The sequence below is a fragment of the Schistocerca gregaria genome, chromosome 6, assembly GCF_023897955.1.
Source record: "Schistocerca gregaria isolate iqSchGreg1 chromosome 6, iqSchGreg1.2, whole genome shotgun sequence".
Classification (NCBI taxonomy): Eukaryota; Metazoa; Arthropoda; class Insecta; order Orthoptera; family Acrididae; genus Schistocerca; species Schistocerca gregaria.
Window position 1 is genome coordinate 123,735,719 of NC_064925.1, and position 71,736 is coordinate 123,807,454.

The window sequence follows — 71,736 nt, forward strand, 5'->3', positions numbered from 1 at the left end:
TGCATCACAGAGAGTTTTCCTATTGAAATTTCGGGACAGCACTTTTCAGAAGGTGCCGGACAACATATTACTTCCCCCACATACATCTCGCGTATTGACCACAAGGAGAAAATTCGAGAGATTAGAGCCAATACAGAGGCTTACCGACATTCATTCTTCCCACACACTATCGGCAGATGGAACAAAGTTGGAGGGATCAGATAGTGGTACCGAAAGTACCCACCGCAACACACCATTAGGTGGCTTGCTGAGTATGATGTAGATGTAGATGTAGATGAATGTTTCAGACTGGTAACAAAGAAGTACTGAAACGTCTCCTTTGAACAATTGTATATGAATGTGCTTAATCTGACACACAATATATTTAGCGCAACGCAATCTGACTTCCAAAAATCCCTACGAAAGAATTGCCCTGACTAACATTAACCTATACGTTTCACAAATCACTTACCTCACAAAAATCTTCCTTACTCAAGCTACTGCAATACAGCGAGCGCCACTACTGCCAGCTAGATAAAAGATTCAAACTACGGAAGGCACTAACTACTGATAGGTATAGTTAGCAAATGAAAGATTTTAATACAGAACAAACAATGTATTTACCTTAGTAGTCATAATATATATATCACTTCATGACACCAATTCTTACAAATTTCAAAACTCCGCCATCTCTCTCCCCACGTCCACCACTGCTGGCGGCTCACCTCCAACTGCGCAACGCTACGCGCTGTTAGCATCCAGCTGCCGCTGCCCAACACTACAATGGCAGACAACAATGCAAACCAGCCACAGACTGCACACAGCACAGCCAGTGATTTTTATACAGAGCGCTACGTGGCGGCGGCGTTACCAATAAAAAAACCTAAACAGCCTACTTACATAGCCCTCACGCTCCCCACAAAAAAATTTACAAATTGTTTTGGGCAGTGGCCAATACAGATTTGAAAATTTTTTTCATAATTACAATGACAAAGAAATGAAATGCACACACTTATCGATACAATGTTGGTCAAAAGCTAAAATTTTCTCACAGTCCATAAAGACAATCCTGATCATTCATCAAAGTAAAATTGCAGTGTTTTTCTCAAAGTCTGAGTAGTAAAAGAAACTGCACTTGGAAGTAGTGGATTTCTAAGCAGTCTTGAAGAAGTAGTGTTGTCCTTCCAATGGACAGACAGTGCTGACTCTTGACATGCAGACAGGTAATGGGCCACAGCAGAGTCAGTCAACGTTGAAGACTATCGGTAGGTAGGTCATCACAGAGCAGACCCACTGTAGTCCTGGTAGAGATTACTACTGGTGGGCCACCAGAGGTGCAGACCCACTGTAGTCCTTGTAGAAATAATGGTATTGGTGGGTCATCAAAGGTGTAGACCCACTGTAGTCCTTGTAGAGATGGCCAGCAGCCATCTGTTTGACTGTGCAGGCGCACAATCACCATTGAAGAGTCTTGCGGATAATATAGCAAGTCCATAACCACCACTTGTGCACTCAGAAAAATTGTTTTTGAAATGTCCTTAGAACCAGCAATGATGTTATCCAGTCCCTTACTGAGTTATTAACACACGTGCAAACACTATCAGTCCCTACTTCTCACATATTGTCCATATACTATGACCAACAGAAACGTGTGCAGTGAAATGTAATTTACAAGTTACTTTATTTGATGAACTGGTGTCAATTACAATTTTATAACATAAGAATGCAATAACAAAGGTACAAAATATATCATTAAATAACATAACAATAAAGAGAACATTTGCAGTAGTACAGGCTTTACAAAAGAATCGAAATAACAAATTCATAGGTGTTGCAAAAATTATGACATAAGTACATACATAAAAGATCAGAATAATTATTGAAACATCAACTTCACACATTAGCATTAAAATAAAAGAGAATAAATAATGTCTAAACATCAGAAAAATTCTACAATGTAAAGATTATTAGCTAAACACATAAAGACAGGAAGAACACAAATATACAAGAGTACACAAACACATAGTGGGATAACACAAGGAAAGGACAGGGTTTGTTTTACTGCAGTATTTTGCAAACAAAACTTTCTTTACTTCTCGGAGATCTCCCTTCGTTCTTCATTATTTCCAAAAAGTCCTATCTATACCTGCTTTCTGTACTTTTCTCATCCTCTTTCACAAATAGTTTTTCTCCACTATACACTACTTTTTTTGGCCAAATCATTTTCATATAGCTTCTCAATGCTTCTCTTCCAATTCATCATAGTTAGTTTCTTATATAGTCTACCCCCTCTTAAGCTAACTTAAAATCTACTGAGCTCAGATGCTAAACTAAGGGACGATGCAATGCAGCAGCACAAAACGATTAACACAAACAGCAATGAATAAAAAATGCAAGTAAGCATAGCAAGCAGCAATAAATGTAATAACTTATACCTAAACATGACAAACCCACAAGCAGAAAAAATAGTACACTAAAGACAACAATGCAGATAAGGGAAAGTTATAATCACATCTTAATGACTATGTAATTAAAGTGGTGCACCACAACTTATTCTATTAAATAAATTACCAAGTACTTGAAAAGAAAATTATGTATGCAGTTCCTGTTACTAGTCCCTTCTTATTGTTCTTTCCTTTCCAAGTGCTCCTTTTTTTTAAGAATGTGGATCATAAAATTATTATTTAACAGATCTGTTGACAGAAAGTTTTCACATTAGCAAATGCATTTACTTTTATTTTATAAAATCAATGATGCAACACAGCTGGAAAACAGATATCAAATGAAATAAGCAACTATGGACAAAGCATAAAAATATCATTCAATAGTCATGTGACATTTCATAAGGTAGTAGAATTCTCTCAACTCTCGTAGAAAGACGTTTGTTATAATCAGGTGTCAGATGTAAGTATCTTTCTCAGTAATGAGCGTGTCGTATTTGCGGTGCTTTCTACAAAGGAATGTCAATAGAGAGGATAATGGCCTTTTTTTTCACTTGTGCCTCTGACAGGCACACACTAGTGGCTTTTTTTCCAGGCGCCTGTCGCGCAGCTGGGTGCCCACGACACATTATGTGCAGGTGGTCACTTACCTTTCTGACTGAAAAATTTACGACATCAGTTTCCACTACAGTGACAGTCTCATATAAAAAAAATTCACAGGTCAAGAATTTGCATTACACATCTGTAGAAACAAAATTTTATTAATATAACAGTGTCCAAAACTTTTTGGCGGCCTTGTGATACATTCACGCGTATACACACATTTCATAACTCTTAAAGTACGATTCTTGGTTTCCAACACCCTTTTTCACAAACCAGAGTCCCTAACCATTACTCGTTATTCCTTACCTTTATTACATATACACATATTCGTAGACACTTCTTCAATTTTTCATCTTAATAGATACGTAGCATAATCAAATAGCATCAGTTTATTTATCATAAACATACCGCAACAGCATAATACACATCGTCGTCGTAATAATATCATAATATCTCAGTCAATTCTCAAAAATGTTGTAGCTTCCTCCAATAGTTTCAAAACCTAAAAAAATTCTCTGCTCATGTCAAAAGTGTCATCTACCTCAAACGTACTTTAAAAATCGTGATCCCATACCAAATATGTCATTCAAAGCTCTTATAGTATCACAATGGTTCTGAAAAAATATGAACAGTTCACAAAGTACAGACAAAATACAACTTCGTAAGTGTGAAGTTATCCAATGGTGTAATTACGTAAACATCTGTCACTGATGTAGTAAAGTAAATGTTTGTCTCTCTCAGTTAAATAACCAGATAGCTGTGTAATTAATGTTTTAGAGAAATATGGTACTGATGTGTAAAGTTGTATAAGCAAATACCATATTAGCTAGGGCTCCTTGTGCTTGCCAAACACATGGTACACAAAGTAAGCGTGTACCCCCCTGAGGATTAATGTAGTTATATCGTCAGGTGTTACAGATTACAGCAATGGAATGAAATGTATCACGGAAAACTTTCTTTGTAATTCAAATATGTTGAAAAATAAATAGTTTAATGCGTGTCCTGTAGCGCTAAATGTGCGTCTTGCTGTAAGACAATCTCTGTGGAAGTGTCGTAGTTATTGTCCTCCGAAAGCTACGTTCTGCAGAAGTCAATGTACTTACCTCATGATAAATAAAAGTGAAATGCTTTGCGTATAGATATCGTATTACTACGCTTATTGCTGTGATGAAGTAAGTACTGTACTGTAACGTATTGTTGTGCTACAGAAAAGGCTGTCTCATTGAAGCCATACCACAAACGTTACTACTAAAACATGTTTTACTTTCCAGAATAATACAGAAAAACTGTGCAGATATAAAACAGATACGCCGCAAAAGCAACAATGTAAATCATGTCACATATTAGTAGCGTCGTGATATAATCATGTAGCTATCAAAGAAACCAAATGCTAAGTCATCTTTAATCTCACAGAAAGAACTTAAAATCCAGAATTTATTTTCAAGTAACCAAAATGTTGCATTAAAATCTCATTAGCAGTACTGGTAACTGTTCTAAGTATGTCAGCCTTATAGTCGTTACGTAATCATGCAACTAACAAGCAAGAATGTACACACGCAATAACACAGTGATGTCTGTTCACTATAACAATGCACTCGTGAATACTGTCTAAATATGTTCCGTAGTTTCTAGACTGGATAGTGAACTTCAAAACATTGTTGAATGTTAACAGTTTCTAAGTGTGACAAAGCATACTAGAAATGTGAAGTGAAATGTTTTATGGCAAAGACAAAGTTAAAAAGCAGATTATCTTTCAATAAATGGTTTTACATGTGAAATGTGGTGTAAACCTTTACTCTTCCTAGTACGCAGAATTTCAACCTCAACGCAATTATCATGTGGTATACATCGGTTAAGATGTCTCTTTGTTGGCGCGCGTCGTTATTGGGATTAGGAGACCTAACTTCTAAAAATTCACCTTGCCGAGAGGGCCCTGCTCTGTTTGAATCCCGCCAGTTCTGATGCAATTCAGGACTGTCGTTACGATCATATCGTCTGTCGTCATGTCGGTAGATTCCATAGTTTCTTTCTTGTCGGTCACGTGGTCGAGAATTTCTCTCTGAATCGTAAATGCGCGCTGGACCGTTGCGTCTGAAGTTATTCCGTCTCCCGTGATGATAATAGTTCTGGTTGCCATATTGTCTGTTTCTATGATTGTCTCTGTCATATTCATTACTACGGAAATGCGATCTTTCTCTGTAATTATTACTAACCTGCCAACGGTTGTCATACGGGTGGTGTCTGTTTTGGTCACGATTTGGGTTGTAAGAATAGCCGTGTCGTGTCCAGTTATTATTTCTTTCATCGCGGAATTGCGACGGATGTGACCTGTAATTGTTGTGTTCCTGTTTTCGCGTTCCGCGATTGTCAGTGTCAATTTCTAATTCTTGTAAGAGTCCCTGAAAAGCTTCAATGTTGTCTTTGCAACGTCCTGCCAAAATAATATGTCGTAAATGTTCAGGCAATTTCATTAAGCAAATGTGGATGAGTTCTGTGGGGCTGTATGGGTTTGAAAGATATTTATTCTTATGTAACATGTCTTCAAAATATTTCACAAGACTTAAAAATTCAGATTGTTCGAAATTTTTCATCATTATGATGCCATGTTTTACTCGGTCTTGTGTGGCTTGAGACCAATATGCTGAGAGGAAGGCGTGGTAAAATTCTCCTTCACTGTGGCAATCGTGAATGACCGATCGCATTCTTACAGCTGGTTCATTCTCTAAATAGCCACAAATAAATTCTAATCTGTTCTCTAATGACCAGTTCGGGGGGGGGGGGGGGGGGAAACAATGAGAGAATTGATGAAGCCACGCTTGTGGATGAATGTCGTTGCCAGAATTCTTAAATGTTTTGAATTTGCATGTAGTAATGAACAGCTTATAGTCAAAATCATCGTGTCGGCGGGTAGCATATCGTTCATTGTTACGTCGTGTCGGCAGTTCCATCTCAAAATTCGGTGCACCTTGCCAATTTCTTTCATAATTTTCGAAGTGCCCTGTGTTATTATTTTGTGGCTGTTCCGTATTTCTATGTCCCTCTTCCCATACTGGGTCGCGAGTGTCCTCTGAAATATGTAATTCTTGTATTACTTGAGCCAACTGATCTTGTACTTCCCACATTTCTCTTTTGTACTGTGTGTTGATTTGATTTTGATTCTGTTTGAATTTCCTAATTTGTTCATACTCTTCAGTGTCAGTGAAGGCTACAGGTTTTGTGTCATTCAGATCATCATCTACCTTTGTAGATAAGTTAGTGAACTGATCTGAAAGTTCGGCTACTTTCTCCGATAGTGAACACATTTCCTCAGTGTGTTTTTCTGAACCAAGTTTCAGAGTGTCCATTTGTGTTGAAATCGAATCTACTGTGACCTTTAAGTTTTCCTGAGTTCTTGAAAGTTGCGTAACCGAATCGGTGGATGCAACTGAGTCAATTTTAGCTTGCAAGTCTCATGATTTTCATGAACAATTGTTTGCAGTTCTTTTATGGCTGCTTCGTGATTCTGTAATGCATTTTCATGCCGCGAAAAAATGGGTTGGAAATGCTCACAAATTTGTGTTTTTACGTCATTACAGACTTTTTGACATTTCGATTCGATTTTATGTAATTCAGTAGTTAAATCTTCACGTTTTTGTTCAAGCATATATTCCACTGTGTCTAACTTTTGAAGCTTTTGCTGTGTTTGTCTCTGATTTTGTTCCATTGTGTCCAACTTTTGCTGTGTTTGTCTCTGATTTTGTTACACTGTGTCTAACTTTTGAAGATTTTGTTCCATTGTGTCTAACTTTTGAAGCTTTTGTCCCATTTGTTGCATTAATTGTAATAACAATGCACTGGTGTCTGAAACATGTTCCTTAGTCCTATTCGGCAATGCATTTGCACCGGCAATATTCGCAGTTTGAAAAACAGAAAATGTATCTTGACTTATTTGAGAAAACGGTGAGGACGCAAAACCTGAATGTACAGTATTTGCAATATTGTGTCCTGTCATTTCGGAATCCTGAGGCGAACTGTTGCCGACCGATCGATCGATAACGCTTTCCTGTTCACTAATTGTTTCACTGCCTACACCATTATTTGCAACCCGCTCCATTTCCCTATGCACAATTACTAAATTACTACTTTGAACATTAGTTACTTCATTACATGGTGGCGCTAACACACTGCTTTCGTCTTCACTGTCATTTCTCAGTTTACTTTGGAGCCTAGTATTACGTTTTTCACACGCCATTATTGTCACAATATTTCACACGACAACACAAAAAAGCACAATTTGAAAAGCAAAAAATAAGAGAACACATTAACATATCACTGAAAATAATATCTATTAATTGCAAGCGCACCTGCGAAATACTTTGTGCAAAACTACATGCATGCCACAACTGTTTTACTGTACAACAATGAAAGACTGCAACTACAAAGGAAATTCTATGATTACGCGCTAGCAATAAACAAAAGCTACACTAATTACACAAACTACAAGAAAAAAATAAGAAGATTCCAGTGAGGTATCCTGGCAGGGTCGCCATATGAAACGTCCCCTTTGAACAATTGTATATGAATGTGCTTAATCTGACACACAATATTTTTAGCGCAACGCAATCTGACTTCCAAAAATCCCTACGAAAGAATGGCCCTGACGAACATTAACCTATACGTTTCACAAATCACTTACCTCACAAAAATCTTCCTTACTCAAGCTACTGCAATACAGCGAGCGCCACTACTGCCAGCTAGATAAAAGATTCAAACTACGGAAGGCACTAACTACTGATAGGCATAGTTAGCAAATGAAAGATTTTAATACAGAACAAACAATGTATTTACCTTAGTAGTCATAATATATATATATCACTTCATGACACCAATTCTTACAAATTTCAAAACTCCGCCATCTCTCTCCCCACGTCCACCACTGCTGGCGGCTCACCTCCAACTGCGCAACGCTACGCGCTGTTAGCATCCAGCTGCCACTGCCCAACACTACAATGGCAGACAACAATGCAAACCAGCCACAGACTGCACACAGCACAGCCAGTGATTTTTATACAGAGCGCTACGTGGCGGCGGCGTTACCAATAAAAAAACCTAAACAGCCTACTTACAGTACAACAGATTTCGGAACCAGATTTTAAATTGTAAGGCATATCCAGGAGCAGACATGGACTCTGACTGCAATTTATTGGTTATGTACTGCAGACTAAAGCTGAAGAAATTGCAAAAAGGCATGAAAGTAAGGAAATTGGGCCTGGTTAAATTGAAAGAACCAGAGGTTGTCGAGAGTTTCAGAGGGAACATTAGGCAATGGTTGAGAAAAGCAGAAAGGAACACAAAAGAAGATGAATGGTTCGTTTTTAGAGTTAACGTAGTGAAGGCAGCACAGGATAAAATTTGATAAAAAGCCAAAGCTAGTAGAAATCTTTGAATAACACAGGAGAGACTGAATTTAATTGATGAAAGGAGATGATATAAAAATGTAGCAAATGAAGCAGGTGAAAGGGAACATAAAAGTGTAAAAAATGAGATTGACAGTGCAAAATGGTTAAGCAGGAGTGTCTATAGGACAAATGTAAGGATTTAGAATCATATTTCACTAGAGGAAAGACAAATATCATCTGCAAGAGGAAAGAGAAACATCTGTGTGACTATCAAGAGCTCAGGTGGAAAACCAGCCCCAAGCAAAGAAGGGCAAGCTGAAAAGATGGATGGAGTTTACAGAGAGGTCCATACAAGGGATGTGAACTTGAAGGCAATATTATACAAATGAACGAGGCTGTCGATGAAGATGAGATGGGAGTTATGATATTGCCAGAAGAACTTGACACAGCACTGAAAGACCAAAGTCAAAACAAGGCCCCAAAAGTAGACAACATTCCACCTGAACTACTGATGGCCTTGCGAGAACCAGCCAAGACAAAACTCTGTCATCGGGCGTGCAGTATGTATGAGGCAGGCGAAATATCGTCAAACTTCAAGAACAAAGTAATAATTCCAATTCCAAAGAAAGTGCTTGCTGACAAGTATTAAACTTACCAAACTATCAGTTTAAAGTATCATGGTTGCAAAATACTACCCCAAATTCTTTACAGAAGCAAGGAGAAACCGGTAGAAGTCTCCCTTGAGTAAGATCAATTTGGATTTCAAAGAAATGTAGGAAACACGATCCTATATCGATCCTAAGACATATCTTAGAAGATACATTAGGGAAGCCAAACTTACAGTTATAGCATTTATACTCTCAAAGAAAGCTTTTGACGATGTTGACTGGAGTAGGAGAAAGTGGGGCACATTGATGGACAAATATTAAAAGGGCTGTACATTTTTAAGTAACCCCTGTACAGTTTTGCTATCACTAATTTTTTGGAGTAAAATTATTATAAATTCAATGATTTATGGAATTAGACGAAAATTTTGCCTGGTTTTCGAAAATTCTTTCCAAATATGAAAGATGTACAATCTCTCATGCTGTCCGACTGGTGGGGTATGTTGAGACATTGTATGGGGAAAGTTGAGACAATATGGGGAAGAATGAGACACTTTACAATTAGATTAGAAACATTGATTTTGTTCCTATTTTTAATAATTTTGGGATAGTATTTTAAATTAAGTCATAAGATAAAATATCTCTGAAGAAAATAACACTTAATTGGTTGAAAAAGGCACAAAACAGCTGCAGTAATGAAACTTTTTACTGTAAGATAAAACATGAAATAGAATGGCAATAGAATTAGAAAGAAAATGTTACGAACTACCTCTATAAAAAAACTATTTTAACGAATGTTATACTGCAAAAACGAAACAGGGAGAGAAAGCAGCGATTGCTTGCATTTTGTTGTCTCCATATTGTTGACGTTGAGGTAACACCATAACTACATTACACATCTGGACATTACAAATATCTTCAACTACAGGATAGAAGAAATTATTTTCAGTCTTCTGCGACTTTCTCAGAAAACAAACTTCAAAGTCCCCATCATCACATTTTTTCAAAACCTTCCCTATATAATGGACTACACTTTTCTTGCTGATAAACGCAACGAGAACGTAACGTCCGATGTCAAGGTTTTGTGGAACTGTAACTTCATTTTCACTTAATTGAATAATATCATCTTCCAAGTCCGATGTTCCATCAATGTAGTGCATTTCGTCTTCAGTGTCAGACCTAGCTTTCTGTTTCTTGAAGAGACTTGTCTTTACAATATAACATGTAGGCCTTCTTTTGTGGACTGCAAGAATTTTACTTTCTGTTTTTCTTCCAGAAGTACCTTTTCTAGCGTATCAGTGATGATTTTGCTTCTCCCCTTTTCTCTAGGTTTCCTAGTCCTATTGTATCTTTATGCTTTTGAGTAGGCACGGAACTGTTCAGGGCTGATGTAACTTGAAGGTGGAGAAGAATGGATTTTCTGGTTGTTGTGAAAAATCAGCCTTCCTCCTAGGATCACCACTTTGTTGTGGTAGATGGCATTCAAGAGCTGGCTGGTCACTGTTCTGTCCTTCAGTTGTAGGACCCTGGTTTATTTCGCTCTATTCATCTGGGGGATGGGCCTGCAAACAGGAAAATTGCCAGTTTTCTTAAATGAATCGATTATATTTTCTGGACTCATTGCACATACATGGGCTATACCTACACAAGCTGCAACGTTCTAGGTGGTGAATGACTGTCCTGGATGTTCACTCATCCAGATGTCTACAGCAGCATTATAATAAGCCTGAAATGGCTTCATAATTCCAACGTCGAGTGACTGCATTCTATGAGTTGAATGTTGAGGAATAGTTAAGATGTGCTCAGATGACAGTTTGATCCAGCTGGAAACCCGACAAGAATTTAATATACTAATTTGCCAGGAAAGTCTACACAGTCACATCAAGTGCCTCTCTGGGGAGCAGATGGTTCATCTCGTCAGTAAGTTTGATAAATTTCGCAAGAAGAAAGGGAAGCTGTTGAGTACCCTCGCCTTTCTACTGAGATATCGTGACGAAGGTATTATACCAAAATTTGCCAGATTTGTCCATTACATAAATACAAAAGCTGCCAATAGTATTAAGAGGCGAGCTAGTTTGGCCTCAGTTAGAGAACGCATCCGTTTTATTCGTAGACGATTTGATATTATATACAAAGGTTTATTTTATCTTCATTTGGAGATTTCTTCACTGCTATCTACAATATCTTGGGAGTGGGTTGATCTCTCTTCCTGGGCTTTATCAGATTGGGTGCACCGGAGTGCTTCTAGTAGGCAGTGCTCTAAATTTCAATGTCTTTGTCGTCAACACTTGATACTGGGAAATGATACTTGTCGACGGACTGTGATTAATCTTACAAGGAAGGAACTGGATGATTTCACAGTTTCAGTGTTAGAAAAAGGTTTAAACTTCACACCCATGCCTAGAACAGGAGGAAGAGATTAGACAGGAAGTTTCTCACCTTTTGCGTCCCGCTCGGCCTCCACAAAGTAACATTTCTTCAGCTGAACGAGCAGCCATTCAGTCTATTAGAGAGGACCCTGAATTGTTAATTTTACCAGCAGACAAAGGTAATGCTACCGTTTTAATCTCAAAGGCAGATTATGTGAATAAGATGTATGATTTACTTAAAGATCTGTCATATTGTATAGTACAGAAGGATCCCACGGATCGCTAAAATGGACTACGATTTCACTTCTCAAGAGGACTTCCTTACCCAAGGACACTATCAAAAAAACTACGATCTGGTGCAGCCGTTCCACCTAGATTATATGGTTTGCCGAAGATCCATAAGGATGGGGTCACATTGCGCCCTATTGTTTCTAGTTTGGGTGCACCACCTTACAACTTGGCAAAATATTTTGCGTCGGTTCTCAGCCCTCATGTTGGTAAATGTGAACACCATATTTCCAACTCTATGGATTTTATTCAGCGTTTAAAGTTGCTTATCTTGGTCCCTCGGAATTACTTGTTAGTTTTGATGTGGTGTCACTTTTTTCTCAGGTCCTCATGAAGAGTCATTATTTTAATTAATGAAAAAGTTGATATGGAAATGACGAAGCTCTGTCGTCATGTTCTGACGTCCACCTACTTTTTATTTGATGACAAATACTTTGAACAAACCGACGGTGTGGCTATGGGGAGCCCTTTATCCCTTTGAGGATATGGCCCTGAAAACATCTTTTTTGAAGCCTTCGTGTTTTCTGAGATATGTTGACGATATTTTTCTTGTTTGGCCACTCGGAATAGACTCTTGCGCCGGTTATTGGACCATTTTAATTGTCTTCATCCGAACATCAAATTCATGATAGAAAATTGACAAGGAGGGAAAGTTGCCTTTTTTGGATGTACTAGTTTATAGAAAAGAAGACGGAACTCTTGGACATAGTGTTTACAGGAAACCGACTCAAACCGACAGGTATTTACATGCTACCAGTTGCCATCCACGTACAGGAGTTCTTCGGACCTTGGTTAAACGAGCATATGATGTCTCGGATACTGAAAATTTAGCAGAGGAGCTGCAACATCTTAAGACCGTGTTCAATAATAACGGCTATACAGACCGACAAATTAGATGTGCTTTTGAGTTTGGACTTCTACCTGAACCTTCTGAAGACACCTTTACGTCTGTGGCTTTTCTTACGTATGCTGGGAATGTGTCCGCCAAGATAGGCAGACTTTTGAAGAAATGTGAGATCAGATGTGGTTTTCGTCCGCCAGTTAAGATTCGAGCACTTCTTGGCTCTGTCAGAGATGATTTAGGTTTGAGGAAGTCTGGCGTTTACAAAATAACGTGTGAGTGCGTGAGATTTTACATTGGCCAAACTATTCGTACCGTCAACGACAGATGTATTGAACATAATCGACATACGCCATTATTACAACCAGATAAATTTGCGATGGCTGAGCATTGCCTTTCAGAGGGACACAGTATGCTATACAATGAGACGCAAGTAGTTGCAAATGCTTCTCTGTATTGGGATTGTGTTTTAAAGGAATCTGTCGAAATTAGACCAGCAGACAATATCATCAATCGTGATAATGGATACCTGCTAAGTAAAAGGCGGAACCCTGTTTTGTCAGACATGAAGAAACATCGGCATCTGAATCGGCCGGCTATGAATAATCATTTGTAACGATATATCGTTTTCAACAGCATTCACCACCGGAGGCACTGCAACTCTTTTTGCGCCGGGGAGCAGCAGGAATGATTTAGTGGGTGCGCACTGTATCTAGCGCATGCCCTGTTGTAGTTCCAATGCATATAAAGGTGCAGTCATTTTGCGAGTGGAATCAGTTATCGGCGAAAGCAGCGTATCTTTTCTCACCTGATGATAGCGGCAAGGTGGACCGCTGAAATATTGTGTTCAGATGACAGTTTGATCCGGCTGGAAACCTGACAAGACTTTGATAAGATCTGCACTCCGCTAGCTTTTGCCGTATTAATGGCTTCAATGAACGAGTGACTTTTGTGGTTATCACAAATTAGCAGTGTTTGTCGAGTCATGGAACTCCAGGAATATTTAATAAAATGCTGCATCATGCGTACAAAGTTAACTGAAGCTACCCAACCTGCGGAATGAGCCAGTCCGAGCATTCCTGCAGATGCACCACAAAGCATGAGCTTTTTAAAATGAACTCATGGGAAAAGCATTACGGGTGGCATGGTGTTGCCTGCAGCATTGATCACAAGCAGTGTTGTTACTTAAGTCCCCTTTCCTCCGCTGATAACTTTGGACACTTGTTTGATTCCATTTTGTGCGAATACCTTTGAAGGCCGCTGGGTGGTTTCGGTTTTCGTCTCATCCAGGTTGTAGATGCGGGATGGGTCACAGAGTTCTGTATGTTTCTTAAGTAATGTCTCTAAATGATCGAAAAACATATCCACATTGAAGCGATTGAAGGAACTGGCTCTTGCTAGACTGCACCCTTCAGCAGTTCGAAGGACAGTTGAAGATGACGCTTGAGAAAACCATAGAGCCAGTCTTTGCAGCCATACAATGTTTGTTCCATATTTCGGGACATTCTATTTTATAGATGTTTGCTGTCTCATACGCTAATTTACGTGTTTCTAAAGTTGTGAGACCATAGAACACCTTTGCATTAGCTATTAAAAATTTAACAAAGTCCTCTACTTGTTCATCTGACAAAACTCTGCAAGTATCACAGCCAGCTTTCATTTCTAAAGCCCTGCGAGGATTAGCTCTTAATTTCCTTATGTATCTAGCAAGAGTCTGAAACTTTAGATTCATCTTTTTAGCAGCACTCCTGATAGAATCTCCTTGTAGAACACATTTAATACTTTCCTTCATTGTATCTGCTCAAAGGTGCTCTTAACCTTAGGCTTTTTTCGTTCTTGCACCACTTAGAACCTTCAACAAATAATCTGAAAGAAAAAAGCATTTATTAAAATAACTATATCCATTTCTTTACCACTTAAAGTGAGTATTTACACTGTAAATGATGTCTCAATCTAACACTCTGTCTTTTGTCTCAACATGCCCCATCATAACCTCCCACAGTAAATCATAGTCTTAACCTCCATAAGCAATTTCTAACTAATTTGAACAATTTCAGTTAAGCACAAATGCATATGAAATAACCTGATGTAAATAACAAATTAAATAAATCAAATTATCTGAGTGTAGAAAAATTTACATCCCTAGTGAGAATTCAGTCCTTCCAATATTTCTCAGATGTTATACTATTGTGCCAAAACAAATGTTCTTTCGCATTCTCCACAGCAAAGGTATACAGCTTTGTCAGAATAAACAACCTAAAGCACTAAATTTTATTCAAAATGATGTTGTCTCAAGGTGCCCGTGTCTCAATGTGCCCCAGTTTCCTCTACTCTCCTTGAAATCAGAATGATATCAGGGCTAAAATACAGGGAGCAAAAGACTGTCTACATCTTGTACAGAAACCAGACGGCAGTTATAAGAGTTGAGAGGCATGAAACGGAAGCAATTTTTGAGAAGGGACTGAGACAGAGCTGTAGCCCATCCCACATGTTATTCAACCTGTACACTGAGCAAGCAGTAAAGTAAATCAAAGAATAATTTGTAGTAGGAATTAAAGTTCAGGGATAAAAAATAAAAACTTTGACGATTGTAGGAGACAGAAAAGGTCTTGGAAGAGCGGTTGAATGGACAGAGTTTTTAAAAGAGAGTATAAGATGAACATCAACTGAAGCAAAACAGGGATACTGAAGTGTAGTCGAATTAACTGAGGTGATTCTGAGGGAATTACATTAGAAGATAAACACTTAAAGTAGTAGATGAGGTTTGCTTTTTGGGCAGCAAGATAACTTATGATGGCTGAAGTAGAACGGATATACTACATAGAATGACAATTCCAAGAAAAGCGTTTTTAAAGAAGAGAAATTTCTTAAAACTGAATGTAAATTTAATTGTTTAGAAGTCTTTTGCGAAGGCATCTGCCCAGAATGTGACTTTGTACCGAAGGGAAACACAGACCATAAGCAGTCCAGACAAGAAGAGAATAGAAACTTCTGAAATTTGGTGCTACAGAAGAATGCTGAACACCAGATGGGTAGGTCACGTAACTAATAATGAAGTACTGAACAGAAATAGGGAGAAAAGAATTCTGTGGCACAACCTGAGTAGAAGAGAGTTTGGATGTTGGAGAAAACAAGATATTCATTCTCACACATTCACGATAACAGATAAACAAACATAAATGCATGCATAACGTAAGGCATCGAATAACAAACAGAAACTAAACCAAACAACATCTATATTAATACAGCTTGAAACTGCCACCACAAGCAACTTTTATGAGCCACTGTACATTTGTGGGAACAGAGAGTCAGAACAGGTCTCTACATGGCTCCCCCCTTCACTGCTAACGATAGTGTAGATTGAATTTCGTATGCTGTCCAAACCTTACAACTATTTCTTTCTTGAAACCAGGTGGTACAGAAAAACCTCTTGTTGCTGATTCTTCTGAGTTCTCTGGTATGCTTTCTGTGGTGGTTGTAATGCCTGTTGCAACCAGACACAATGGTTGGATATGACCCAGTGCGACTGCTCTAGGTGTACCATTGATCATTATGTGAAAAGTATTGCTGCCCCTACTGACTACCAGACACTGCCCATCGTATGATGGCTGCAATGGCTTAGGCATTGTATCATTTTGTAAGAACATGTATGTGCACTTGTCTAACCCCACAAAACCGAATGAGTGTCTTTCTAACATATTTCTAGGTATTGCCAGTCTCAGCTGACGTATATGTTATCTTAATCGGGAGTTTAAGTCTAAGGCAGTGATTGTGTCATCTGCTATGCCGAGAATAAACTCTCCAGGTAAGTGGAACGTTTGTCCACGTACCATTTCCACTGCTGTGCTCTTCAGATCACTCTTAAACACGTTTGAAGACCGGAAAGCATGAAAGGTAGTGTCTCTGTTCAGTTTGGTGCTGCATGACATCTCAGCACTGCTTTTAACTGCCGATGAAGATGCTCAACTATGTGGTTTGATGTGGTGATGTTGGGTGGTATGTCATCGCGCATATGAACTTCGTACCTAATAATGTGATGAATGCTCTGAATATATAGCCTTCAAATTGCCGTCACTGATCAGTGGTAATTTTCAGCAGAATTCCAAACCAGGCAATCCAGCAACGAAAAAATGTTTCTGCTACAGTTTCTGCTGTGATGTCCTTAACTGGAAATGCCTCAGGCCACCTGATGAACCTGCTTATCAGCGCAAGGCAATAACAGTAGTCCTCCGATGTTGTGAATGGGCCTACAATGTGAGCATGCCCATATTCAGAACGCTGAATTGGCGGAGAAAATGCACGTAATGGTGCTCTGACATGCTGTGTGATTTTATTTCTCTGGCACATAACGCATCTCTTTACAAATGTTCTTTAGTATGTGTGCATACCTCGCCAACCAAAGTTCTGTCTGACTAATCCGACAATGTCCCTTAGTCTCTGGTGTGCCAGATTGTGCATTGATGCTGTTTACTGTGCGCTGAATTGCGGTGGCACAAATGGGCATATCTTTCCCCTTGTTACGTCACAATATACTTTACATTTGCTTCAGGAGATGTAACATGCTATAAACTTCATCCTTTCGAGTGTTGCAAATAAATCATGCAACTTACTGTCACTTTGTTGCATGTGCATTTGTCAATGCTTCCACACATATGGTGTCATTTGCTACCACAATTACTTTTTCTGCACACGAAAGTGCGTCGGCTGGAACATTTAGTTTCCCGTCCACATACACAGTGCTTGACGTGATGTGACTGATATAAACTACATGTCGCAGCTGCCTAGGCGTTGCTTTCTCTCGATTTACCTTAAAGGTACAGATAAGTGACTTACGTTCCATATAGATGGTGAACTGTCGCTTGTCTAAATTTTTTGACTGAAGCATAAGTGGCGTCCAGCTCAAGGTCATAAGTTGCCCAACATTACTGAGATGGCGGCAACTTATAATTATATAATGAAATGGACTGCTAATACTGATCAATCTGTTGCTAAAGTGCAGCACGAAAAGCAATAGACGATGCATGAAGCATGAGTGTGAGAATGGCACGCGAGTCTGGGCATTCAAATTGGGTGGTCTCTGCTGAGGCCAGGCTGAAATGCAGTGTCTGCTTCTCTAGTCCAACGCAATCTGTGGTTAGGCTTTGGTAAGCCCTTAAGGACTCTATTCGCTGGCCTAGTTGTCAGTTTGTGATTGCAAATGAACCGTTGGTATAAATTTACTACTCCTAGGAACCATCATATTTCTCTGGCCATGATGGGCTGGTGGTATTTGCTTATGGCCTCTACTTTTTCGTGTAATGGTCGAATACCCAGTGGATTCATCAGATATCTTAGCAAGTGCACCTCTTTCTCACCAAAAAGACACTTGGCAGGATTAATTGCTAGTCCTTGTCTGTGTAGGTGTAAAACACTTGTGTCAAATGCTGTAAGTGCTGCTCTTCTGATGTGGAAATCACCAACATATAATCTATGTACAAATAGAAAAATCTAAATCTTTTGTCACTTCATCCACAAAGAAATGGAAGGTCTGTGCTGTATTACATAGTCTAAATGGCATTCTGGCGAACTGATATAGACCGAATGGCGTCGTCACTTGTGTCTTTCATAGCTACAGGCATCTGACTGTATACTCGGACAAGGCTAGTTGTAGAAAATATCGTCTTACTGTGAACATTAGCAGAAAATTCTTCTATGTGTGGTACCAGTCTGGAATGTTCCTTGCACTGAGTTGGCAATAGTCACCACAGTGGTGCCATCTATTCTTCTTTTTAGGCACGACATGAATTGGAACTGCCCAGTCGCTTTTAGAAACTCTGCAGATACTCTGCGACAGCATGCTGTGAAAATCCTCTTCTATGGCTTTTAGCTTTTCAGGCGTCAAACGTCAAGGTTGATCGTGAGTTAGTGGCCCTGTCGTGGTCAAAATGTGGTAAACATTTGTGTACTTGAACGATGAGAGTTGTGAGGGTTTGTTCATACTGTAAGTTATCTCGTTGTGATCTTCAGCTCAGAATAGTCTGCAACCTCTGACTTGTTATATATTCTTCTTATCTGTAGAACAACTTATTTTTATCAAAAAGCAAGACCTGGCAACTCTGATCTTTTAAGGCTTTTATTGCGTCTTTAAATATAACACATATTAGATGATAAGCATATTGTTACAGGAGACCTTCTAGGTAACAAATCTCAAGGGATTTTTCAAAACATACATATATACATAATTGGTATAAACTTCTGGTCATTGATATTCCATGACAGCGTGGCTGGTGCATAAGACTCCTGGCTGCCTTTGACTACTTTACCCATCAAGACTCCAAGTACATCTTCAACTCTCTTGGAATGACATGGGGACCAGGCGGACTACCTCACACAGATAATAAAATACATGTAACACAACTTTTCCCCTAATAAATCTTCTTACCTAATAATTAATATTCTATATTCTGAACAAATATTCTGGATAACACAAATGCATACACTGTAATTCTGCAAATAAGGCTTGTTCATTTATATTCAAAAATAGTATGAGATTTCACTTCCCCTCAACGAAATTATTTATTTTCAAACTTTGGTTACAAAATATCTGGAAAATCTCGTACACTCACAGATTGTAGGCAACTGTTGAGTTATCTTGGGGTATCTTTTCAGTAACTGTATGTACAGTGCATCACCTGTGACTGTGTACCGCTAATGGTGTGACATAACAAACTTTCCCTGGTGTACGCAGATTAGTAGTTAAATCTATTAGATGATGATGTCGCACAACTGGCAGCATGTAGTAGAAGGACAAAAATTCCTCTCCAATAATGGGCTGTCATATTTCTGCCATTGAAAAATGCTATTCAGACACACGGTGTAGCTCCAGGTTAAGGAATAATATTACTGGACCATATGTTCTAAGCTTGAGTAATTAGTGGCGAACAGATAGCTCTGTTCTCACAACTCTGGCGTAGAAACTGGTTTTCTGGATATACCGACACTTCTGTCCCTGTGTCGGCCAAGCATTGTAGTTCTGTATCGCGGTATGTCACAGCAAATCGGTGTGTGTTTGAAATACAAGTTGTTGCTGTTACGGTGTCTGATTCATGCCTTCACTTGCAAGGTGGCGTAAACTTTCGAGTACCATACCAATCTTCTGCGGTACCAACATATGTCCTGTGCTGATGGTGATCGATTACGACCTTGTGACTGTTGGTAACATGGTCATTGATGGTTGTGCATTGTTTGTAATGCAACTACCTGTGTGGTCCACTCTGCCAACTGCGATTGCAGAGAGGCTAGCATCACCATGGTCACATTTTCGTGTCGCAGCGTCAATGATGAGACAGTTGATGCAGGATACATTCAGATATCCTGTCAGCTGTTTTTGCCAGTGCGTTTAAATCGACTGCACACTTCTAGAGAAGTTTTTGGATGGCTGACAGCAATTGGGACAACCATATACTATGTACCACATCTTTGCTTACAACATCACTTGCCAATGTTCATAAACAACTTAAGAGGTGTGACGGAGTTTGATCTCCAAGCTTTCAGTGCGCAATAACTTCTCTAGCAATTTTACTTCTCATTGCCACAAGTGTGTCTTCAATGCGTTTTTAATCGGTGCACACCGTTTGGTACCCAGTGGCGTGGCTAGAATATACTGGACTTCTGCTGCTAATTGCTCCATGAGCGCTACAACCACATAGCTATATTTAGTCTTGTCTACTGATATTTGTACAAGGACGACCTGACATTCTAGCTGGGCAAATCATTGTAGAGGATTACATTTCCAAATGGTGGAGTTTTTATTGTCACCATGTTAATTGCACAGCTGGCTACCACTTCAATTGTGAATGATGAGTCATTCAATCTCGTGTGAGAATGAGCGTGGCGGAGCTGGTGACCAAGAATCAATGTTGTGAAACTGTGTAAAAAGCTGAAGCTGGCACGGACGTGTCAGAATCGGTTGGGGTCACTAAGTATGTGGATGTCAGAGTGAGCGAGATGTTTATTTCCACATATACTCAAAAACAGCTTATAGTTATGCAAGCACGAATGCATGCACAACTTAAACCATAGACTAACAAACAGAAAGTAAACCAAAGAACAAATATATTAATACAGCTTAAAACTGCCACTGTATGAAACATTTATGTGGCACTCTACATCTGCAGGTAAGAACGTCAGAACAGGTCACTACAAAGAGATTGGTTGACGGAACACATTCTGAGATATCAAGGGATCACCAGTTTGGTACTGGGGGATAAAGAGTGGGGGAGGGAGGGGGGGAGTAAAAATCGAAGAGGAAGACCAAGAGATGAATACAGTAAGCATATTCAGAAAAGTGTAGGTTGCAGTAGTTATTTGGAGATAAAGAGGCTTGCACAAGATAGAGTTGCATCAAGCCAGTATTCAGACTGAAGACCACAACACCATCATCCACTGCCCTGAACTCAAAGAACTTTCAGCAAGTCATGACTCATTGGACATAGCCCACTTTACACAAGCTAGAGTCATGAGAAGTGGCAACACTGTGAAGATGGCCTACTGAACTGATACAGTTCTGTGTACATCATGAATTTCTGGCTTCGTTTGCTGAGAGATTTGCTAATGTGCTTATTGTAAACTTTTTCTCTTGATGTCGAAAGGCCACTGGTCTGTTTCTAAAGGTGAGGTTTCTGACTGATGTATTCTTATAAAATGAAGTGTAAATATAATGTAGAGAGTGAAGCCACGTGGTGAACATGCTAGTGAAGAGTGGTTTGTTATCTACAGGAAAAGTATATTACCATTAATTTAATGATTTTTTTCAGGATGCTCAAGCAATTACAGATCCAGTGGCGATAAAAGCTATTTCAAGATAATCCGATTCCCAACAGATACCGGTATGCAAGCACGAATTGTTAAAAGCCATTCCGAGGAAAGACTGACTACCTTCCAAAAGATCTGTGGTCTATGCTAAGTATTTCGAAGAATGGGATGTAATAAACTTTGGTATATTTAAAGATATGCTAGGTAACAAGAAGAAATACCGAAGAGCTTGACTAAAATTAAGAGACGGCGCAATAGCAAGAATTTTCGTCAATCTACAGCATTATTTAAACAAACTTTCTAAATCAGACTCTAGAAAATATCCAGACAAAAGCAAGAGGAAGATCTTCGTAACAGGAATGAAGAGCGGCTTGCAAAAGACGTTATTCAAAGTATAATAGTTTTTGGTGTGGAAACATAGGTAGAATTGTGCGAAATGACATGTGATGCCATGCTGTGGTTAAAGGTTCTATATGTTTCTATAGAATATCAGTGGAAGGAATTGAAAAAATCAAATTAGTGTAAAGATTGGCAGTTGTATGGGCATTCAGCTGTGTGTTAACAGGAATATTGTAACTGCATGCGATCTGAAATGGATAGTGCCTCTAAACTTGAAAATAACTCTGTGGTCACAGCTAGAGAACATTTGACAGAGGTACGCAACCTCTGAAACATCCAGTGGAAGTTGTGATCATGACTGTGTAAAAACAAATAAAACTTTGTTGTATACTTGGAGCATAATTCTGCTGATGACAAGGGAAATAGCATTTGCGTCAATTTGTCGCATGATAAATTATGTTATATGATATGATAAAGAAAAGGCACTCAGTCAATTTGTTGCTATAAGCTTTCTTAATACTTGAACATTCCAGTGCTGCATACAGTGCTCTTCATTCAAATTGCATTTGTATCTACCACATCCAAAGCAAGACTGTAGCAGCCAGGATGCCTAAAGAAGCCAACTTCACAGAAGTTGGAGTCTTCAATGTGGCAAGATTGCACAGTTGTCAAACAGTTGACAGGCTTCCCAAAGTGTACGTCTTGTTGCACATTAAAAACAACCTTGTTTTAATTTGTAATACGTGCAGCTGTATAATTATAGCAAGCACAGAAGAATGGCAGTCAGAAAACATAGAATATCATTTCAGAGAAGTCTAATGGACTCAGCACAATGTATCGTATGCACAACTACATATACTGGAAAAATACTTTGCTCAAATGGCTCCAGCACTTCCCTTTGAACAAAAATTTCTCAGGGACTGAATACTACACATCACAGGTTAGACCATGATGTTTCACCAACATCTGAAACTTGTCCTTATTGAGAGGCTTAGTTATGAGATGTGACAACATTTCTTCTGTGTATAGACAGTTTATAGTTATATTTCCCTGCCCCATGTGGTCTCCAAAAAATTGATGGTTTCTGTCAAAAGTTTGGATTTCACACTAGTGACATTATAGTTGGCAACCTTAATAGCTCCCATGTTATGACAAATTATCACAGTTGGTTTTATTTTTGTAAGAGATTTTATTTCTCCCCTCAGTGTTCTGGCCCAAATAGCTTCCTGTATACTAGATGATAAGGCCATATATTCAGCTTTCACAATGCTCAAAGCAACTGTCGTCTATCTGTTCCATGACCAGGATATCAAAGAAACTTTCAGTGGTGGAGTGTCTGCTTTCCAGCCCACTTCCCCACACTGCATCACTGTAGCCTCCTAAATTTACATTTGCCGTTTTAGAATGTTTCAGCTTATAATCAGAAGCTCCCTGTATATATCTGAATATTCTCTTCATTTCCATCCAACATTTCTCTCTTGGATCACTGTAAAACTTGCTTACAGAATTTGCAGCTAATTCAGTGTCTGGTGTGGAAGTCTGTGCTAAGTGCAGTAGACTTCCTACGACTTCTAAATACTGTACACTTTCAATATATTTCTTGTCCTCATCAGTTATTAAAATCTTTGCACTGTTTTCCATTAGGGTAGAAACAGGCTTCCAATCTTCCATACCAAACGGAGGGGTATCTGTTGAGAGGCCAGACAAACGCGTGGTTCCTGAAGAGGGGCAGCAGCCTTTTCAGTAGTTGCAGGGGCAACAGTCTGGATGATTGACTGATCTGGCCTTGCAACATTAACCAAAACGGCCTTGCTGTGCTGGTACTGCGAACGGCTGAAAGCAAGGGGAAACTACAGCCGTAATTTTTCCCGAGGACATGCAGCTTTACTGTATGATTAAATGATGATGGCATCGTCTTGGGTAAAATATTCCGGAGGTAAAATAGTCCTCCATTCGGATCTCCGGGCGGGGACTACTCAGGAGGATGTCGTTATCAGGAGAAAGAAAACTGGCGTTCTACGGATCGGAGCGTGGAATGTCAGATCCCTTAATCGGGCAGGTAGGTTAGAAAATTTAAAAAGGGAAATGGATAGGTTAAAGTTAGATATAGTGGGAATTAGTGAAGTTCGGTGGCAGGAGGAACAAGACTTCTGGTCAGGTGACTACAGGGTTATAAACACAAAATCAAATAGGGGTAATGCAGGAGTAGGTTTAATAATGAATAGGAAAATAGGAATGCGGGTAAGCTACTACAAACAGCATAGTGAACGCATTATTGTGGCCAAGATAGATACGAAGCCCACACCTACTACAGTAGTACAAGTTTACATGCCAACTAGCTCTGTAGATGACGAAGAAATTGAAGAAATGTACGATGAAATATAAGAAATTATTCAGATAGTGAAGGGACACGAAAATTTAATAGTAATGGGTGACTGGAATTCGAGTGTAGGAAAAGGGAGAGAAGGAAACATAATAGGTGAATATGGATTGGGGCTAAGAAATGAAAGAGGAAGCCGCCTAATAGAATTTTGCACAGAGCACAACTTAATCATAGCTAACACTTGGTTTAAGAATCATGAAAGAAGGTTGTATACGTGGAAGAACCCTGGAGATACTAAAAGGTATCAGATAGATTATATAATGGTAAGACAGAGATTTAGGAACCAGGTTTTAAGTTGTAAGACATTTCCAGGGGCAGATGTGGACTCTGACCACAATCTATTGGTTATGACCTGTAGATTAAAACTGAAGAAACTGCAAAAAGGTGGGAAATTAAGGAGATGGGACCTGGATAAACTGAAAGAACCAGAGGTTGTACAGAGTTTCAGAGAGAGCATAAGGGAACAATTGACAGGAATAGGGGAAAGAAATACAGTAGAAGAAGAATGGGTAGCCCTGAGGGATGTAGTAGTGAAGGCAGCAGAGGATAAAGTAGGTACAAAGACGAGGGCTGCTAGAAATCCTTGGGTAACAGAAGAAATATTGAATTTAATTGATGAAAGGAGAAAATATAAAAATGCAGTAAATGAAGCAGGCAAAAAGGAATACAAACGTCTAAAAAATGAGATCGACAGGAAGTGCAAAATGGCTAAACAGGGATGGCTAGAGGACAAATGTAAGGATGTAGAAGCTTATCTCACTAGGGGTAAGATAGATACTGCCTACAGGAAAAATAAAGAGACCTTTGGAGAGAAGAGAACAACGTGTATGAATATCAAGAGCTCAGATGGCAGCCCAGTTCTAAGCAAAGAAGGGAAGGCAGAAAGGTGGAAGGAGTATATAGAAGGTTTATACAAGGGCGATGTACTTGAGGACAATATTATGGAAATAGAAGAGGATGTAGATGAAGACGAAATGGGAGATACGATACTGCGTGAAGAGTTTTACAGAGCACTGAAAGACCTGAGTCGAAACAAGGCCCCCGGAGTAGACAACATTCCATTAGAACTACTGACGGCCTTGGGAGAGCCAGTCATGACAAAACTCTACCAGCTGGTGAGCAAGATGTATGAGACAGGCGAAATACCCTCAGACTTCAAGAAGAATATAATAATTCCAATCCCAAAGAAAGTAGGTGTTGACAGATGTGAAAATTATCGAACTATCAGTTTAATAAGCCACGGCTGCAAAATACTAACGCTAATTCTTTACAGACGAATGGAAAAACTGGTAGATGCAGACCTCGGGGAGGATCAGTTTGGATTCCGTCGAAATGTTGGAACACGTGAGGCAATACTGACCTTACGACTTATCTTAGAAGAAAGATTAAGAAAAGGCAAACCTACGTTTCTAGCATTTGTAGACTTAGAGAAAGCTTTTGACAATGTTGACTGGAATACTCTTTTTCAAATTCTAAAGGTGGCAGGGGTAAAATACAGGGAGCGAAAGGCTATTTATAATTTGTACAGAAACCAGATGGCAGTAATAAGAGTCGAGGGGCATGAAAGGGAAGCAGTGGTTGGAAAAGGAGTGAGACAGGGTTGTAGCCTCTCCCCGATGTTATTCAATCTGTATATTGAGCAAGCAGTAAAGGAAACAAAAGAAAAATTTGGAGTAGGTATTAAAATTCATGGAGACGAAGTAAAAACCTTGAGGTTCGCCGATGACATTGTAATTCTGTCAGAGACGGCAAAGGACTTGGAAGAGCAGTTGAACGGAATGGACAGTGTCTTGAAAGGAGGATATAAGATGAACATTAACAAAAGCAAAACGAGGATAATGGAATGTAGTCAAATTAAATCGGGTGATGCTGAGGGAATTAGAGTAGGAAATGAGACACTTAAAGTAGTAAAGGAGTTTTGCTATTTAGGAAGTAAAATAACTGATGATGGTCGAAGTAGAGAGGATATAAAATGTAGACTGGCAATGGCAAGGAAAGCGTTTCTGAAGAAGAGAAATTTGTTAACATCGAATATAGATTTATGGATCAGGAAGTCGTTTCTGAAAGTATTTGTTTGGAGTGTAGCCATGTATGGAAGTGAAACATGGACGATAACTAGTTTGGACAAGAAGAGAATAGAAGCTTTCGAAATGTGGTGCTACAGAAGAATACTGAAGATAAGGTGGATAGATCACGTAACTAATGAGGAGGTATTGAATAGGATTGGGGAGAAGAGAAGTTTGTGGCACAACTTGACTAGAAGAAGGGATCGGTTGGTAGGACATGTTTTGAGGCATCAAGGGATCACAAATTTAGCATTGGAGGGCAGCGTGGAGGGTAAAAATCGTAGAGGGAGACCGAGAGATAAGTACACTAAGCAGATTCAGAAGGATGTAGGTTGCAGTAGGTACTGGGAGATGAAGCAGCTTGCACAGGATAGAGTAGCATGGAGAGCTGCATCAAACCAGTCTCAGGACTGAAGACAACAACAACAACAACATAAACATTTATTCCAGCAAAGGCCACTCTGCTTTAATTCATAGACACCTTTCTTCAAAGGCCAAACTTCCCTTTTCCCTTGATAAGGTCTTTTAACTTCATCTGCTGGGATCACATACATTTCCTCTTCCTGCTTTCCATTCAGACAGGCTGTTTTCATATCCATTTGATAAATTAATGATGAATATTGCACCAGTTTCCAGAAAGTCTCATAATAATCTATTTGTTTTTTTTTCTGATAATATCCTTTAACTACCAATATGGGCTTGAATTTTGGTATCTGCCTCTCACAATTTTTAATACTAAACACCAATTTTGTTGTTAACAGCTTTTTATTTTCAAGTGTGTCAACTCATTCATATGTAACATTATCCAAAATTGATTGTAATTTGATTTCAATTGCTTCTTTCCAACTCTGACCATTGGTACATGCCAAGGCTTCATCAACTGTGATGGGTTCACTGATGAAGGTTTGGGCAACATACATTTCATTTTGATTTTGTTATGTGTGTAGAACGTCTTAAATTGACTTCTTCTATTGAATATTCTTCTTCAGTTTCATTCTCAAGTAGCATGTCAGTTTGCTCTTTATTCTTATCTTCCTGTGTATCAGTTTCTATCTCTTTTCCAGCACCCAGCATCTTATATTTGATTGAATTACTATATTATTTTGAAGATTTTCATTTACTTTGTGTTTAGAATCCCCTAAAAATACTACATCTCTACTACTTATTATCTTACTACTCAAATGATTACAAAATCTGTATCCTTTTGAATCCTCGCAGTAGCCAACTAAAATATATTTCTGAGATTTTATATTCCATGTACCTCTTAATGGTTTTAGAACCATGGCTTCAAATTCAAAGACTTTTAAGTGTCTTAGGTCTAGTTTCTTCCCAGGTCATGCTTCATAAGGTGTCCTGTTTCTCATAGCTTTGGTAGGTGATCTGTTAAGTACACCACAGTTGATAGGACCTCTGACTTAAAACACTTACACAGCTCTGCATCACTTACCATACTTCTTGCCTCCTCTCTGAGAGGGACTATTGTAAATGGTAGTCCGATGCCTGGTAAACATTTCATTCAACCAAACTGTCTGTTTATATATTCTGGTCCATTGTGTGATGTAATAATTTTAATATTCTTCTTCATTTGTCTTTCAACCATTTGGCTATAAGCAGCAAATACATCAGTCACTTGAGCCTTGGTACTTACAAAGTAAACATGAATGTATCTAGAAAAATCATCTATAAACGAATTTATTCTCCAGATGTCCACAGAGATCTGTGTGAATGAATTGCAAGACCTCTGTAGATCTTCTTTGACTTGATTTGACAGTTTGGCCTGCTTCTCTTGCAAACACACCTCACATTGTAAATTATTATTTCCATAATTTTCCATCCCAATTGCCATATTCTCCAATAAGACCATACTTTTTCTTTTTAAATGTCCAAGTCTCCTATTCCTCAAGAAACCTTTTGCAGCACAAACAGCATGATTTCAAGTTTGAGCAATATTTAATTTGTAAATACCTCTTACATTAGTTGCAGTGGCTATAAAATCGCCACAAGAGTCGAGTATTTTGGCGCTCTCTGTATCAAAGATAACCTTGTTACCCTTCATTACTATTTTGCTTACTGAAAACAAATTAGTTCTTCATATCATGTGCATCATGAACAATGACAGTTTGTTTTTCCCCTTTCGTTAGTAAGTTAGGATCGACTTATCCTGCCAGTTCACACTTTAACTTAGACAACTCAAGCCTATCATTCCAATGTCAGTCCTTCAAATGAAGATCACACAAAACTGATGTAGCTTTAATAATATGCACAGATGCTCATGAATCTAGAAATCATTCTGCTTGGTCCTCAGTCGGTTCACTACAAGAATAAAACTCGGACAGTGCTTTATCTTTACGAGTAGTTTTCCTCTCAGGACTGCTAGAATTAACATGCTCCTCTTCATTGCTACTCAACCTTTCGTTGCACTGTGATGAAAAATGCCCAGTTTTCTGGCATCTGAAGCATTTTATTGCCTTCTTCTTCTTGTACTTAAGAGTATAAGGCCACCACTGTTTCTGTCTTTGGCTCACGTCCTGTAGAATCTCTCCCTTCACGCTATCCCCCTTAATGGGTATGCCCGAATTTTCCAATCATATATGAATGTTTCTCTAGCAATCCAGCTAACAATAAAGTGCCAGTCCATTCTTCTGCAATTTCAAAACAAATGTTCCTCAGACGATTTGAGATTTAAATCATTCTATTGACATATTCTTCCACATGCTCAATTTTGTAGTTATCAGCTTATGAAGTGATCCGGCTTTTCTGATTAAGCCTCTATCTTCAAATGTGTTTTTCAGTTTGTCCCATTCCTCCTTTGTTGAAGAAGCTTTTCCTGTATGAACATAATTAACTTTATCAATCAAAAGGATTAGTTCTGATTTCGCCTTCCAGTCCTTAGCAGAAAAAATTGATTCCATAGATTTCAATAAACTATTTACAATGTGCCACAGGTCATCCAAATGCAAATACATGTCAAAGGCAAATTTTCAGTTTGCAAATTCTTGCGACCTACGAGCTGCTCCATCTGTAGTATCTGTGTTTTACTAGTATTAATAGCCACTTTTATTCAGTCTACACACAAAGTAGCTTTATACAAAGTTCTGCGCCCTTTTACATGAAAGCATGTCAGCATAAAATTTATTATTTCACTTTAACTCAGTGCTAGGCGCATACAGTGCAGCGAAATGACGTGGAAAAACTACTTATGGACAAAATAAAACTTATGTTTTACTAACACATGAACACATTTTACATATAGACTACGCTCAAGAGCACATTGCCAATCAATAATCATAGAATATCATTTCAGAGAGGTCAAATCACTCAGCACTATGTATCCTATGCACATCTATACACACTGTAAAATACCTTGTTCATGTAGCTCCAACAATTACAAGTTGTAAAACTGCAAGTGCTTGTGCCCAGACACGTTTTTCACTGGATGCAATGAAAGAATGTTTCTCACTCTGCCAAATGCAGATGCCACTAGAATGCTAGAACTGTTGTAGCTTCAGTTACTAATGAATTCTTAGTAACACAAGTTACAACGCCTCCCTTGAAGTGAAATGTTGGATTAATATAAATATCATCCGACTGTAAAATACATTTTCTTTCCTCTTCGGGCAATCAGGCTGTTACAGTCTTAAGAAAACGACAATACTTGACTTATTTTCTGCTGAAATGTTTAAGGAAGCAATAAGATTTTGGATTTGGTTTGGATGTAGTAGATACAGAGACAGTTTCAACAAAGAGCAAGGGGATAGATGTTTAATCCCATAGTGCTCAGAGCCATTTGAACCAACAAAGAACACTGTATGCTGCACTTGGAGTGTTCAAATATTTTAAGATAGAGTATAGAAATATATTGGCCTAGAACCTCTTCTTTTTCATACCACATAACATAATTTTTTCACACAGTAATTTACACAAATGCCGTTTCCATTGTCATCAGCAACATTTTGCTCTAAATATACAACACAGTCTTTTACTTTTATGACACAATCACGCTAACAACTTTCACTAGATGTTTCAATGGTTACATACCTCTACTCAGTGTTCTGTAATTGTGACCACAGAGTTATTTTCAAGTTTAGAGACAATATCCATTTCAGATTGTGGGCACTTACAGTATTATTGCCAACACACACCTGAATACACATACAATTGTCAATCTTTATACTAATTTGATTTTTGGAATGCCTTCCACTGATATTCTATAGAAACATATAGAATCTGTAACCACAGCATGGCATCACATGTCATTTCGCACAATTCTACCTATGTTTCCACACCAAAAACTATTAGACTTTGAATAACGTCTTTTGCAAGCCGCTCTTCATTCCTGTTACGAAGATCTTCCTCTTGCTTTCGTCTGGATATTTTCTAGAGTCAGATTTAGACAGTTTGTTTAAATAATGCTGTAGATTGGCGAAAATTGTTGGTATTGTGCCGCCTCTTAATTCTAGTGGAGCTCTTGGGCATTTCTTCTTCGAATCTCTTGGAAGGTAATCAGTCTTTTCTCAGAATGGCTTTTAACCATTCTTGATGCATACCTGTATCTGTAGGGAATCGGAATACCGTTATATAGCTTTTATCGCCACTGGCTCTATAATTTGCTTGAGCATCCTGGGACACAACACTTGTCTATCATTTAAAAAATACCATTAAATTAACGGTAATGCAATAATTCACATTTCCTGTTGATAACAAACTACTCTTCACTAGCATGTTTACCACGTGATTTTACTCTTACATTACATTTACAGTTCGTTTCTATAAGAACATACCAGTCATAAAACTCGCCTTTATAAATAGACCAGCTCTCTATGGACGTTTAGAGTAAAAGTTTTTACAAAAGTAGAAGATTTCATAGCAAACGATGCCAAAACTTCACAATGTACACAGAACTGCACAGTTCCGTAGACCATCTTCACAGCGTTGTCACTTCTCACTTCTCATGCCTCCGGTTCGTGTAATCTGTAAAGTGTAAAGAGAGCTATGGCTATGCAGTATGCACTGGAATCGATCTAACGCATTCGTGTGATCACGACCAGTCCTGGCCGTAACACAAACAAAGCTACTCTTCCCGGGAATATTGGAATTTGCGCAGCTGAATAAGTATTAAGGAGAAAAAAGGACATTTTACTAATAACTATATTTGCACATTCAAGAACAAAAAAATTTACAGCGAACACAACAGGATAATTAGCGCACACAAAGAGTGTTAGACAATGCCAAAGAGGTCTATTTTACACTGTGCACTTTGCGCCGTCACACACGAAATATATTGTTCACACAATTCCAACACCCCTCTTTGAACTTATATTTTGTATGTTGCTTCCACAAGATAAACCAAATAGTCCCACAATCTTCTCAAACTTCTCCCTTTCCAAGGGTTTGGCCAGAAGGTCAACTAACATGTCTTCTGTGCGCAGATAGTCCACGACAATGTTCTGTCGCTCTATGTGGTCCCGAATGAAATGGTGCCGTATATCAATATGCTTTGTCCTAGTAATAGTAACATCATTTTTAGCTAGGTTTATGGCCCCCTTATTGTCACAGACGATGGTTGTAGGTTCCTCAATTAAATTGGGTTCTATTTCACTTATTAATGTTCGTAGCCATAATGCTTCCTGTGTGGTGTAAGACAGTGCCACATACTCGGCCTCTACGGTCCTCAATGCAACAGTTTTTTTGCTTTTGACAGGAACATGATGTGAGGTCCCCCATTAATTTGAAACAGCAGCCAGTGGTGGAGTATCTGTCTCCCAATTCACTCCCCCACACTCCCTGAATCCGCATCACTATATCCCTCTAGTTTTGCGTTACCATCTCTATGGTATTTTAACTCATAGTTTCAGGTTCCTCTTAGGTATCAGAATATCCTCTTTACAGCTTTCCAGTGCTTTTCCTTTGGGTCTCTGCAATATCTGCTCACTGCATTGGTGGCAAAAGCAATGTCGGGTCGTGACGTTTGAGACAAATATAACAGACTCCCTACTGCTTCTAAATGAGGAACATTCTAGTCACATTCCACATCAGTCTCATTTACACTTAACATCACTCTTACTTCCATTGGAATTATGGGTTTGCAATCACTGATGCCATATTTCTTTAATATTTTTTCCGTGTGTGATGATTGACTTATGCTCAATTCTTGTCTTTCTTCATTCTTAGTAATCGGCATACTTAAATAACGTTTGACTTCTCCCAAATCATGCACCTTAAACTTGGTTTGCAGCTGTTTCTTGAAAATTCTCATTTGCACTTCACTTTCAGTCAGGATAAAGAAATCGTCCACCCATATTGCCATTATTACTATTTCTTCTTTTCTCTCTTTATTGTAAATGCTGGGATCTGCCTTGGATTGCTTCATATTCATATTTATTAGAGTTTCATGTAGACATCGATTCCAGCAACGTCCACTTTGTTTAAGTCCATAAATACTTTTTCTCAAACGCCAAATCTTTTTACTTCCAGATCTGGTTTTTATGGCTTCCCTTGGTGGAATGACATATATCTCCTCCTCCAATTTCCCATTTAAATATGACGTTTTAACATCCATATGATGAATTATTAAATTTAGTTTTACTGCCAGGGCTAAAAGATATCTCAATGATGCATACTTGACTACAGGTGAAAAAGTTTCTTCGTAATCTACCACTTGTTTTTGTGAATACCCTTTTACCACAAGTCTTGTTTTGTATTTTGGTGATGAGCTTTCAGGGTTCTTCAAATTGAATACCCATATTGCCTGCAGTGGTTTCTTATCTCCTGGCATATCTACCCATTCAAAGGTTTTGTTCTGATATAAAGATTCTAATTCTCTCTTCATCGCTTTTTTCCATTCTTGAGAGTTTGGGCCACTCATTGCTTCTTCTGATGTTCTTGGCTCATCATTAAAAGACTGTGCTGTATACATCTTAGAATCTGGATATTTCTTCGGTTTTGGTACACGAGAAGAACGCCTTACATTGTTTTCTTCATTTTTTTCATCCTCTAACCCATTGTCATCATAAATTGTATCCATTTGTCCTTGGCTGTCGTCTTCCTCTTCTTCACTTTCTATTTCCTCACACAAGCTTTCACCCTCTGAACTAGGTGCAGTTGACTTAGTGGTTTTGCGCTCTTTAGAGTCCTTTCTATTTTCAAAGAATGTTACATCTCTACTTGTGACAATCTTTTTAGTTAATGGATCCATTAATCGGTAGCCCTTTGAATTTTCACAATAGCCTACAAAAATATACTTTTTAGCTTTCAGATCCCATTTTCCTCTTAGCTGTTTTGGAATATGTGCCATTGCATCACACCCAAAAACCCTTATATTGCTTAGATCAGGTTTCTTTCCTATCCATATCTCATAAGGGGTTCTATTCTTAAATGCTTTTGTAGGTGATCTATTGTTCAAATATACAGCTGTTGACACTGCCTCTGCCCAAAAATCGTTGGATAATTCAGCGTCAGTCATCATGCTCCTTGCTTTCTCAACAATGGTCCTATTACCCCTCTCAGCAACCCTATTTTGAGATGGGTTGTACGTTATGGTAGTTTGATGCCTGATTCCCTTTTCTGCCAGAAGTTTCTTCAATTTCTGGTTAATATATTCTCTCCCATTATCAGACCTGATGATCTTGATCTTCTTTCCCGTCCACCTTTCAACCATATTGCAATATTCCTCAAAGATATCACTCACTTGGTCTTTAGAACTAAGAAAATAAACATGAGTATATCGTGAGTAATCATCAATAAAGGTAAGAAAATAATTACTCCCACCTATGGATTCACACTCCATCGGGCCACATACATCTGTGTGTATTAACTGTACGACTTCTGTGGATTTACTCTTACTAGTCTTGAAGGGTAACCGTACTTGTTTTTCCTTTGTACATGTCACACAAGGATCCTTGGACACACTAAAATTCTGCATTCCCTTTACCATATCCTTTATTATAGACATACTCTTTCTATTTAGGTGTCCAAGCCTCTGGTATCATAAAAAACCTTCTGCTGAATATACTGAATGACTAACATTTTTATGTTTACTGTCAATGGTATTCAACTTAAAAATACCCGTTTCATTACTTGCTGTAGCTATAACTTCACCACTTTCACTGATTACTCTTGCACCCTGCATGTCAAAAGTGACTGTATTTCCTTTCTTGACAATTTCCCCTACAGACAGCAGGTTAGTTGCCACATTTCTCACATAATGGACATTGTGTGCTGTAACCATATCTGATTCACCATTTACACTTACATGTAGATCTAGTTCCCCATCCAGGTGACATTGGAGCTTGTTGCCATCAACAGTAGATATTCCCATACGAGTCTTCTCTTTGATGTCATAAAGAAGTGGTTTATCTTTAACAATATGCACAGATGCACCTGAGTCTAAAATCCATTGCATATCACGATTACTCATCCCACCAAAAGAATAAAAACATGAGAGTGCCTTACCTTTGTTATTGGTCTTTCTCTCTGGGCTATCAGTAACATATCTCTTTTGCAGAGTGTCTGATCTTGAGCTTACTTTTTCTTTGCACTGAGACGCAATATGTCCCGTCTTCTGACATTTATAGCACCTCACCGATTTCTTCTTTTTGTTTTTGAGTAGAGAGCAGACGCATCTTCCTTCTCCAATGTACAACAGCTTGGAGCGCTCTTTACGTCCTGCAAGATTTTCACTTTAACACTGTCGCCTGTGATTGGTATACCAGAGCTTTCAAGTCCCATAATCATATTTGCATACCTTTCGGGCAGTCCTGCCAACAGCAATGTTCCTATCCATTCGTCAGCGATCTCGAATCTGATGTTTTTCAGTCGGTTCGACTTGGTTATTATTTTGTTAACGTATTCGTGTACACTCTTACATTTGTCCAGACGAGTGGTAATTAACTCGCGTAATAATCCTACTTTTCTCGTAAGACCACCATCCTCGAATGCACTTCGTAAATTGTCCCAGACTTCTTTCGCTGTATCAGCTTTTTAAACGTGAACATAATTCACTGAATCAATCAGTAATATCAATTCTGATTATGCTTTCCTATTCTTACTTGAATAATTCAGATCTGTGGATTTCATTGTCCCATCTACCACGTCGCATAGATCGTCTAAACGTAAATACGCTTCTACTGCAAACTTCCAAGTTGCATAGTTTTCGCGACCTATGTCTTTCAATCTGTGGAATTTGTGCTGCACTCATTCTTAACGGTAACTTGATTTTTATTGCCTTAAAGAACACCGAAAAATAATGCGGAAAAAACTTGCGATCGTCTTGTAAGACTAACTCGCACTTCACATAAATTGGAACTTTTCCAATACTTTCTCCCTACTATTTTATTGGCATACTTATTCCAAATACAGTCTGGGCCCATAACCTATTGGAATTTGCGCAGCTGAATAAGTATTAAGGAGAAAAAGGGACATTTTACTAATAACTATATTTGCACATTCAAGAACAAAAAAAATTACAGCGAACACAACAGGGTAATTAGCGCACACAAAGAGTGTTAGACAATGCCAAAGAGGTCTATTTTACACAGTGCACTTTGCGCCGTCACACACGAAATATATTCTTCACACAATTCCAACAGGGAAACTAGCGTGAAGTCATGAAATGAATTGATGTTGAAGTTTCGTGAAGTGTGAATCGACCTTAATTTGCCGTTTTGGATAAAATCTCTGCCTTGTTTGTAAAATATAAACACCAAACAAACACGTCTGCCACAATGTTACATATGTTTGTTGTTTGTATTAAGAAACAAAAGGAAAGATGACATAAAGGCTTAGATACATATTGACGCCCTGGTATCACACTGGATCTTGTACATGATAATGCATCTTTTGAGATAGCAAGAAACTGAGGTGAAATGGACTATCAGAAATACAAGATTGAGAAGGTACAGAACTTGAATCAGTCAGTATTGTATTAGATGACTTGGAATAGCCCAGTGATAAACAAATCGAGTAGCTGATTTTTGTTTTTGATAACTGGTAATATATATTGTTGGTGTAAAGTTTCGTAGTGTGTACGTATGCCACTGGACTGGTCTTAAAAGAGGAAACAAAATAATTCTATAGATTTATAATTTTCGATTGTTAACATTACGAAGTTACAGGTACACATTTCAGAAATATCTGCAATTCTGTCAAATTATGGGACTTGTTCTTATTACTTAGCCGTTCCCTTGCCGTAATTTCGCAGTACTGATTGCCGTTGTTAGAGGTTACCATTTGAAATTACAATTTATTTTGCTTCAGACATGTTGCACAAGTATATGGGAAGTAATACCTATGCATTCATTGATGTACAGATCTCGCCTCTGTAATCTAAATACACTATTGAAACTTTAAACTTCGGTAACCATGTGGATCAAATTAGGCACGGTAGGATACGCCAAGTTAATAAGGCTTTGCATGGTTTTGGTGATTGTTTGTCATTTATATGTGTTGCATTGCACATATTTTGTAACAACAAGAATTTTTAGTGGATGAGGATGTGTTGCACATTAAAAGCATAAAAGCCAATTCACATGTGTACATGGAAAAAGTATAGATAAAAATATAAATTCTTAAAAATTTGCTACAGCTAAAAAAGTAAAGCAAAACCGGAAACAACTCACATTGTTAGATATATTTCCCCTTTTATTAATGATTAGTGCACAGAAAGAACAGCTGTCAGTGAGCCTCCCTATGTATTCATCAATGCTCAGAATTGTAACAGCATTATCATCGTGGTGCGGCCGACTGTTTTGGCTGAGTGGTTCTAGGTGCTTGAGTCCGGAACCGCGCGACCACTACAATCGCAGGTTCGAATCCTGCTTGGGGCATGGATGTGTGTGATGTCCTTAGGTTACTTAGGTATAAGTAGTTCCAAGTTCTAGGGGACTGATGACCTCAGATGTTTAGTCTCATAGTGCTCAGAGCCATTTGAATGTCATGGTGCATATCATCTCTGTTCTATCATCTGACTTCACTGAAGTTGGATGACCAACCCATGACACTTGTGCTAATTGAACTAAACTGCAAATACACGGCTGATTGTCCTTTTGATAATTCTATCACAAATGGAAAAAAGAAACAACACAATATCCTATGACGATAATATCAATTAATCACCATTGGAATAGGCAAACTCCTGCAAATACCTGGGTGTAAAGATTTGTAGGCATGTGCAATGGACTGATCACATAGTCTCAGTCATGTGTAAAACAGCCAGTAGATTTCAGTTTATTGGTGGAATGCAAAGGAGCTCGCTTACATATCACTCATGTGACCCATTATGGAATTTTGTCCAAATGTGTGAGAACCATACCAGATATGACTAACTGGGGATATAGAACGTTTGCAGAGAATAGCAGCACAAATGGTCACAGATTTGTTTGACACATGGGAGAGGGCCACAGAAATGCTGAAGAAACGGAGCTGACAGACTCATGAAGGTAGATGTAAACTGCCCTGAGAAAGTCTGCTTGCAAAGTTCACGAACAGCTTTAAATGATTATTCTACAATATACTACAACCATGTACTTATCACTAACGTAGGGATCATGAGCACAAAATTAATTACAGCACACACAGAGGCATTTGAACAATCATTCTTCCTGCTCTCGTTATGTAAATGGCATAGGAAGAAACCCTAATAACTGTTACCATAGGGTGTATCCTCTGCCACACACTTCAGTGGTTTGCAGAGATTAGATGTAGATGTAAGGGACACAGCCAAATTAGTGATCCCCAAGAACTTGTTAAACTACTGTTCTGTAAACTATCTCCAGTGTGGGTAAATTATGTTTACATAAGGATTCTTTCAATGAACCTCACTTCTGGCATATGCTTTATTTGCAGTGAGTTTTATGTGGACAGTCTCCTTAAATTTCTCCAAATGCCTTTTTAGAAATAGTTAATAGTTTTGTAATCAGACTAAAAGGGATCGCTCCACCTGTTTAGACATTGCACTTGTTACGTGTTTTTGCTGAGCATTACCTGTGAGACCTTGCACTAAGCACAGACAGCATAACATAGACCAACACACGAGACATTTCACATAAGGTCCCACACCATGTTGTCTGCTTCCACCATGCAGTAGCACTACTCAAGTGCTGCTGAAGTACTGGGTATCATTCATGTTTTTCTATCGCCGTTAAAACACATCTTTAAGCCAAATATCTCACTACACAAATTTGGGACCACTTTATTACTATGTAAAAACAATTTTATTTGTAATGATAAGCAAAACCAACAATTTCTGTTGCCACTAGGCATCGTGTAAAAAATTCACTGAGCAGTATGTCTTTGAGCTTACTCCATTGATAACATTACAGAATAATTTAGCATTTATCTGCTGAAACACCGGATGAAACTTGCCTGATGCCTCATAGTAGGGACTCTCTCTTGCATTACTACCCATAGCTACTTTCCCATGTGATGATTTTACCCCTGTTATGATGAACATCCTGCATTCTGTTAGCTAGGAAGTAATCTGTTAAACCACACAGCAGGTCTAAATATGTGTGAATGTACTTTGTTTAATTGACAACAGGGTTATTCCATGTCAAGTGGCCTAAGGGTCCCCACTCGACCGTCTCAAATTTTGATGAAAATTTTTACAGGATGTACATATAGACCTTACACAAAGCACTGCCAAATTACAGCTTCATAAGTAGTATGGTGGGGCCACCAGCAACCTTTTCGTAAAGGCTCGTTTTTTTGACATTCAACTGAAATGAATAAATGATCAGCTTTGTTTTACCATTGTTCAGGATCAAAGAGACCTGTCTTTGCTGAAACTCTGTGATCCTGTTCAACTTTTTGGGTACAATAGCTTAGTTGTAGTACAAAAGGCCAAGCTATGGTAAATTCATCATAGTGTGCTATCAAAGTGGCTCATAAATCTTGTTGTACCAAATTTTGACTATACTTTATTGCCTTGTATCTACTGAAAAAATAACTTTCTGAAGATGACTGCAAGCTGTCAGCATGTCATAAAGCTCTGCTAGTGGCATTCAGATTGCTCAAATAATAACTGAGTTATCTGAGCTCACCTTGTCTGATCAGAAAAAGCTGTTTTTATGCTGGAGACAGACCAGTTTAGTGTCAACAGTGTTTAGTGTCAACAATGGAGTTTAGTAACATGCTTCAACAATCAGTCTGAAGCACACTGTTGTGTAGTGAAGAGTGTTCAGATGTTGTGTGTGGCTATTTAAATGATGTAAAGTGTGTTGTCATTACTGGATAAACATCTTTTTTCAGTAAGTAAAAATTATTTCAAGATGTGGGCTGACTCTTTAGAAATGTTTATGTGGTTATTTTTTTCTGTTGCATTCTCAAGGAAGTTCCCATTATCTGTGATTGTTTAATATTTTTCAGTTGGAAATATACACCACTTCTACTTTATCTAATATTGAAACAACGGCAATTGGAAGCATAACTGTAATTGTAGTGTAATGGATCTCAGTGGGGTTTCAGAACCGTGTGTCATTGGCTCTTCAGATAATTCTACATGTCATCTGAAAACATACACACATCAACAAGGCTTCATTCCACTCAAAAAATTTTCAGTAGAGCAACAGAAATTAATAAACTAAAGAAGTGAGATATGTCTTACTGAAAATGCACAAATATGTTTTCACCACAAAGCAGTACTTGTGGACAGATATGACTTTCTACAGAAATCTTTTAATCCTTTTGGTGCAAAGAACCATTCTGTTAAAAAGGGTTTACGGATTGTCAATGTGGAAACAGCAAAACAATTGCAAGCTGTGACTAAAAGATAATGTGAAACCTGGTCAGAAGACCTGTCCAACTTGCAGAAAACAATTTTTAGCAAAGAAAGCAGAAAAACAACAGTCAACTTCAAATCAGTCAGAATATGAAGCATATCCAGAAGTATCAATCGACTCAAGTCTAACTGCTTTGGGGTCTCCCCTCCAAAATTTCAGTGTGTATCAAAAAGGGATTTGAAAGGTTATGTAAACCGAAAAATAAAGCTCAAGAGGCAATTGCGAATAACATTGCTGCTGCTGGAGGATTTGCCCCAAAAGATCTTCAAACACCTAGTACAAGCAAGACAAGTCCTGATTGTGCAGATTATAAGCAGCTAATTAAAGAATTGAGAGAGAAGTAGCAATTCTCAAGGCAGCCTGAAAAATTGCAAATACTGACATTAGTACCACAAAGCTGGACTATAAAAGAGACAATGCAAGAATTTGGTGTTTGAGAGAGGATGGTAAAAGCAGCAGGATGTTGCAGGCAGAAAATGGCATATTAGCTCTGCCAAAGAACAAGTTTGGCAAGAAGATGCCGTAAAAGAAAGAGTGGTAACATTTTTTTCAGAATGAAGAATTTAGCCGTATTTGTCCAGGTAAAAAAGATTGTGTATCAAATAGAATAGAATGTGAAAGAAATGTTTGCTGCATATCGATTTCAGCCTGGGCCTGAAATTGGATTTTCCAAATTTTGCGAATTGAGGCCAAAATGGTGCATCACTGTCGGTGCTGCAGGGACCCACTCAGTCTTTGTTTGCACTTTACATCAAAATGTGAAAATGATGCTTGCAAGCACTCCAATTAAAGAAGATCATAAGAGTCTGATTGCTAAAACAGTGTTAATCACTGTGAAATCTGTCTGAGAAAAGAACTACTGGAACAGTTTTTAAAAAGTAGTTTTGAAGACACTGATCCAGATGATACCATTGAGTTCAAACAGTGGGTGCCCACTGATAGAGGGACATTAGAAACCAAGCAGATGACCACCGAGGATTTTATTGAAGATCTGATTTCAAAAATTTACAAACTTTCCGCTCATCATTATGTTGCAAAGCACCAGAGCAAGCACCTAAAATGCATAAAAGAAAGCTGTAAGCTAACTGAACTGATCTTATTAATGGACTTCGCTGAAATTTTTTCCTTCATTGTCCAGGATGCAACTCAAGGTTTTCACTGGAATAACAGCCAAGCAATTTTGCACCCATTTGTTGTGTACTTCAGAAATAACTTGGACATCAGCTGCTGTATAATAAGTGAACGCCTGAAACATGATGCAGTCGTTGTTCATGCTTTAATAGTGAAATTAATAGAAGATCTGAAGTGTCTCCTTGGGAAAATCATACACATTTACTACTTTACTGATGAGTCAGCAGTGCAGTACGAAAACTTCAAAAATTTTCTGAACCTCTGCCACCATCAAAATTACTTTGGAATCTCAGCTGAGTGGAACTTTTTTGCTACAAGCCATGGAAAATCTCCATGTGATGGAACTGGAGGAACTGTAAAGCGCCTAGCAGCAAGAGCAAGTCTTCAAAGACCAACTGAGGACCAGATTTTGACACCAACTGATTTGTTTAAATACTGTACGAAGAATATCAGAGGAATCCAATTTATTTTTGTTTCAAAAGAAGAAATTGAAACATTAAAAACTGAGCAGGAAGCAAGATTCAAAAATGGCTGCACAGTATCAGGCACAAGAGAAAATCACCATTTTGTGCCATTAAATGAAAAGCAAGTGTGTATTAGAAGAGTATCCAAAGATACAATTTTTTTGTGGCAAATGTTGACCAAAGTCAAGCAACAGTTTCATTCAGAAATGTTTCAGCCTTACAGCCAGGCCAATATATTGCCTGTATATATGATGGAAAATGGTGGATTGGTAATGTGTCTGAAGTTTCAGAAGAAGAAAATGATGTTTTACTCAGTTTCATGCACACCAATGGACCTGCACATTCGTTCTGTTGGTCAGCTAGGCAGGATGCTTGTTGGATTCCAAACCAACACATTATTTCTGTCATTCCAGCTCCATCAGCAACAAGAATGGGCTGACATTATAGCTCGTTAGAATCAACTGTAATTGCTATTAGTAACAAATTTCAGCAAATGAATTAATAAGAACTGAAATATTTGGCTTGTGAACCATAAAGAGTATGACTGGTATATGTATTTTTGAATGTAATATAAATGTAGGTTTATTTTGTATGACAAGATTTATGGGCCACTTTGATAGCACACTATGATGAATTTACCATAGTCTGACCTTTTGTTTTACAGCTAAGATATTGTATCCATAAAGTCGAACAGGATCACAAAGTTTCAGTATGGCAGGTCTCTTAGATTCTGAGTAATGGTGAATCAAAGTTGAACATTTATTCATTTAAGTCGCAATGTTGAGAAATGTAATGTAATGAAAATATAAGTTTATTTGTTCTCAAATGCAAAGTCTCCAAAACAAGGTGAGCTCTTTTCAATGGTGCCAAGAAAAGTCAAATTTGAGTGATCTTATTTGAGATATGACCTTTTGAAAGTGAGCCAAAATTGACTGATTAAATATTTTAGCACACTTTGAACATTGATAACTCATTTATTATTTGAGAAATCTGGGTGCTACTTACAGAGCTTTGTGATATGCTGGCAGGTTGCGGATAACTAAAGTATTAACTTCATAAAGTTACTCTTTCAGTAGATACAAGGCAATAAAATATAGCCAAAATTTGGTATGAAAGATTTATGAGCCACTTTGATAGCATACTATGATGAATTTATCATAGTTTGACTTTTTGCACTACTACTAAGTTATTGTACCCAAAAAGTTGAACAGGATCACAGAGTTTCAGCAAGACAGGTCTCTTAGATCCTGATCAATGGTAAAACAAAGTTTATCATTTATTCATTTCAGTCACAATGTCAAAAAACGAGCCTTTACAAAAAGGTGGCTAGTGGCCCCACCATACTACTTATGAAGCTGTAATTTGGCAGTGCTTCGTGTAAGGTCTGTATGTACATCCTGTAAAAATTTCATCGAAATTGGAGATGGTCGAGTGGGGAGCTTGTCTAAATTTAGGCCACTTGATGTGGAATGACCCAACAGTAAGAAATTATAGAAAATGTCTTCCAGAAGTTCTGGAATGCATCATTAACCTGAGCTCTGCTAATGTCTGTAATTCTTACTGGAGAGCTATAATGATCTGTATTCTATGTCACAGTGTGTCAGTCTGTATATGCCAAGCATATTCATGTAATGTGATGTGCAATTTGTAGAGTGGCCTCTTTCGCAGTGAGTTAAAATTCTTAAAACTACACTGCTTTTAACTACACAGTATTAAAACTCACTGTCTTACCAAAAGAAGAGAAGCACCCAGAAGAGGAGGAGAATTGAAATCAAACTGCATGGGTTGAGAGGTTGTGATGTTACTTCAGTTTCACACACCAAAAAAAGTTTAGCGTCACCCCAGTTCCCAGAAATCCTGAGGATAGATGTTGACTGTGGGTATTGTATCACAGACACAGTCCCTTTGACTGTTTAAAGTTGTTACTAAATCCACCCAAAAATGTGAACAGCCATGCATGAGCAGCGCCTATTACACGGAGAGGGTCCAACAGCCGATTAGTTCCAGTCATTCCACCAGGAAGGAGGTACACGGCTCATAATGTCTGTAATTCAACCATGCCTAGACGGTCAATAATGCGGTTTGATCAAATCCGCATTGTTATTTTGTGCCAGAAAGAGTTCTCAACAAGAGAGGTGCCCAGCCATCTCGGAGTGAACCAAAGTGATGTTCGGACATGGAGGAGATACAGAGAGACAGGAACTGTCGATGACATGCCTCGCTCAGGCCGCCTAAGGGCTACTACTGCAGTGGATGACCACTACCTACAAATTATGGCTCAGAGGAATCCTGACAGCAACGCCACCATGTTCAATAATGCCTTTCATGCAGCCACAGGATGTCGTGTTATGACTCAAACTGTGCACATAGGCTGCATGATATGCAACTTTGCTCCCAACATCCATAGCGAGTTTCATCTTGGCAACCACAACACCATGCAGCACGGTACAGATTGCCAGAGATGTGTTTGGAGGCAGCCTTATCAGTCTGAATGCCTTAGACACACTGCCCAGCGAGTGCAGCAAGGTGGAGGTTCCCTGCTGTTTTGGGGTGGTATTATGTGGGGCTGACATAAGCCGCTGGTGGTCATGGAAGGTCCCGTAACGGCTTTACGATACGTGAATGCCATCCTCCGACTGATAGTGCAACCACATCGGCAGCATATTGGTGATGCATCCATCTCCGTGGATGACAATTTGCACCCCCATTGTGCATGGCTTGTGAATGATTTCCTTCAGGATAATGAGATTGCCCAACTAGAGTGGCCAGCATGTTCTCCAGACATGAACCCTATCGAACATGCCTGTGATTGAAAAGGGCTGTTTATGGATGACGTGATCCACCAACCACTCTGAGGGATCAGTGCCAAATCACCATTGAGGAGTTGGACAGTCTGGACCAATAGTGCCGTGATGTACTTGCAGATAGTATGCCACGACAATTATAGGCATACATCGATGCAAGAGAATGTGCTACTGGGTATTAGAGGTACCAGTGTGTACAGCAATCTGGACCACCACCTCTGAATGGTGGTACAACATGCAATGTGTGGTTTTCATGAGCAATAAAAAGGGGCAGAAATGATGTTTATGTTGATCTCTATTCCAATTTTCTGTACAGGTTCTGGAACTCTCGGAACGAAGGTGATGCAAAACGATTTTTCATGTGTGTATTATAAAACTGAGTCAAATTTGCAAAGAACTTGGCAGTATCAGTCCACTTCTCAGTGTGACGCTGCACCTCCTCTGGTGTGTATGAGTGCACTGATGCGGCTGGAGGGGCTGTTATAATACACCGTATGTTCTCCTAAGGCAAGCTGACCCGCAACTGTTGTAACTAGTTGTTGATATTCTGGACACTGGCAATGGTACAGATTTTATGTCCGAGCTGGTCTCACACATTCTATCAAGGACAGATCTGGGGTCTTGATGGCCATGGAAGTACTGCGATGTCACACATACAGTTAATACAGTCGTGCCATTTGTGGACAAGCGTCATCATGTCAAGAAAGTCACTATCATTCCATCGCACAAGAGGTAACTCTTGAGGGTGAAGGATAGCCGTGATGTACTATTAGAGATCCCTCATTGACCATTAGTAGTGACCTAAAGTGGTATCCAATGGCTCTTTGCTCTGTGACACTGGGAGTAACACTGCTAGGCATCTCCAAAACACTGGAGAATGGGACTTTACAAATGCTGCCACCATTCTCATCAGTAATGATTATTCAAAGTAGTGCAGAACTGCAATTCCATTGATGAACACAGTGTGACTCCATTCATCAGCAGCTGTTTGTGTTTTGGTGGTAATGGCAGTGTATGCAAGGGGGCCTAATTCCCTAGCCTAGCTCTTCTAGTCTATGACCAATGGTGCAAGATGACACAGAATGTTGCAGGGAGTCCATTAGATGTTCTTGGGTGGCAGGTGCAAATGTGAAGGACTTAGAAAGTGCTTAGTGCACAGTATGGTAATACATGGTTGACCGGAATCTTTACAATGAGTATACCTGCCCTCATATTCCTCATATTTGGGTGCAGTCCAGCTTTGGGCCAGTCACATCCTCGTGCTCACAAATGTGGTTGTTGTGTGATTCAACGTGCCAGTCAAACGGAGATTGACAAAGAAGCCCCTTTTGAAGTCTGTCAAGTGCTAATAACTCTGTCCCACACAAGTACATGACATCTCCATGTTGCTGGCAGTGGTCATTCAACATTGTACACTGTTAATGCCCCTTATATACCCTACAGGTCTGAAACAACACTGATGCACTCTGATGATTGTTCTAGCTGTCACAGGAATTGCAGCTCTAGTCATTTATCTATGTACTGATGGTATGTAAGTTACAGTTACATCCTACTATATCTTCTGGAGGTAATTCTGTGTCAATTCAACACAGCACTCAACCCAACATACTCAGATTTCTTTCAGATTTAGTGATCCAGATAAGAGATAGAAAACTACCAAATTGCAGAGTTATATGACAATTGTGAAGTAAGCTACAGGTCTGCAAAGTTGAAAATTGTGTGACATTTGCATGCATATCTCAAAACACCCAATCTCCAGCTTTTCTGAAAAAAATATATTGTATTGCTCCAGTATGTTACTATAAACATGGCAAACAATAAGATGGCACGCCAGTGGTATCATGCCCAAAAACTTATTTCATCTACATTAATACACTAACAACATGCAGTAAGTGTTCATGTATCTCTTTTCCAGAACTGCATCCAATAGCAGCTACTGTTATTCTGATCAATTGGTGAACATTTCTTGTGATCAACAGCCAATGAGAGACTTGTTTCATGGATGTATTCAACCTGCAGTCTACAGTTGTTGTAGTATTTAGTAGCAGTTTGCAAAAAAGTGGATTTCACATCAAAATTGTATTGTTGCAATCCACTTAAAGAAGAAGGCACACAAGAACACAGAAGAATTTGAGGAATGTTCAGAAGTGGATGGTAAAAAGTGTACCAATGTATTGCTAAATAGAAAAATTTGCAGCTTATGTAGAAACCAAATATCGAAAAACTAATCCGTACCTGCAAGTGATGCCTCAGCTGTGTTAGGTATTCCACAGAAAATTTAAGTGATGGTGAAACAGAATCATATCTGGCACTTGATTCTTTAAATACTACCATTCAGTATATAGCTGAATCTGCTGTGAAGAACAGAGGCTTCAGAGTGAGGTAAAGTACTCATAGCAAAAACTGTAAAAGGTTGCCTCAATGTTGGAGCATATTTACATGACACAACTGGAAAAAAAGAGTAGGAAAGAAATGAAGAAAGAGAAATCTCATAGCCTGGCTGAAAGATAAGTTTCACAATTCAGACTCTATGTGTGACAAAATACAAATTTTTACAGTACTTCCAAAGATCTGGAGTATAGGGAAAACCTTCAAAGAATTTTCCACTTCGGATTAAACAGTTTGAAGAGAAAAACAGTAGGTAGCAGAACATGATATGCTAATGACACAAGACCGAAGCGAGGTAAGACATTGTGTGGAAAAACTGTTCAATGTTTACATAATTTTTGCTGTGATCATGTGTGCTGTGTGATGCCAGGAAGAAAAGACTTAAGTGTCTGTAAAAGAAAATGGAATAGAGTACACAAGCAGAAGCAGCTGGTTTTGCACAATATGGAGGAATTATATGCATATTTCACATATACATATCCAGATGTAAATACTGGACTCTCAAAATTTTGTGAGTTGCAACCAAATCACTGTGTTGTTACAAATTCCAGTGTGATCCATACTGTTTGCCTCTGTGCTTCACACCAGAATTTTAAGTTAATGACTGAAGGGTGTAAAGTGAAAGAACTAACAAAGAGTGAAGGACACAAATTACCATCATACAAGCACTGTGCAGCATTTGTTTTGTGGAATCCTCCACTTGCAACATGTTTCTTAGGTGCATGCCCCTACTGTCCAAGTGTGACAAGATTGACTGATTATCTGTTTGGTACAAACTGCATTAATGAAATTACATATAAGTGTTGTTTAATAACAGGCAGAGAAGTTCTAGAGACTGTAACAAAATCAGTGTATGATTTCAAGAAGTTTTTTTGCATCAAGTTTACAACAGCTTCTACCACATTCATTTAATCACCCAGCAGCAGTCACATTTCTTTAAAATCACTAAAGAACTCAAAGCAAGTGACTATCCTGTAGTTTTTGATTTTGAACAGAATTACACCTTCGCCATTCAGGATGAAGTATAGAGATTTCATTGGAATAATTAAGAGATTACAATTCACCTATTTGTTGCTTACTACAGAGAGACAAATGCTAATGAAATACACCACATGTTATATGTGGAAGTATCTGACCACCTCCAGCATGATACATTGTGTTTGTACCGGGTCTGTTCAAAAAATTCCACAACTGGGCTGTCAGAATTTTTCTGCAGTTATGTTCTATTTATTGTGCATGGTCTCCTTCGAAATACTCTCCTTCACAATTGGTACACTGCTTCCAGAGCCGTTCCCACTTCTGGAAGCAATCTTGGTATGCCTCTTGCTGGAATGCGTGAAGCGCCATCTGTGAATTTTCTATTTTGTCTTGTTGCAAATCTTCGTTCTTTCAATAGGTGTTTGTTATAACCTTTAATCACCAATATTGCGTGGATATTCAAACACTCTCGCTTAGGAACAATAGCTGGTTACATGATCTCAACTCAGTATCTCGTATTCGACTGCTGTGCCGTGACATGCGGCCGGCGCCGTTCGTAGCTAGGTGGCGCTCCTGCGCTCAGCCGAGTTGCGGAGCGCCTCTATCGCCGTTTGCACATACTGTCGTGGCGGCACTGTTAAATGTCGTGGCACTGTCACAACACTTTTCCCCCCCTTGAAAAAAAAAAAAAAAAACTCACTTCCTTGAAGACATGGACAGTGCGGAGAAATCCATGGCCTCTTGTGAGGCCCCGAGAAGATCCCACGGAGAGACACGAGAGTATGGTCGAAAATGTCCAGGACGGAAGCTCGTGCGTGGAACGTGTCTCCTGGACGAGATGATGGGTGAAAACTCCGGAGCAGCATCCATAGGTGTCGTGGACCTGGGGGTGTGCTCCCACGAGATGGGTCCCAGAGAAGGCGGCATTGCGACTGGGGCCGGTTCCGGCGTACTCGGAAGCGGTAGTGACGTCAGCTGCATCAACACGTATGGTAGATTGGCAGCAGCGACAGAACTGGCTTCTCGGGCTGGTGGAGGCGAAGGAAGGGGTGGTGGCACCGGCGTGGCCACCACTCGTGGGCGCATTTGGTCGTAATGGCGAACAACCATGTCGTCGTCCGTATGTACACTCCTGGAAATTGAAATAAGAACACCGTGAATTCATTGTCCCAGGAAGGGGAAACTTTATTGACACATTCCTGGGGTCAGATACATCACATGATCACACTGACAGAACCACAGGCACATAGACACAGGCAACAGAGCATGCACAATGTCGGCACTAGTACAGTGTATATCCACCTTTCGCAGCAATGCAGGCTGCTATTCTCCCATGGAGACGACCGTAGAGATGCTGGATGTAGTCCTGTGGAACGGCTTGCCATGCCATTTCCACCTGGTGCCTCAGTTGGACCAGCGTTCGTGCTGGACGTGCAGACCGCGTGAGACGACGCTTCATCCAGTCCCAAACATGCTCAATGGGGGACAGATCCGGAGATCTTGCTGGCCAGGGTAGTTGACTTACACCTTCTAGAGCACGTTGGGTGGCACGGGATACATGCGGACGTGCATTGTCCTGTTGGAACAGCAAGTTCCCTTGCCGGTCTAGGAATGGTAGAACGATGGGTTCGATGGCGGTTTGGATGTACCGTGCACTATTCAGTGTCCCCTCGACGATCACCAGAGGTGTACGGCCAGTGTAGGAGATCGCTCCCCACACCATGATGCCGGGTGTTGGCCCTGTGTTCCTCGGTCGTATGTAGTCCTGATTGTGGCGCTCACCTGCACGGCGCCAAACACGCATACGACCATCATTGGCACCAAGGCAGAAGCGACTCTCATCGCTGAAGACGATACGTCTCCATTCGTCCATCCATTCACGCCTGTCGCGACATCACTGGAGGCGGGCTGCACGATGTTGGTGTGTGAGCGGAAGATGGCCTAACGGTGTGCGGGACCGTAGCCCAGCTTCATGGAGACGGTTGCGAATGGTCCTCGCAGATACCCCAGGAGCAACAGTGTCCCTAATTTGCTGGGAAGTGGCGGTGCGGTCCCCTAAGGCACTGCGTAGGATCATACGGTCTTGGTGTGCATCCGTGCGTCGCTGCGGTCCGGTCCCAGGTCGACAGGCACGTGCACCTTCCGCCGACCACTGGCGACAACATCGATGTACTGTGGAGACCTCATGCCCCACGTGTTGAGCAATTCTGCGGTACGTCCACCCGGCCTCCCGCATGCCCACTATACGCCCTCGCTCAAAGTCCGTCAACTGCACATACGGTTCACGTCCACGCTGTCGTGGCATGCTACCAGTGTTAAAGACTGCGATGGAGCTCCGTATGCCACGGCAAACTGGCTGACACTGACGGCGGCGGTGCACAAATGCTGCGCAGCTAGCGCCATTCGACGGCCAACACCGCGGTTCCTGGTGTGTCTGCTGTGCCGTGCGTGTGATCATTGCTTGTACAACCCTCTCGCAGTGTCCGGAGCAAGTATGGTGGGTCTGACACACCGGTGTCAATGTGTTCTTTTTTCCATTTCCAGGAGTGTATTTCACAAAGCTGGCAGCCGTGAAGAGCCTTGACCACCCCTGGAATCCATTTAGGGCGAGATCCATACCCTCGTGCCCACACGTCGGCACCCACCGAGTATTTTCCCGCACTAGGGGACACAGCACAAGGCCTGACAGGGTGAAGCAGGTGCAGGATAGTGCGCGGTTGGCGGCCATGTAAGAGTTCAGCAGGGCTGCGATCACCCAGAGGCGTGAAGCGATAAGAACTCAGAAATTGCAGCAGAGCGTCATCTTTGGAAAAATCACTAAGGAATTTTTTCATCTGGCTTTTGAAAGTGTGGACAAGGTGCTCAACCTCCCCATTCAATTGCGGATGGAAGAGCGGTGCTGTAACATGATGAATCCCTTGTCCAGTACAAAAATCACGTAAGGCCTGCAAAGAGAGCTGAGGGCCATTGTCCGTGACAATTGTGGATGGAAGACCTTCTAGCACAAAGATTTTGGACAAAGCTAGCATCGTCGCCGCAGTGGTGGGCGACGGACGTCGAACAACAAACGGAAACTTCGAGAAGGTTTCAATCAACAGTAGCCAATAAGTACCAAGGAAGGGGCCGGATCAGGCCATGGAGAGGGTATTGTACAAGGTGCAGCCAGTTGTCAAGCACACTGACCACACGCAGCAACTATGTGGGCGATGTCCGAATCAATACCAGGCCAATAAACGTGCCTGCGGGCCAGGGACTTAGTCCGAGAAATACCCCAATGGCCTTCATGCAACAGTTTGAGAACATCTTTGCGAAGAGAGGCTGGCACCACGATCGTGGAGATGCGCCGTCCGAGGCCAGAAGAACACCACCATCATGAACAGACAGACGAAGGCGCAAGGCATGGTAGTTGTGAAGGGGATCCATTGCCCGGGCCTTGGTCCTGTCCGGCCAACCTCGTTGAACAAAACCGATCACCTGACGCAGGACCGGGTCCCGCGCAGTAGCCAACGCAACCTGCGAACCTGTAAGTGGAAAACTCTCAACCGCACGACGTTTTTACTCATCAATTTGGAAACAGAGTAGTTCATCTCGATCGAAAACCGGGTCGGGGCCCATCGGCAATCGCGACAATGCGTCAACGTTGGCGTGCTGGACCGTGGGGCAGTAGTGAATCTCATAGTGAAAACGAGACAGGTATAAGGCCCAACGTTGCAGGCAGTGAGCTGCGTTATCCGGAAGCGACGCCGATGGGCTGAACAGAGAGACCAGCAGCTTGTGGTCGGTGATGAGGTGAAACTTACAACCATACAAAAAAACGCTGCACTTTTTTAGACCGTAAATGATAGCGAGCGCCTCCTTTTTGATTGGAGAGTAACGTCGTTGAGCGTCTTGGAAACATAGGCGATGGGTCGTTCTGACCCATTCTCATATCGGTGGGTGAGAACACCCTCTAGGCCATACTGTGACATGTCAGTCACCAGAACCAAGTGCTGACCCGGACGGAATGTGGCAAGACACCGAACGAAATGTGGCAAGACAAGGCGCCAACTGCAAATGAGCCTTCAGGCAGACAAAAGCCTGCTCACACTCATCGGACCAACAGAAAGGGACGTTTTTGCGTAACAGCTGATGCAGAGGATGAGCTACCGCCGCCGCGGATGGAATGAATTTGTGGTAATAAGCAGTCTTGCCTAGTAACGCCTGAAGTTCCTTGACCATAGACGGCCGGGGTAGAGCGTAAATGGCCGCAACATGCTGACATAGAGGATGTATACCCTCACGGAACAAGTGGAAACCAAGATACACAATGGAGCGTTGGAAGAACTGTGACTTCTCCAGATTGCACCTCAACCTAGCCGAATGCAAAACCCGAAACAGTGAGCACAAATTGCGAAGGTGCTCCTCAGTGGAGGGCCCCGTGACAACAATGTCATCCAGATAGTTTATGCAGCCGGGAACGGAAGTTGTGAGCTGTTCCAAAAACCGCTGAAAAATGGCCGGCGCGCTAGCGACGCCAAATGGTAACCGCTGGTACTGATACAACCCACAAGGAGTGTTGATGACGAGAAATCCCTTGGAAGAAGCATCCAACGGCAACTGATGGTATGCCTCCAATAAGTGGAAAAGAACTGGCCCCCAGCGAGCTTGGTAAATAACTCCTCAGGACGAGGAAGAGGATAAGTGTCAATGAGGTTCTGAGCGTTGACAGTGGCTTTAAAATCACCACACAATCGCAGACTCCCATTTGGTTTAGAAACCACGACGATTGGCGATGCCCATTCGCTGGAGGTAACAGGGAGGAGAATCCCTGAAGCTGTTAACCTGTGTATCTCAGCCTTGACAGGTGCATGCAAGGCCACTGGAATAGGACGTGCCCGGAAAAACTTAGGGCGGGCTGTAGGTTTAAGAGTAATGTGGGCTTCAAAATCCTTGGCATGACCCAGACCAGCAGAGAACACGGATGAAAATTCAGAACACAATCCATCCAGCTGTTGATATGGAATATCTGCAGATATGAGGTGCACATTATCATCAATGGAGAACCCGAACAACTGGAAAGCATCATAACCGAACAGGTTTTCAGTGCCCGCATGATCCACCACATAAAACGTGAGGGGCCTAACAACAGACTTGTAGGCAGTGGAAGCATCAAACTGGCCAGTGATAGGAATTTTCTGTTTATTATAAGTTCTCAGATTTCGCGTAACTGGAGACAAAGGAGAGCAGCCCAACTCCAAATACGTGCGAGAATTAATGAGAGTCACTGCAGAGCCAGTGTCCACTTGCATGCGGATGTCTTTATCCAGAACACGAACAGTAACAAACAACTTATTTGTTTGAGAAAGCACACAGTGAACATCCATATCCAATGCCTCGTCCTCGTCAACGAGAACTTTAGGGAACTGACACACAGAAGCAATGTGGCCTTTTTTCCTATATGAATTACACGTGGCCCAACGTTTTGAACATGCGGCCCTGTCATGCTGTACGAAACAACGTGGACAAGAAGGAAGCGCGGAACGAACCTGCTTCTGTGGTTGCTGTTTTCGCTGCGAGCGTTGCGGCCCAGCGCGACGTTGCTTACGCGAGTGAACCGCCGCCACATCTTCGTTCTCCTGTGAAACAGGCAAATTTTCTGTGTCGAAAGTGGACTGTACAGAGCCTACATCACACCATGCGTCTATTGCACGCCAGCAGCGTGAGACACTTCAAAGGATTGAGCGATGCTTAGAACTTCCGACGACGACGGGTTTGGCAGTTGTAGGGCACGTTGCTGAACTTCTTTATCAGGAGCAAGCCGTAGAATAGCATCCCTAACCATTGAATCAGCATAAGACTCATGATAAGTGTCCGTGACAAACTGACATTTCCTACTCAGACTGTGTAGTTCCGCCGCCCAAGCCCGGTAAGATTGATGGGGCTGTTTATGACACGGGTGGAACGCCACGTGGGCAGCAACGATGTGGGTGTTTTTGTGATAATAGATAGACAATAAGTCACACATTTCTTGGAAGGACAGAGAGGCAGGCTCCCGCAAAGGGGCTAACTGAGATAGCAGCTGATAGATCCGTGGGGAAATCCAAGATAGAAATAACGACTTACACATAGGAGCGTCGATAACGCCGAAAGCCAAGAAGTGTTGTCGCAAACGCTTCCCATAATCCTCCCAGTCTTCAGCGGCCTCGTCGTAAGGAGGGAATGGAGGCGGAGAAGAGGAAGATAGACGGTGAGTAAGCGACATCGACAACGCCTGAATCGCAGCCGTCAGCTGTGTTTGTTCAGCTGTCAGCTGCGTTTGTTGTGCCTGAATAGCAGCCGTCAGCTGTGTTTGTTGTTCAACGAGCACTTGCATAAGCTGTTCCGTATCTGCCCCGTCATGAACACACAAGTCCACAACGCAGTGCAAATATCCCGACCTCGTCGCAAAAAAGTGTTATAACCTTTAATCACCAATATTGCGTGGATATTCAAACACTCTCACTTAGGAACAATAGCTAGTTACAATCGCCGTTTGCACGTACTGTCGTGGTGGCACTGTTAAATGTCGTGGCAGTGTCACAACAGTTTTTCAACTGTGGAAATAAAAGAAAAAGTCCACAGGGGGCAGGTCTGGAGAGTATGGAGGATGAGACAGCACAGTGATTTCATTGTTTGTGCAATAGCCGTCCACCAACAGCAATGAATGTGTGGATGCATTGTTGTGATGCAAGAGCCATTAATTGTCTTGCCACATTTTGGGCTGTTTCCTTCTCACATTTTCTTGTAGGTGCCGCAACACATTCCAATATTACCACTGATTAACAATTTATCCCTGTGGCATGAATTTGTGGTGAACTAATCCTTCAAAGTCAAAGAAAACTATCAGTATGGGTTTGGCATTTGACGTGACCTGATGAGCAATCTGAAGATTAAACCTTGGTCTCAGTATGACTTAAGTACTCATACTGTAGGCTTCCTGCATCATTTGGTGTGTTTCTGTAAAGATTTTCTTGAGTTTCGCGCAAAATTTAAGGCAGACATGTTGTTCCTCTAACTCTGCCATTTCGAAATTAACAAACTGTGTGACACAACTTTCTACTCAATACAGCACTAACAATAACTAACAGACATACAACAATGAAACTTCTGGTAGTTACACACCAAACACAGGTGTGTGCAGCGATGCAAACCACATTTTGCTCCAGCACACCATTGTCGCAAAATTACGAATGTTACAGAATTTTTTGGACAGACCTCGTATTCTGTCTAGTGTAATTTTATTAATTTTTTTAAAATGTCACTTTCCAACTCCAATGCACATTTATTACTTTTTGGATAGATATGCTGCTCAGTACAAAAACAGAAAGAATTTCAAGAATCTGTCATACCATCAGGAAGATTTTTATGTTTCAGCAGAATGGCAGGACGCTTTGATGTTTCAGCAGAATTTGCTACACAACACAGTATAGGACCTTGTGAGAGGGTTGCAGGGATTTTAAAGAGATTAGCCACACTTGCCAGCCTCTAGCGACCTCATGAAAACCGTACTTTGACTCCACAATAGTTGTTTCAGTGGTGCAAAGAAAATGTTTCTTCATGTGTCTTCCAATATACATCAGCTTCCCATCATGAAGATATTGCCAAGATGAAGCAAATTTTCAAGTATATAAGAACAATTCTAGGTACCCAGAAGTTTCATTGTATAATACCTATTAACAAAAGTGTAGTAAAAACAAAGGCATATTCTGCTTCTTTAACAAGCAGAAAACAGTCAGTGATTGCTGCGGTGAATGAAATGCTGTAAGACATATATGGATTTGTTGCCTGTATGTATGAAAGTCACAGGTGAGTTGTGTATGTATTGCAAACTTACAAAGTATAGGCCAGTTACTTGCATCTGCATGGACCACCTCCATCATTTGTGTTTCGTGCCAAACTTGACACTTGCGTTATCAGAACATGTGACATTCTCACAAAAGTGGATCCAGCGACACCAACTAGAAGGATGTACAGTCTCTCTGCATCAGATGAGGTGAACATTAACAATTTAAATGGAGACTTGTGAGAGGAGATTTTACCACATTTTATTGCCTTTTCATTCAAACTACACAGTAAAAGATTCATAACAAAACTAAATAATATAACCATATTTTTACATAACATTACGTATAAATTGCACTTTTTAATAATTTGGGTTTCATATTTATGTGCTACCTCCTCCATTTTGATAGTGTACTGATGCTTACAAAATAAATTGTTGAGTATGATACCTTTAATTGTAATCTTGATACAGGGTGTTTCAAAAATGACCAGTATATTTGAAACGGCAATACAAACTAAACGAGCAGCGATAGAAATACACCGTTTGTTGCAATATGCTTGGGACAACAGTACATTTTCAGGCAGACAAACTTTCGAAATTACAGTATTTGCAATTGTCAACAATAGATGGCGCTGCGGTTTGGGAAACTCTATAGTACGATATTTTCCACATATCCACCATGCGTAGCAATAATATGGCGTAGTCTCTGAATGAAATTACCCGAAACCTTTGACAACGTGTCTGGCGGAATGGCTTCACATGCAGATGAGATGTACTGCTTCAGCTGATCAATTGTTTCTGGATTCTGGCGGTACACCTGGTCTTTCAAGTGTCCCCACAGAAAGAAGTCACAGGGGTTCATGTCTGGTGAATACGGAGGCCAATCCACGCCGCCTCCTGTATGTTTCGGATAGCCCACAGCAATCACACTATCATCAAAATATTCATTCAGGAAATTAAAGACGTCGGTCGTGCGATGTGGCCGGGAACCATCTTGCATAAACCACGAGGTGTTCGCAGTGTCGTCTAAGGCAGTTTGTACCGCCACAAATTCACGAAGAATGTCCAGATAGCGTGATTCAGTAATCGTTTCGGATCTGAAAAATGGGCCAATGATTCCTTTGGAAGAAATGGCGGCCCAGACCAGTACTTTTTGAGGATGCAGGGACGATGGGACTGCAACATGGGGCTTTTCGGTTCCCCATATGCGCCAGTTCTGTTTGTTGACGAAGCCGTCCAGGTAAAAATAAGCTTCGTCAGTAAACCAAATGCTGCCCACATGCATATCGCCGTCATCAATCCTGTGCACTATATCGTTAGCGAATGTCTCTCGTGCAGCAATGGTAGCGGCGCTGAGGGGTTGCCGCGTTTGAATTTTGTATGGATAGAGGTGTAAACTCTGGCGCATGAGACGATGCGTGGACGTTGGCGTCATTTGGACCGCAGCTGCAACACGGCGAACGGAAACCCGAGGCCGCTGTTGGATCACCTTCTGCACTAGCTGCGCGTTGCCCTCTGTGGTTGCCGTACGCGGTCGCCCTACCTTTCCAGCACGTTCATCCGTCACGTTACCAGTCCGTTGAAATTTTTCAAACAGATCCTTTACTGTATCGCTTTTCGGTCCTTTGGTTACATTAAACCTCCGTTGAAAACTTCGTCTTGTTGCAAAAACACTGTGTTCTAGGCGGTAGAATTCCAACACCAGAAAAATCCTCTGTTCTAAGGAATAAACCATGTTGTGCACAGCACACTTGCACGTTGTGAACAGCACATGCTTACAGCAGAAAGACGACGTACAGAATGGCGCACCCACAGACTGCATTGTCTTCTATATCTTTCACATCACTTGCAGCGCCATCTGTTGTTGAAAATTGTAACTACTGTAATTTCGAAAGTTTGTCCGCCTGAAAATGTACTGTTGTCCCAAGCATATTGCAACAAACGGTGTATTTCTATCGCTGCTCGTTTAGTTTTTATTGCCATTTCAAATATACCGGTCATTTTTGAAACACCCTGTATATACTGTGTTTATAGTAACACATTGGAGGAGCAGTACATTATATGTTTTTCAAAAAAATTGAAGATGGGGTGTTTTGAGATATTCAGTGTTAAAGGTTAAGGTCAATGACCTTGAATGTGAAAACGCTTAGAAACCTGTGTTGCATATCAGCATATCATGTTTACTCATTAGGTTTTCAATAATACAAGTTTCATTGCTGTATCTCGAATAGAACCAGAATTACACTCATTTACGTTGAGACAGATGCATATAAATTTCACACAATTTTCAAACTTGGAGACCTGTAACATTCTTCACAATTGTTGTACACCTCTAAAAACTGCTAATTTTCCATCTTTTATCTGGGCCATTGAATGCACCAAATTTGAAAGAAATCTGAGATGGTCAGATTGAAAATGTCACTTTTCTGCATGGAATTGACATGCTTCACTCTTTTGTCAGGCAGTGTACCTTCTCACTCTTGCATGCGAGAGTATACGGTTAATGCCATCTAGCAATTCAGCATTTAACTGCAATTCCCTACCACAATTTAAAATTAGTAACACTTTGCATTTTAAATATTATTATTATGTTACCTACCACTTCTACATCTGTATCAGACATTTTCTTACCCTGAACAGTTACACCCAAAATGCAAGCTACAAAGGAAATGTGCCTTTCCAATTAGGCAGTAGAATGACCCTTGGAGGGCTCTATGTCCGCAGTGCCACACTATCTTACTTTGCAACATTTTTTTCCATGAAATTGCTGTAAATTTAGAGCTTAATGTGCCAAAGGGATTTACTGCTAGTAAATGAATAAACAAATTAACTTCACATTGTTCTTAAATTGCTGTCTATGAAAGTGGGACATTTACAGCTGTGTTCGTGATGAATACACAGCATTTAAGTAACATTCAACATTCTGATATTTGTAGATTCCAGGCACAGTATACTACATTCCTCAGTTCATAACAGAGGAGGAGGAGAAGTACATTATAGAACATGTTGATTCTGTACCAAAACCAAAGTGGACCCAGTTGTCACACCGTAGACTTCAGAACTGGGGTGGTGTTCCTCATCCGAAAGGAATGATTGCCGAGAAGATACCAGATGTAAGTAGGCAAGATTGGAGTGGTTTCTTTTTCCAGAGTAGTATGGAATTTATTTAGACAGTTAATTCAAACCATTAATGGAGCTGGTATCATACTGTTAAGTGTTGAAGTAAGTTACAAACTTTGTTAATGTTGTTGATGACTTTTCAGTGGTTAAAGAAATATATTGATAAGATAGCCACCCTGGGAATCTTTGAAGCTGAGAAGTGTCCAAATCATGTCCTAATAAATGAGTATCTCCCTGGACAGGGGATAATGGTAATGTATGACACATTTAATTTTGCACTGTAGGATACCTTATAATTTGTAAACGTAACATTGTACTTAACATCTTTTCTCAGCCCCATACTGATGGTCCTCTGTTCTATCCAACGGTTACAACAATAAGCTGTGGCTCTCACACCCTTCTGGAATTTCAGCCTTCTAAGAGTGAAGACTGCCAGGGAGCATCTGTGGTAAGTCCATTTAGAGGAAATCAATATTTCTTTTCTAATAGAATTTGAAATCAACAATTACAGAGAAAATTTTCTGTATATTTCTGTAGCAGGATGATGCATCACAGGGTCCAACATTCTCTCTTCTTTTGGAACAAAGGAGTTTACTCATCCTGCAGGATGAATTATATCACAATTACCTTCACTCAATAGCAGAAGTTATGGATGATCATGTGACCAACAATATTGCAAATCTCCATGTGTGTTCAGGTAATTATGTTTTGGGAGAGAAACTTACTAGGGGCCGAAGAGTTTCTCTGACTATTCGTCACGTTCCCAAGACAACGAAGTTAAAGATCTCAGTAGGCAAGTGACACTGGATTCAATATAAGCTGAAGTGTGCTCAAAAAATATTTGTATTACATTTACTTTACCAAAATAAATGTTTGTAAATTTTTTAATGATGTAATGCCTTCCAGATCAGTCACCCACCTCATTCCTACATGTTTGTTGGTTTAAATATTTACCTGCTGCAGAGATTCTGTTTTGTGTTACGCAAGGGGAAAATATTGCCAGATATTTTATTAAAATAATTGCTGTAAAGATTTTTTAGGTAAAGTAGATTAAGGTTTAATGTCCCTTTGACAATGAGGTTGCTGTAGTGAAGCACAAGATCGGATGTGTAAGGAAATCATCCATACCATTTTTAAAGGAACCATCCTGGCATTTACTTAAAGTGATTTGTGGAAACCATGAGAAACCTAAATTAAAATTGTCAGATGGGATTTGAACGGTCATAATAGGAAACGTGAGTCCAGTGCCCTAAGTAGTGCGTCACTGGACTGTGTAACTCCTGAGGATTTTTTAACATTAGGAAAAGCGATCATCTTTTACAACTCCATCTATTGCACTTGCTGGCAACATTCTGTCTTGTGGAGATATTTACAGCATCTTTAGAGATATTTTCATACTAAGTCCACCTGAAAAATTAAACTGTCAACCTTTGGAAAGTCACACAATGTAAATCTGGTTTAGGCTTGATAACTAATTGGTTATGGCAACTCTTAGGAACTAAACTGGTTAATCCTATTTGCAATTATCAAGACGAGAAAGAGTAGTGGTGTAATATTGTTGTTGTGGTCTTCAGTCCTAAGACTGGTTTGATGCAGCTCTCCATGCTACTCTATCCTGTGCAAGCTTCTTCATCTCCCAGTACTTACTGCAGCGTTCATCCTTCTGAATCTGCTTAGTGTATTCATCTCTTGGTCTCCCTGTACGATTTTTACCCTCCACGCTGCCCTCCAGTGCTAAATTTGTGATCCCTTGATGCCTCAGGACTTGTCCTACCAAACGATCCCTTCTTCTAGTCAAGTTGTGCCACAAACTTCTCTTCTCCCTAATCCTACTCAATACCTCCTCATTAGTTACGTGATCTACCCACCTAATCTTCAACATTCTTCTGTAGCACCACATTTCGAAAGCTTCTATTCTCTTCTTGTCCAAACTACTTATTGTCCATGTTTCACTTCCATACATAGCTACACTCCATACAAATACTTTCAGAAACGACTTCCTGACACTTAAATCTACACTTGATGTTAACAAATTTCTCTTCTTCAGAAATGCTTTCCTTGCCATTGCCAGTCTACATTTTATATCCTCTCTACTTCGACCATCATCAGCTATTTTGCTCCCCAAATATCAAAACTCCTTTACTACTTTAAGTGCCTCATTTCCTAATCTAATTCCCTCAGCATCACCCAACTTAATTCGACTACATTATATTATCCTCGTTTTGCTTTTGTTGATGTTTATCTTCAATCCTCCTTTCAATACACTATCCATTCCATTCAACTGCTCTTCCAAGTCATTTGCTGTTTCTGACAGAATTACAATGACATCAGCGAACCTCAAAGTTTTTATTTCTTCTCCCTGGATTTTAATACCTACTCCAAATTTTTCTTTTGTTTCCTTTACTGCTTGCTCAATATACAGATTGAATAACATCGGGGACAGGCTACAACCCTGTCTCACTCCCTTCCCAACCACTGCTTCCCTTTGATGCCCCTTGACTCTTATAACTGCCATCTGGTTTCTGTACAAATTGTAAATAGCCTATCGCTCCCTGTATTTTACCCCTGCCACCTTTAGAATTTGAAAGGGAGTATTCCAGTCAACACTGTCAATAGCTTTCTCTAAGTCTACAAATGCTAGAAACATAGGTTTGCCTTTCCTTAATCTTTCTTCTAAGATAAGTCGTAAGGTCAGCATTGCCTCACATGTTCCAACATTTAAACGGAATACAAACTGATCTTCCCCGAGGTTGGCTTCTACCAGTTTTTTCATTCGTCTGTAAATAATTCGTGTTAGTATTTTGCAGCTGTGACTTGTTAAACTGATAGTTTGGTCATTTTCACATCTGTCGACACCTGCTTACTTTGGGATTGGAATTATTATATTCTTCTTGAAGTCTGAGAGTATTTCGCCAGTCTCATACATCTTGCTCACCAGATGGTAGAGTTTTGTCAGGACCGGCTCTCCCAAAGCCGTCAGTAGTTCTAATGGAACGTGTCTACTCCCGGGGCCTTGTTTCGACTCAGGTCTTTCAGTGCTCTGTCAAACTCTTCACGCAGTATCGTATCTCCCATTTCATCTTCATGTACATCCTCTTCCATTTCCATAATATTGTCCTAAAGTACATCGCCCTTGTATAGACCCTCTATATATTCCTTCCACCTTTCTGCTTTCCCCTCTTCGCTTAGAACTGAGCTCTTGATATTCATACAAGTAGCTCTCTGTTCTCCAAAGGTCTCTTTAATTTTCCTGTAGGCTGTATCTATCTTACCCCTAGTGAGATAAGCCTCTACATCCTTACATTTGTCCTCTAGCCATGCCTGCTTAGCCATTTTGCACTTCCTGTCGATCTCATTTTTGAGACGTTTGTATTCCTTTTTGCCTGCTTCATTTACTGCATTTTTATATTTTCTCCTTTCATCAATTAAATTCAATATTTCTTCTGTTACCCAAGGATTTCTAGTAGCCCTCATCTTTTTACCTACTTGATCCTATGCTGCCTTCACTACTTCATCCCTCAGAGCTACCCATTCGTCTTCTACTGTATTTGTTTCCCCTATTCCTGTCAATTGTTCCCTTATGCTGTCCCTGAAACTCTGTACAACCTCTGGTTTAGTCAGTTTATCCAGGTCCCATCTCCTTAAATTCCCACCTTTTTGCAATTTCTTCAGTTTTAATCTACAGTTCATAACCAATAGATTGTGGTCAGTGTCCACATCTGCCCTGAAAATGTCCTACAATTTAAAACCTGGTTCCTAAATCTCTGTCTTACCATTATATAATCTATCTGATACCTTTTAGTATCTCCAGGATTCTTCCATGTATACAACCTTCTTTTATGAATCTTGAACCAGGTGTTAGCTATGATTAAGTTATGCTCTGTGCAAAATTCTAACAGACGACTTCCTCTTTCATTTCTTGGCCCCAATCCAAATTCACCTACTATGTTTCCTTCTCTCCCTTTTCTTATTGTCAAATTCCAGTCACCCACGACTATTAAATTTACGTCTCCCTTCACTACCTGAATAATTTCTTCATTTGCAGAGCTAGTTGGCATATAAACTTGTACTATTGTAGTAGGCATGGGCTTCATGTCTATCTTGGCCACTACAATACATTCACTATGCTGTTTGTAGTAGCTTACCCGCTTTCCTATTTTTTTATTCATTATTAAACCTACTCGTGCATTACCCCTATTTGATTTTGTATTTATAACCCTGTATTCACCTGACCAAAAATTTTGTTCCTCCTGCCACCGAACTTCAACTAATTCCCACTATATCTAACTTTAACCTATCCATTTCCCTTTTTAAATTTTCTAACCTACCTGCCCGATTAAGGGATCTGACATTCCACACTCCGATCTGTAGAATGCCAGTTTTCTTTCTCCTGGTAATGACGTGCTCTTGAGTAGCGCCCGCCCGGAGATCCGAATAGGGGACTATTTTACCTCCGGAATATTTTACCCAAGAGGACGCCATCATCATTTAACCATACAGTAAAGCTGCATGCCCTCGGGAAAAAAGTACGGCTGTAATTTTCCCTTGCTTTCAGCCGTTCGCAGTACCACAACAGCAATGCCGTTTTGGTTAATGTTACAAGGCCAGATCAGTGAATCATCTAGACTGTTGCCCCTGCAACTACTGAAAAGGCTGCTGCCTCTCTTCAGGAACCACACGTTTGTCTGGCCTCTCAACCGATACCCCTCCATTGTGGTTGCACCTACGGTACGGCTATCTGTATTGTTGAGTCAAGCAAACCTCCCACCAGCGGCAAGGTACATGGTTCATGGGGGGGGGCTGTAATATTATTGCAATAGTAGTTGGGCTGCTTGTTTATCTGTTGTTTTGTTGCTAGCACAGTTTGGTACATAATAACAATCAACATATTCGTTTAAAGAGGAACAGTATTCCCTGAAACAGCTTTTAATTCCCCTTATTTTTCCCACCAACCATTTAGTAAATATTTAGCATAGAAGAGGAGCCCTGTGAATTGCTGAAACAGGAAAAACTGGAGAGCAGCGCATACTCATACAAAACAAAAATAAAATCAAGAATAATACCTGTAAGAAGCTGTTGATAACAGACCAGTGGAAAAATAAAATACTGAACTCAGGAGAAAAGTGTGTGAAAAGAAATAAAAGATACTTCATGAGATGGTGATAGGAGAAAATAATAAAAATATATTCACAGAAGATTTATGTACAGTGAGTCAATTTTCTCAAAGTATGACCCCTCCACCCCCCCCCCCCCCCCCCCCCCACTCAAATACACCACAACACTTCTTTTTACAGTCTTCTTAGGGCCCTGGAAGGCAGCAATCATGAGGCTGACCCTGTTGAAGTCACTAGGGCTGCCTTTGTTGTGTCAAAGCAATATGTTCCAGTCTTCTTCTCATCCAAGGAACAAAAAGAAATTGGTTGAAGCCAAATCTGGACAGTAGAATGGTTAGGAACAGCATTATCAAGTTGTGACTGGGAACTGCATGTGTGACTTGTTTTTACAACTGAAAGTCTTCTACAATTTGTGACAAAATGGGATTCCCCCTCTCTGCAATTTTTGTGCAGGAGATTTTTGCATAGTGAGAAGTAGGAGTTTAACAGTTATGAAAATGTTGTGAATACAATTTTTATGTCTTTCATTACATGCTGTGTGGTTCTTTAGTGGACACAGAAACGAGGAACAGATGTCATTCGTGGATAGAGACTTCAGATATTAATTTATTGTACATATAATATTCAGTAGTAAAAGTAATATATAACTTTGTTGCTGTATTGGCAGAATCAGTTGCTAACAGTAAGTTGGAATGTTGAAACATATACAGATACAATATATTTATAAATCTGTCAATATCCAAAACAATGTCTGTTCAGAATATGCTGAGACCTGGCTACTATGAAAGCCTGTAAAAGTTATTCAGCTGTCAAATACACAAAATGGTGGTTGTGCATGAATGTCTAACATAAGTTCGCCAGCCACCGGAGCTTTGGATAGCGGATGCTTGCCTGTGACTGGCAGCACCCTCATGCCACATTGATGGCTGTAGGAAATGCGACAGCATAAGTGCTGGCACGCATATTTGAAAGTGCAGCTCTTCAGATAACGGCCGATACCACAATAATAATATAAGGGGCAACCAGAAAGTTTCCGTTCAAAGGGCGTGCAGTCCAGAATTGGTATGCCAATCAGGCAAAATCACTTTGAGCATTGAGCAATCATCCTGCTGATGCAAAAGGGTTAAGATAGCCATTTGATAAAACACCATGTCCTGTGCTGTGTGTAGAAGTCTATAACGGCTTACTGCACATCCTTGTCCGACAGGAATCATCGACCCTTCAAGGCTTTTTTTAAGAAACTGAAGGCATAATACTCACACAGGGGCTTCTGTGTTACGGCAGTTGCGATACGTGGACGTGCGCAATCATTTTCACACAGTTTTTCTGGATGTTTTGTCTTAATTACATGACATAATTTTACCAGTGTTGCACAGTACCACTACCCAACGATGGAGACACCACGTTCCTTGAAATTGAGAAGCAATGGGCCCCTGCAATCAAAGAGCAGGGTGATCATTACCTTTCCAGCAGAGGGCTGGTTGTGGAACTTGTTGGAAGGAGAGGAGGATGGGTGACTTTTTTGACTCCTGTTCCCAGTGGTGGCACCAGCATTCGTAGCCTGCAGCAGTGCACTCAAGGAATGAGTTTCATACAAAACTGAAATGTACCAGATGCTTCTGGCGAACAGCCATCCTGTTTGCTACTTCAGCATACACCGCCTGGAGTATCTGCTTGCTGCAGACCTTACGGTAGCCTCCCTCCTGCTGGATAGTGTGTTGCATGCTACCAAAGCTGATGTCTAGATTTTTCACTAGTGCACAACTGGTTACGCTCTGGTTCACCACAATTGCATCAACTGCCCACTTGTTTTTGTCCATAATGGAACAGGCTGGCTTCCCAGATCAACTGCATCTTTTGTCAAATTGTGACCTGTAAGGTAGTTGGCACGCGAGTCCACACTAGTGGTTTTTGTCACACACGTTGCCCCTTATACATTCTTTATTCTGTGACGAATGTCTACTAGCATTCATTCTTTGGCATCCAAGAAAAGAATAACAGCATGTTGGTCCTGTTTGATGATAATGTCACCATAGTTCATGTTTCCGTATTTACTGCACACACATTGGAAACACACGAATACGACACTAATCCCTTGCCTACATGCCAGTGCTTATATACCTGCATCAGAGTTGTGCTATGTTGGATATACGCTCAGCAGTTCCCTCAAACGGTACTTTCTGATCACCTCTTGTACTTTCTTAGCATGCTAATTCTGCATTCGTTACCATATGAGAGTTATATCTACTATGGTAACGTGTACCAGTATTTCATAATGCCTCATTACTTCTGCACTAAAACTGTTAAAAACATCAAAGTATTATTAAATTTGTATTGAAGTCCAATTTATGTTTAGAAGTTGCATACAACAGGCAGAATGTTTGTTACTGCTAATTCAGAATGTGGAAAATGGCACAGCAGGAATGGCCCCAAAGGAAAATGCAAAGCTGTAAAGTGTGCAAAACTCTAAGGTAGAAGAGGCATAAGCTTTGGAGAAAAGAAAAAACAACTATAAGAACATCAACAGTTTAGATGGCAAGCCAGAACTAAACAGAAAAGAAAGAGCTGGAAGGTGGTAGGAATATATAGAAGGTTTACATCATGGTGAGAAACTGGAGTAGAGGATATTCTGTCAAAATTATTAAGATTCTTGATATACATATAAAACAGGAAATATAGCATCAAACTTGAAGAAGAATATAATAATCACGTAGAAAAGTTGGTTGGATTGGAGAGAAAGTGACCAAACTACAGGGTCATCAGTCCTGTAGGAGAGTTCCAGCAAAATGTAAGTACTTAGGAGTAAAGGGGACTCCTCTCAAAATAGCATGGATCCTAGAGAGAGAGAGAGAGAGAGAGAGAGAGAGAGAGACTGTCTCTTCTCAAAAGATTTCTTCCAAAAGATGGCAAACTTTTCATTCTCTTTTGCATGTGTCTCTCAGTGTCTCTGCTATTTGGAGTATGTAATGTAATAATCCCTATACCAAAAAAGGTGGGTGCTGACAAGTGTGAATAATTACCAAACCATCAGCTTGTTAAGGCATGGCTGCAAAACAGTTACCACACACTATTTACAGAGAAATGGAATGATTGGTACAAGCTGATATGGGGGAATGTGTAATGTGCTTTACATAGAAAGAAAGATCTCGTATCATTTAGCTACAATATAGCAGGTCAGCAACTGGAAGCAGTTAATTCCATAAATTATCTGGGAGAACGCATTAGGAGTGATTTAAAATAGAATGAACATATAAAGATGATCGTCGGTAAAGCAGATGACAGACTGAGATTCATTTGAAGAATCGTAAGGAAATGCAATCCAAAAACAAAGGAAGTAGGTTACAGTACGCTTGTTCGCCACTGCTTGAATACTGCTCTGCAGTGTTGGATCTGTACCAGATAGGGTTGATAGAAGAGATAGAGAAAATCCGACAGAGAGCAGCGCACTTCGTTACAGGATCATTTAGTAATCGCAAAAGCGTTACAGAGATGATAGATAAACTCCAGTGGAAGACTCTGCAGGAGAGACGCTCAGTAACTCGGTACGGGCTTGTGTTGAAGTTTCGAGAACATACCTTCACCGAGGAGTCAAGCAGTATATTGCTCCCTCCTACGTAGATCTCGCGAAGAGACCATGAGGATAAAATCAGAGAGATTAGAGCCCACACAGAGGCATACCGACAATCCTTCTTTCCACAAACAATACGAGACTGGAACAGAAGGAACCCTCCGTCACACACCGTCAGGTGGCTTGCGGAGTATGGATGTAGATGTAGATGTAGATGTATATCAGTTTGAGCTCTGGAGAAGTGAAAGACGTGAGGCATTACCGACCCTATAACTTATCTTAAAAGACAGTTTGAAGAAAGATGTGTATCTTTATAGCTTTTGTAGATATAGAAAATAAATTTGTCTTTTTTAACTGGAATACACCCTTAGAAAATTTGAAATTATCAGGGTCCAAAAAAATGTATGCATAGGATGGACAGAAGCAGCCTGAAAAGCTTGTGAGGGTGTTGGATGTAGGTTGTGCTGAGAAATAATTGTTAAGAAAAAAATGCAATATGTTGCAATACATCCAAGTTAATTTCCATTGACACCAGCCAATCAGGCTGTTGGTTGTGCAAATTCAAGTGGCCCACCAGATACAATTAGAGGCAGTTGTTCTCATAGCACAGACAACAGCACACAAGACTGCTCAGCCTTTGGCTCGGGTTTGATCCTTGCTGTTATCCTGTGTCCAGTTTTTGTATTGGTCTCTTGTTCGGTTTGAGGAAAACAAATGTAGAACATATTTGGTGACACTGTTTCTGGCAGATCACTGGAATTTTTGTGTGCAACAGCTGATTGGCTAATTTCAATGCTAATTAACTCGGAAATGGCACAATGTATCAATTATTTTTTTTCTTAACAATTATTTCTCAGTACAACCTAGCTTGCAGTACCCTTATAAGCTTTTCAGACTGTTCCTGACCAACCTGTGTATAACTTTTACAGAAAGCAGACTGTAAATATAACAGTCGGACGACATCAACAGAAGGTAGTGGTTAAGAAGGAAGTGAGACAAGAATGCAGCTTATCCCCCATGTTATTCAATCTGAATGTGGAACAAGCAGCAAAGGAAAGCAAGGAGAATTTTCAGGAAGCAGAAATAAAAATTTGAAGGTTGGCCAATGACTATTATTTCATCAGAGAGAACAAATGACCTGGAATATTAGCTGAACAACGAGGATAGTAATCTTGAGAAGCATTAACAGGATTAAAATCAACTGAAGTAAAGCAAGGGAACCAAAGTGTAGAAAATTCAGTCATGTGATACTGAGGGTCTTAGATTACGAGATGATGCACTAAAAGTAGTGGAGGAGTTGTGCTATTTGGGCTGCAGAATAGTGATGATAGCCGAAGCAAAAAGGATATACAATGCAGACAGGTAACAAGAACAATTTTTCTTAAAAAAAATAAAAATAAAAAAAAAGGAACAGATATAAATTTCAGTGTTAGCAGATTTTTTTTACAAAGTATTTGCTTACAGTATGGGAAGAATAGAAGCCTTTGAAATAGTTTACTAGAGAAGAATCAAATGAATTACAGGGCTATCTTATGACAAAGTACTTAATCAAGTTGGGGAGGAAAAATATTTGTGGCACAACCTGACTAACAGATGGGTAGGTTGACAGGACACATCCAGAGGGACCAAGGAGAAGTTAAGTGTTAGTGGAAGAAGTATGGGGTAGCAATTGTAGAGGGGATACCGTGACATATTCAAGTTTATGTATTTTGCAGTAGTAATGGAGACATGACTAGATAGGGTAGAATGTGGAGAGATACATGAAACCATATTTCTGACTTGCAACCAGAACAGATATTGTCACAGAATAAGCTGAGTAGCACCGTGGTGTAGAGGATATGATACTAAACTCTTGCGTTGAAGGTCGTAAGTTCAAAACTCACCTAGACTGTTCAATTTTAATTTCTATATTTGGTTCGAGTACATTCTAGAAGTATGCACAAATGGCAAGAATCATTGTACTGGAATGTTCTGTAGCTGTATATATACTGTATGTGTTCTGGCAGAGGCAGTTCGCACCGCGCTCTTGTATGTGCAAGTGCTGAATAAACCTTAATTAAGTGAGTTAGTGTTCGTCATTCATCTACTTATACCTTCATCTGCGTGACATTACTCTGGTGCAGGTGCTGGGTATTGGAACTTGTGATACTGCACATCATCGACAACTCAGTGGCTCCCATCAGGCAATGACAGAGCCGCCGTTTACATGGCTAGAAACCAGAGTTAGAGCCCTATTCAACAGATCGCATTCTATCGGAGACAGAAGAAGAAGTGGACATTACGATGACAGCAGCTGTGTGCCATCGCATGAGACATCCTTCCGGGTTCTCTGATGACGATGGCCAGGATCCAAACAAGTGGCTGAAGGTATATGAGCGTGTAGACAGATTTAACAAATGGGATGACTCTGTGTGTTTGGCCAATGTATTTTTCTATTCGGAGGGCACTGCCAAACAATGGTATGAGAACAGAGAAGTTCACAAGCTGGCAAGTATTCTAGGTGGAACTGCTCAAGTATTTTGGCAACACAAGACGACAGAAGTGCAAGGCTGAAGATAAATTAAAGTGCAGGGCACAGTGTCCAGGAGAAATAAAAGGTTGCACGTCTCATGAAGGGTGTTGCTGAGGACATGTATCCAGCCCTACTCCTGAAGGAGGTTTCGACACTAGACAACTTCATAAAATGGTGCCAGTATATTGAGACAATGCATCAAAAAAGAATTACACGCAAGAAGTTTGAACAGCTTCCAAACATCGTATCGATGTCTGTGATGGAGGAAGAAACTGATTTCACAAGTGTTCTTCATCAGATAGTGAGACAGTAAGTTCAGAAGGCACTTGGATTGCATGGCGAGCAAACAACCGAGACACTTCAAGAGGTTATATGGGAAGAAGTGGAAGAGGCATTGAACCCAATCTCTCGTCCTTCATTTCCTTTTAAAATGGTAAAAAAAGGCGAGACCCAGGCAAAGTTACATTCCTACAATGCCGCATGAGGAACCTGCTTGGGCACCAAGGAAGACTGATGTCTGGAGGACCCTGGATAACTAACCAGTATGTTTCCACTGCGGACGATCGGGACATGTGGTGTGCTATTGTCGAGAAACGCGGCAGATAATTGATGACGCCCACGCCAGAAGAGAGCAGACCGATCTTAGCCGACTCCAACTACGGGACGATGAAGATGAACAAGAAGATGTGGGTGCAGGACGACGTAGGTCACCATCGCCGGAAGCTAGCCGCTGGAGAGCACGCTCCCCAACACGCCAATCAAGGTCTCCATCGCCGTTTAGAAGCTCCAGCCAATCACCTAGCCACCACAACCTGGAAAACTAAAGGGTGCGACCTTCCTTGGAAGTGAGGCTGCCAAAGAGAAAAATCCTCCGCCATCGATCACTACAAGAATGATAGGAAACTACGCGATGTCCTCATGATGGATGGCTGACCAGCCCAAGCTCTTGTGGACTCTGCAGCATCATATTCAGTCATTTTGGAAAAGTACCATTGTCAGTTGCAGAAAACCATATTCATCGACAACAAAACATCTTTGGCTAATGAGAAATATGTAAAACCCTCAGGAAGATATGTCATTCGTGTCGGCCATACACATACACAGCCCTTAGAATTCATTGTCTTACAAGATTGTAGTCATGACGTCATTCTCGGATGGGACTTTTTGAAACCTAATGAAGCAATTGTAGATTGTGGTCACTTGAAGATTATGCTAGACGAGATGAGATACGCACCTGTGTGTGTGGAGACTATGTGTGCTGGATGAAGTGATCTTTCCTGCAGTCAGTGCTAGAAAGGTAGCTGTCATGTGTCATGCCATGCATCAACCAACGGATCTTGTAGTGGAATGTAAGAGAAGCATACCACTGGAGAATAACTTGGTCATCATCCCAGCCTTTGTTGTCTTGTTCAAGAACGGATTCGGTGAATTGTGAATAGTTAACTGTCGCCGAGAACTACAGACGCGTGTGCGTAGCAAATACTGAGCTGTTAACTGCAGAACAGCTGAGCATCATAGGCACCTCCCATGATGAGTCTGTGGGCGAAATTAGTCTGAGACAAGATCTTCTAGCTGAACTATCACCAGATCACACTAAGAAACAACAGAAGAAGCTACTTGCCATTCTTTAAAGAGTTCTCTGAATGCTTCAATCCACAGGTGAAGAGCAAATTAGACAAATGGACGGTGAAGCACTGGATTAGCACTAGAGACCGTCAACCAGTAAGCCAGAGAGCGTACCGTGTGTCAGCAACAGAATGTCAAATAATTTGCGACGAGGTAGAGAAAATGATGAAGAATGACATCATTCAGCTTTCACAAAGCCCATGGTCGTCACCAGTGGTTCTCGTCACGAAGAAGGATGGCAGTTGATGCTTTTGTGTTGATTACAGGAAGCTTAATAAGGTAACTAAAAAGGAAGTTTACCCTCTTCCACGAATTGACGATACACTAGATTGTCTGAAAGGGCCAAGTTTTTCTCAGCCATAGACATGTA

The 71,736-nt window shown here is 40.2% G+C and overlaps 1 protein-coding gene across 1 annotated transcript; it reads left to right on the top strand.

Annotated features, from left to right (window-relative positions):
• Positions 1 to 35,620: 35,620 nt before the first annotated feature.
• On the top strand, positions 35,621 to 59,434 carry LOC126277876 (alpha-ketoglutarate-dependent dioxygenase alkB homolog 6). The gene is made up of 5 exons (XM_049977403.1): positions 35,621 to 35,978; positions 58,363 to 58,539; positions 58,690 to 58,797; positions 58,881 to 58,994; positions 59,084 to 59,434. Exons 1-5 carry the CDS (start codon positions 35,949 to 35,951, stop codon positions 59,345 to 59,347), a joined length of 693 nt encoding a protein of 230 aa, XP_049833360.1. The 5' UTR covers positions 35,621 to 35,948; the 3' UTR covers positions 59,348 to 59,434.
• Positions 59,435 to 71,736: the final 12,302 nt, after the last annotated feature.

Excerpts from the sequence above, each read along its gene's own strand:
- LOC126277876 (XM_049977403.1), top strand. The coding sequence starts at position 35,949 with ATGGACTATCAGAAATACAAGATTGAGAAG. Across the intron at positions 35,979-58,362 it reads AGAAATACAAGATTGAGAAG|ATTCCAGGCACAGTATACTA; the intron begins GTACAGAACTTG and ends TGATATTTGTAG. Across the intron at positions 58,798-58,880 it reads TCCCTGGACAGGGGATAATG|CCCCATACTGATGGTCCTCT; the intron begins GTAATGTATGAC and ends ATCTTTTCTCAG.